Raw genomic sequence first — 72,089 nt, forward strand, 5'->3', positions numbered from 1 at the left:
CCAGTTATACGCTTGATGGGGCGGCAAGCTGGTGTAGAGTGTACTAGACCCCAGTGATGATCCCAAAGAGAAACCGTACTGATATGTGGACTTATTAAGCAGGAGTTGCATATTCATTCATTCATTCATTCACCATCCATTCGGGCTAGTGGTGCGCAATTATTTGTTACGGGTACCTTCGCAATGGTCAGGATTTCGGTTGGGGCGTGTGACTAACCTGAGATCAGGAGTCTACCATATTGAGTTTGACTATCTAAATTTAAGTATGAGACTGGTTTAGCTAGAAGTCCCTTGTGATGGACCCCATAGCCTGCGATACTATGTACTATCATCCCGACTTCACACTCTAGCAAGGTCATTCCATTCACACTGCATATTGCATTATCAAGGGAGGTGGCTTAAAGCAGGGTACAATTATCAAGTGAATTCCCCTCAAGATTACACATAGCCGCATTAGTCAAGCATAGTTTTAAAGAATAAAGCATCCAAAATAATACATGATGTAGTCTTGTTTAAATGCATGGATACGTGAATGCACATCTACTTGGGGATGCTCATCTAGTCAGACTTGGGCTCGTCACCCATGCATATGGTTGGTCACTAGCAAAGCACATCATGTGCATACATCACGTACAAGCATAATGACCAAGCCATCGTACATCACATACATGGGTCAATAGTCAATGGTCTAGGTGCTAGCGATCTGATACCACGCTAAGGGCACGTGCTACAACATCCAAAATTAGTCACCTGTCATCACTCGTATGCTATGAATGCATGATTAACCCAACCATTATTAATCGGATTACAACCAACAAATTAAAAAAATCTCAAAGGTCACTATGGGGGCCTTTTCACCCAGCGTAGGCTGACAACAAGGGCATAGTATCCCATACCACCATCCCCGGCTCATGAGACTCCAACATTGGGATGTTTAATGGTAACCTCATCGACTAGTGGCCAGTTGTATTTCAATAGGTGGAACTTACAATCGCATGATTATATATAAATAATCCCATCAAGCCATTTAGGGAAAATATCAAATGAAAGCCACATGGCCAAATATCATATCAATGCCACATAGGGTAAATATCAACTTAAAGCCACAGAGGGCAAGTATCATATCAAAGCCGCAAAGGGCAAATATCAACTCAAAGCCATAAAAGGTAAATATCATATCAATGCCACGTGGGGCAAATATCAACTCAAAGCCATAAAGGGCAAGTTTCATATCAAAGCCGCAAAAGGAAAATATCATATCAAAGCTGCAAAGGTCAAATATTATATCAAGTCACAGAGGGCATAAGGATCCGCGAGATGGTAAGTCCACAACAATAGGTAAAATGGCCACTAGGTCAGGGGCCCATTATAGTCACAATCAATCAAGTTACATCTCAAGTCTGGATGTACATTTATAAGTAGGGTTTTCCACTGATAAATATACCCATTTAAGTTCCATAAGCAATCCACAAGTAATCCACAAGCATGAGAAGGCATACAAGTGCAACATACATATGTTTATATAAGATAAATGTTGATCATATAAGTTAGAATTCAAATCTAACAACTAGTAGAATTCAAATCTAACAACTAGCACAAGTAATACAGAAATTAATTATCAACTGGAATTAGAACAAAAACTATCACTTAAACTAATAGGAAAGTGGAAAGCTCTAGGGGAAGAAATCATCACCTTTCGAGTCGAATCACCCACTAATGTTGTTAGGAAGTGCGTGCGCCCTTATGATCGAATCCTACCATAAATTATGAAATTGTACGATTCGATCCAAGTTCTACCCACTATTTAGAGTTAAGATCATAGCCTAGGGTTTGAATTATTTATTTTCAGGGTTTTGATGTAAATTTAGGGTTTCATCTTAGATTTTAGTCCTAAATTTAGATTTTAGGATTTGAACTGCAGTTGGTGTACAATCAATTACAATGTTAATTTAATAAAAAAAAAATAATTATTAGCATTAGTATTATAATTTATATTAGCTAACATATTAACAATAATCATTATGATGATAATTAATATTATAATCTACTATTAATGATAATATATAAGAGCAATAAATAAGATATTACTATTTAATAACTGCAAATTTGTTTATAATAGCTAGTCTGAGCATAAATAATTTACTATTGGCTAATTATATCTAATATTAGTAATCCTAATAAAAATAGTAGTAACAATGATAATAATACATTGAAATGAGTCTAGTCCGTGAAGAAAGTGTTGACTCACCTATGTTGACTCGATTGGTTTGCTGATGCAACTCAACATCGGTTCTTGAACTCAAAAGAGCATTAGAGCAAAAAGATTTCAAACTTGAAGTTGCTGGACCAAGACCATCTTGCCCACATGAAGATTTCTCTTGCCTTCTACTTCATCTTGCTTCTCACACTGATAGACTCGATGGAATGAACTAAGTCGACTGAGGGACGGTTTGCTTGCTTCGAAACCAGCCCGAGCTCGATTCTGACTAGAACTTTGACAACAGTTGTGGCATGGAGCCTTTTGTTGGACTCAATTGGTCCTACTTGACTCAGTCCTAAGGAAAATGGTTGAGTTAACTCAGCTGCAATGGTAGTTCCGCAACAGCCCCTAATCTATCCATTTTCTTTGTTCTCTCTCTCTCTCTCTCTTCTTTTTTCTACTATGCTAGACGTCCAACAACAGACACCAAGCGTAGCATGACTCGGTCCAGTCTCGACTCGGTTCGAGTTGAGCTAGTGCAGCAATGCACTCTCTCTCTCTCTCTCTTGTTGCCTCCTCTCTTTTTCTTACATGCTCATCTTCTCTCCCTGGACTTTCATGAGGTCTGGAATAGACTGAACCTGCACTCATCTTTTCTCCTTTCTAGGATGGTCGGAGCGAGCCTGGACTGAGCCCCGACACGCCAGACCCAGCCCATAGCTCAGACAAGTCAGGTTGTGCTGGTGCGGTGCAATAGCCACACCCCTTCATCTTCTTCTTTCTTTTTGTTTCTTTCTTCTTCACCTCCTTATCTTCTTCTCTTCTTTCTTACCAAACCAGGTTCAGCAGAATGACAAGTTAAGCATGTCTTGGTGCGTCCGAATGCCAGGGAAGAAGACTTCGATGATAATGGTGGATCGCCACTTATTGCCTCTTTCTCTCATCCAACGGCTGGGGAATGTTCGTATGCTTACCAGGGAGCTTGTGGGATAAAAACTTGAAGGTTGCAGGACGTTTGGGTTAGTGGGTTCGAAGGATGGAGAAATGGCAATTTTTTCAGGTTTTCAAAAGAGAGGGGAGGAGCTCATTCATATTTATGTTTTTCTCCCACTGCATTATGCCCTAGATGCATCCAGAGTTGTTGGATGAGGATTAGATGGCCTGGATTTAGTTGGCTTTAAAACAGCCCTCAAGTATGGTTGTTAGAGCCAAAAACCAGCCGCTGGTTTCTCCCTGGTATTAAGGGTGCCCTAAACTACATTGCTATGAGTGAAGGGATGTGATAGCACCGGGTTGGACAACTAAGATGGAAAAGGGAGCAAGCACGCGGATTACCGGCTTGGCAACAAAAACATTTTACGTTTTCAGAATGTGTCACTCGTGTGGGGTGCCTTTAAGCCAAATTTCATGTGGGGTCCACCATCCTAGATGAATTTGAGAGGCCTACAATCTGAACGGTTTGGATCGGCTCAAGGTGGCTCACATTGGTCACAGTAGGTGGGTTTTGAAGGGGTTGGAAACACAATTTTACCTGCACGCCAACTCAGTTCAGCCGGAAACTGTGCCCATGCTCATAGGTTTCAACGTGTGAAAGTGTTGGGTTTTGGTTGAACTTGAGAGCCACACCTGATGGATGGTTCAAATTGTCCAAACAGGTCCTGATGGTGGGCCACCAACCAACACATGGACATCCTCCGTTTAAGAACGCCCACAGGTGAGAAAAGTAGAGAAAGAGAAGAAAAACCTCTCCTGTTTCGAGCTTTGTTCAGGTTAGCCATGTATGACCGGGCTGGCAGGTCTGGTTCATAGCTGGTGTACCACACTCTGGTGTACTCACACCACAAGTGTGGGGCCCACCGTGACGTGTTTCAAAAATCCACACCATTCATATGGTTCTATGGATCTAATTGAGACTTTAGACCAAAGATCAAGTAAATTCATTGCCTAAGTGGCCCCTACTTGATGATTTCATGTTCAATAAGTGGTTTGTGGGACCCATAGAGGCATTTCAGTAAATCCAATCCACCTATTTGTTTAACAAGGTTAGTTAGGGCAAGGGATTAGATGTGTGGCCGATGAAAAGGTTCAGATGGATCATACTTTTAGGTCTTGATATTCGATTGTGGATTCTTGTCAATCGAATGGCTAGATTGCATTTAAATTTGACCATCAATGGTTATCAGGGCTTCTAGTCTAATTTAAATGGATTCTTAAGGGTTATTCTCGTAATCAGGTGGTCAAATTGCATGATCAGGTGATAATTTGATAAATAGGGTGAGATGGACACGATGAAAAGTGGATGTCGTGATCCGAGGTTCTAAATCTAAGATGATCAGTCATCTTTGTCTATCAATGAAATTGAAATCCTAATAATAGGTTTTTCTAATGATGTGGTGGTCCATCTTGAAAAATACCGGATGGATGGCTTAGTATGTAGATGGGAACTGCTTCCAACGGTTGGATTTAGACCGAAAGCACATGAATATTCGCTTAAGCTGGCCTGTATTCATCTAAAGTTAGGTTACATGGTGACACTCAAGTGCTGGAAAGTACGGGGTGTTATAAACTACCCCCCTTAAAGAGAATTTCATCCCCAAAATTTAATACTTTAATTATGATTGTGAATGGTTGTCACGCCCCAAACCTGAAAATCGGATTCATCGGAATCCTGATTGCCGAATCCGGTGCCGACAACGTCCGTAGTACCCCATTCTCGGTTCCTAGTGTCCATATGCTAGATTTCAATTTTGAGATCCTACAAGGAGGATTTTTTTTTTAACATTTAACTCATAATAAGCATAACCACAAGATTACCCAATTCACAAAGGCAAATATCATTATCACATATCCACTAATATAATCATTTCAGTACAATGCTAAAAAGGAAACACATAAATCGAAAATCAAGCTCCAGAAGACCACTGTACACTCCAAGCTCAACACTGACATCACCTGCACGCATCTATCATGCATAAGCTTACAGAAAGCTTAGAGGGTAGTGTAAGTGTGTACATAAGGTAAGTGTCAAGTATTCAATACAATGCCATAGTCATACAATACCAAAAATACTGGTAATCCATAAATCGTACAATGTCAGAATAAGCAGAAATACTGACAAGATCATAAATTATTAGAGTAAGCAGAAATACTGACAAGATCAGGAATTATCAGAGTAAACAGAAATACTAACAAGATCGCAAATCATAAGATAATAGATTAAGTGGAAATACTGACAAGTCCATAAGTCATACAATATTAAAATACACAATACAAATCAACTATGCAAATAAGGAGTCATATTGTACCAAATATTAGATGCAGAGGATGCAATGCAATATACATTCCTTTTGGGTACACAAATAGCGTCAGTCATACCTAGACCATATAAATGCAAAAACACAATAACCCAGATTTTCATATGCCGCAGATATAATGCAATATGCGGTGCAAATGGAGTGACCATGCTAGAGTGTGAAGTCGGGATGATAGTACATAGTATCACAGGCTATGGGGCCCATCACAAGAGACTTCTATCTAAACTAGTCTCATACTTAATTTGGATAGTCAGTCTCAATGTGGTAAACTCCTGATCTCAGGTTAGTCGCGCGCCCCAACCGAAATCCTGGCCATTGCGAATGTACACATAACAAATAGTTTCGCACCACCAACCTGAGTGGATAGTGAATGAATGAATAAATGAGTATCTAACTCTTGCTCAATAAGTCCACGTATCAGTACAGTTCATCTCTGGGATCATCACCGGGGTTTAGTATACTCCAAATGGCACTGCCCCTCTCCCAGCAGCACAGTCTAAGTGAGCGTAAGAAACCTCACTATCCACCTGGCTAATAGTCTGTCAATACTTATCCGGGATGTTGATAGGGGACTTATTCACAAGCTGGTCAAACTCAGCCTAGTATTGCCCCCTACCCTCAGGCGGGTAAGGCCACACCCTCTCCCAATCGACCATGACACAGTGGGAGACGCGACCTCTTGATATTCGGCACTCGGGTGCTCATGTATCCACTCGGTCTCGACGTTGGGGCGTCCTCTAGTACCAAGAGGGTTTAGGGATTTTCACTCAGGGTCATCTATGGCAGCCCGATGCTAGAATAAATTTTCGGTGTCCCGTCTGGCCATCCACGATATGTCTGTGAAGGCTACGGCCCTGATGTCGCTAGGGCATACAATAATATAATATAAGGTGCATGAGTCATACAATCCAGTCATGCATCAATCCTGTGCATACCGTGCGCTCATGTAAAATAACCTCCGCCTATCAGGGAGTCTTGTAACAACATGCTCAATGACATATGCAACGATCAACCACATCTCATAACAAACATGCAGATGATGTGTATGGGCATGTATCATGATGCTATTGAAAAGGCCAAGCTATATGTCCTAGAGGGGGGGTGAATAGGACAATGCCAAATAAAAACTTATAACAGCGGAATAATAAAGAAAATGATAGCCAAATTAAATAATAATGCAGGAAAGAAAAACAACCTCAAAATTCAGATCTTGAGAGGTTGATACAAACGTTATTCTAAGGACAACCTTACACCAAAAACAGAGTTTATGGTAGGACAACCTTATTTCTAGAAAGGTCTTTGTATCAAGTCTCAAATCGAAGAGGAATACAAAAACAAATACGAACTGAATTGAAATAACTTGTAATTAAAATGTATTGTTCTAGGGACAGCCATACACCATAAAAATGGCAGGGCAACCTTGCTGGAACAACTTTCAAATGAAATTGAAAAACAAGCTTATAAAGGAATAACAGAAAGTAAATTCTAAGCTATTACAACATTCTCACAAAGCTTGAAATAATTACAACATTCACCACCATACATACATCCCACAAAAAGAATAAAAAAAAATTAAAAGAATAAATCAATCAACCACAACTCAAAGGATTTATAGTGGTTCGCCTGTGTGTTCACCAACTGTTATCCAACAGCCACACAAAAAGCTACTCCACTCCTAATATCCTCACACAGGGGATATTAGCGTTCACTAAAAATAGGTTTTCCCAGGTTCACCCAAAACCCTTACAATTGTCTCTTTGTATGTGGGCTTACACAATTAAAAACCCCACTTCGAGTTTTCTGGCTTTCCTCGGATAACCAATATAACAAGATTTTTCGCAAATCTTGAAAGAAACTAAAATAATAGAAAGGAATTTACAATATGTAAAATACCGGAATATCTTTTTGATGTAGACCGGTAGAACCAAATCAAAGTAGATGATTGAATGTCCAAGTTCAATGTCCAAGACTCGATTACAATGGTTCTAGTTCTAATAGATTTTAAATTAAACCAAATAGGGCTTGCCTTAATTGATTTTGATTCCAAAGAAAGGGAATAACAATTCCTCTTTTCAAATCAGATTGGAATAACAAAAACAAAATCAATTAAAATAAAACTAAGGAAAGAAGATATTAAATAAGCACACTTAGCTTAAATGGAGCACAAAATTATCTCTCGAGAAGTTCGACGAAGATTAGCTTGAATACTATAATTAAATCGATGATTTCTTTTGAGATTCGTGCTCTATTTATAGGTGAGAAGATCAGGTCTTCGACTGGTCTAGAGTGCTCTTCGACTAGTCGAAGCCATAACAGATATTTGAAAGATTAGGCGGGATAAGCGCAGACCGTTCTACGACTGGTCATAGCCCTCCTACGACTGGTCAAGCAATCACCACGACCGGTCGTGAGTCTCGGATACCAAAAAAATGAGTTCTTTGGACTTCGAGTCGTGCAGTGCTCGACAAGTCGAGCAGCTCCCTCGACCAGTCGTGGCTGACCCACGACCGGTTGAGCAACAGAAAAATATGAAATTTGTAACAAACTTACGATCGATCCAGGAATTTCTTAGACTGGTCGAAGTAAGTCTAGGACTAGTCGAAGAACTAGTCGAAGAACAGACCAATCACATGTAAAATAACATTCGACTTATGTATCCGAAATGACCTACTTCTAAGGTCATCCTATGGTCAAACAAACCTCAATCGTGAAGTATGGACATTGAAACAAGAGACCATGAAGAATGAGCCTTGAAGTCTTGATGTAGACTAAACCTTGAAGTAGCTCAATCATGAAAGTGGCTTGAGTTTCAGCTTGAGTCTTGAGTTCAGGTTGAGTCTTGCCTTGTACTTTCTTTTTCTTTTCAGCTTGAGTCTTGTGAGCAGTTCTTGCATTCAAGAGTCTTGTCTTGTGATCAGTTCTTTCATTCAAGATCTTGAGTCTTGTACTTAAGAGCTTTGCTTGATGTAAGTCATGAATGTTGATCCTTGAGAGAGCTTCACTTAAGCAGGTTATATAAAACATAACAGAGATTTTGTCACCACAAATTTGACAACTTACAGGGATATAAACTATAGCACTTACAGCTATGCTGTCACATACTCATAATCGATATCAATAACTGGCATCGACAATCGACCTCGACAATGTGGACATTTAACCTACATTGCCCCTAAGAAATGGCCCATATAGAGCCTAACATATAGTGGACCCATGGCTCACACAAGGGCCAAATATACAACACCATGGGCCTCACTCAAGAGCTTAATACACATTATGATCGGCCTCTCACATAGGCCTAATAAACAACATCATGGGCTCCATCGCCTAGCCCTCAAATGCACCACAATGAGCCTCATCACATAAGCCTCATATACATCACATTGGGCCTTAAACACGGGCAGAATACACATCACAACGGGCCTCAAATACGGGCCGCATATACATCACATTTGGCCTCAAACACAGATCAAATGTACATCACAATGGGCCTCAAATATGGACCGTATATACATCATATTGGGCCTCGATAATCGGCAATCAGCCCCAATAATCGAAATCGATCAATCATCGGCCTCGATGATCAGAATCGACAATCAGCCACAACAATCAAAATTGATTGATAATTGGCCTCGATGATCGAAATCGATCGATAATCGTAATCGGCAAATCGGTCACGTCAATCGGAATCGACAATCAGTCATGATAATTGGCCTCAATCGCTAATCGGCAATCGACCGCAATAATTGGAATCGATCAAAAATCAAAATCGACAAATTGGTCACGATAATTGGAATCAGCAATCGGTCACAATAATCAGAATCGGCAATCGGTCACGACAATCCGAATCAATCAATAATCGAAATCGGCAAATCGGTCACGTCAATCAGAATCGGTAATCAGTCATGACAATCAAAATCGATCGATAATCGAAATCGGCAATCGGTCATGATAATCGTCCTCGATTGCTAATCGGCAATCAGCCACGATAATCAGAATCAATCGATAATCAGAATTAACAAATCGGTCACGACAATTTGAATTGATCGATAATCAGAATCATTGATCGGCCGAACATAGCCTAAGGGAAGGTCACAATGTGGATATCTAACCATCATTGCCCATCAATGTGGACATTCAGCCAACATTGCTCTAAGGAGTGACACACATAGGGTCGAACATACAGTGGGCCCATGGCCTCATACAAGGTTTGATATACATCACAATGGGCTTTATACAAGGGCTACATACACAATAGGTGGGCCCTGCATAAGCAGCAAGTGGGCCTACTCATAACATACCCATTAAGATGGGTCACAAGTATATCAAAGTGGGCCTCATAACATGGGCCTCATATATGGCCATAACAATGGGCCACAAATACATTAAGATGTGCCTAATCACATGGGCCTCATATATATCAAAGTGGGCCGAATCAATCATATGGGCTACATCAATCAAATAGGCCGATACAAGCGGGCCGATCAAATAGACCGATACAAATGGGCCGAATCAAATGAGCCAATTCAAATGGGCCCCCAAATACATTGAATCGGGCTTCATCAAGTGGGCCCTAAATACATCAAATCTACCTCATCAAGTGGGCCCCAAATACATCAAATGGGCCATACCAATGGGCCGATTCAAAATCATTCATCCGTTGTTATAAATCATTAAAGAACTAAATATGAATCATATCTAAAGGATTAATTGGACCATACCACAAATGGCAGTGGTGACAATGAGTCACACTGTTAAAATTTAGAGGGCCCACCATAGTGTTTATTTTCCCATCCAGTCAATTCCCAGGGTCACAAAGACCTGGACAGGGAGAACAAACAAATAACATATTAATTCAAAACTTCTGTAATCCAAAATGGGATTTCAATGGTAGGCATTCCACTTCATTACATTCTGTAGTGTGGCCCACTTCATTGCATTCTGTAGTGTGGCCCACTTCATTGCATTCAAAACTTCTGTAATCCAAAATGGGATTTCAATGGGTGGACGTTTTAGATATAACACATATCTCAGCGGGGCCCACAGAATTTACTGCCATCAATCAAGCAGTTAGGATGGCTTAGATATAATACGTACATCATGGTGGGACCGTGCTGCACCCAGCACGTTACCAAGATGTGCCCCACATCCACACACAGGTGGGCCGTAGGGATACAACATACTCATCATGGTGGAGTCCAGGAGCGCGTCCAATCGATGGACGGCCTGGATATCATACGTGTGGATGGAGGGGTCCCACCATCCTTAGGTGTGGACGGTGAGGTAAAACACATACATCGTTGATGGTTCCCACCAAATGGATGACGGTGGGGGTATACATACATACATCAATGGGTCCCACTTGGGGCCCACCATAACGTTTACCTGCCATCCAAACTGTTCATAAGGTCACATAGATCCTGACGAAGAGGAAAAACAAATTTCAAATTGATCCAAAACTTCTGTGGAACCCAACGGGTTTCAATGGAAGATGTCCAGTCCTCATTGTTTCCGGCGATGTGGGCCACCTGAGTTGTGTATATGGCTGATTTTTGGGGTGGCCCGCTGCCCTAAGGGGGCTCACCAAATGCAAGGTGTTGATGTTCTGCACACATCACCATGGGGCCCACGGCTGGGACCCACGGTCCCTCGCCACTGTCGCACGTAGCGGGACATTGCTGGCGTCCTTTGATAGTCAGTAGCACCTGCTTCTTATTTAAAATTTATTTTTATTTTTTAAAAAGTTTTCCTATGGTTTTTCACAGGTGGGGCCCGCATTAGAAGAATCCACCCCACCCATTGGGTTTTACAATTCATAACAAATCCATCAAGCTCAATATTGAGCATGTTTCAGTGTATAGAAATATCAGAGTGGATTTCAATTGTAAAGCCACAGTCTTCAACGTTATGGCCCACCAAATGATAGGATTGGCTTCATTTTTCAGCTCAATGCCTAAAATGGGCTGAGAAATGGAATGGATGGTGTGGATTTGATTCATACATCAAGATAGGGCCTGTATGGGTGGCCCACCTAAAACTTTGAAGCAAGCTGACATTTTTTTTACGTGCAACGTCGAAAGGCTTTTAGCACGTCCCACGGTCTGTTCACACTTCACAGACAACGTGAATCAAGGTGGGTCCCACATAGACATGGCCCACTTGATTAAAATCAATCTGATATTTGTGTTTTCCCATCACCCAGAAGGTAGGGCCCACATGGCTTGGACGGCCATTGGGTTCATTTGATGGATGGTTGGACATCACATAACTCATTGAGTGGGCCATAAAATAAAGGAAGGAGAGAGAGAGAGAGAGAGAAAGAAGCACCCACTGTTAGATCTTCCCTTCTTCCGCCAATGCATGCTAGAACCCCAATGAATGGACTTCAACGGTCGAAATGGATCATGGATGGTGGAGATGAGAGTTAGGAAGGTGGGCCACACTAGCTTCTCCCCTTGGAAGCCATGGACGTGGGTTTCTTGGAGAGAGATGGAGTTTGAAAAATGAGAGATAGAGGTGTGAGAGAAGTGATGGGAGAGAGGATGGTGAGGTGATGGGAAAGTTGACTTTTGAGATTGCTTTTGTACTTGGGAATGGGGAGAGTAATGGGTTGAGTGATGGGTGTACTTTTGACAAGTGAGGTGATTGATGTGATGGATTCTCTCAGGATTTGCAATGTGTAACATTTTCCTCGAACTGAATGCACGCCCACATCTCCTGGACAGGGTATCGCATCGGTGTGCAAGATGCGGCATCAGAACCACGGCGACGGTGCGGTCGCACTGGTACAAGTCTCGAGTCAAGCCGAGTCAGATATACGGGACACATCTCAGGGTCATGCACAAACGCTAATAACCGATCACAGGTCGTCGAAATTCAACCGGGATGATCGCAGAAGCCTACGGAATAGTACGGGCTAGGATATGGGTCTTACAATGGTAATCTATTTTACGGTGTCTCTATGCATTCATCAGTTTTCCCACTAGGTTTATTTGTATGCACAAGTGCCTATGAGTTACTACTAGAACATGGCTCGTTTCATCTACCCCCCTTAAAGAATATTTTACCATCGAGATTTGATAATGCTCATTCCAACCATTAAAGTTATGAGTGGTTCGATTATCATACAGGTGTACCCTATCTTGTACATGCCTAAGTGTGAAATCATATCACATATATTCTTAACAAGCTACATCAAAATTTTCCTAAGTCTCTAGTCTAGCAGATTAGCTTATGCATCTAGATTCTACTAAATGTTAGAAATCATTCCAACATTAACTTGAACAACGGAATCATTCTAATGCTTGTCAACATCAGGATTTCTTATAGCATATACTAAGATTAAAAGTTCATTTAGGTGGCTACTAATAATATTTTATCTTTCTTTTATTTTCCTCTACTTTTGATGATAGTTCCCCACTGTCCAAAGTACATTACAGTTTTCCGTTTTCAACGTTCGAGCTAACATGGATAGATGGTTGTAGTGGGTTTGAGCCCGATACATCGATCCTTTGTTTACGTAGAACAGAGGACTTACTATATCATTTCCTAATCTTGGTAAAGCTCGATCTTCTGCTTGATCAGGGCATTGAGATCATTAGAATTTGCTACGCTATGGAATTTGGATCAAACGGCACAACTTCGCTTAAATATGGTTCCATAAAGGATAAGTCTATGTGGCCCATTATAGTTTCACTGCTTACTCTAATTATCTAATGCACTGCCTAAAAATTTTAGGACCGGGATTTCCTATATGAAATTTGAATTTAAAAGTTGCCAAATTCATCCAGATTCTCAAATCTGACCCCCATATGCTCAGCTAGGGTTGAAATTTTACTCAAATTTTTATACCTCACCTTGAATTAACCCTAAGTGCTGAAATTTATGAGAATCATTGTCTCTACTAACGAGAAGTGTTAGGGAATTCAAATTGCAATTCCTAGCATGGTTCCCTAAGTTAGAAAGTGCTTATGTTCGATCTAATGTGCAACGTGGTGGGTAAGGAGTTTCCTATGAAGTCTAATTTTGTTCCATTTGCTGATTATTATGACAATGTTATTTTTAACTAAGAAAATTTGAAAATGTTCAAATTCTAGATCTCAAAAATTGTTTCTTGGAAGTCAAATCAAGGGAATGTTCTTGTTTAGGTCTTAATTACTTCGTGATGGGTATTCGTTCCCTCACGATACTCAAGTTTAGTTTCAGAGTTTAAACAATTATCCTGATAGTTTGTAGCGAGGGCCTAAATTTTGTTTCTATGTTCTTCGATTATCAACACAATTTTCTAGGGGACCTAACATTTTGGGTCTCTATGTTCTCAATTTCTCCTACTTTTAAGGGGATTCCACATCAATTCAAATGACTATCTTAACAATTTCTGAAGGAACGTAAGCTTCGGTTTCTACATTCTCAATCATTCTTCTAAGTATAAGGGAGATTCACCTAACTTCAAATTTCTAATTTCAAACATCCTAACTTTAGACATTTAAGGTTTGGATAAGATCATTTTCCAAAGGCCTGGTTTGTCTAAACCACTACAATAAAGAGGGTTTTTAGCGACGAAACTTTTTTTCGTCGATAAAAGTCACTTTTAGCGATGAAATTGTAAATTCGTAGCTAAAAGTCATTTTTAGTGACGAAAATTTTCATCGCTAAAGGCTGTAAACAATTTTTGAAAAAAAATGAAAGGTTTACTTTTACCTATGAAAATTTTCGTAGCTAAAAAACGTGGATGAGACTTTTAGCGACGAAAATTTTCATCACTAAAGGCTATAAACAATTTTTATTTTTTAAAACGAAAGGTTTACTTTTAGCTACGAAAATTTTCGTAGCCAAAAAACATGGATGAGACTTTTAACGACAAAAATTGTCGTTGCTAAAGGTTGTAAACAATTTTTGAAAAAAATCAAAAGGTTTACTTTTAACTACAAAAATTTTCGTAGCTAAAAAATGTGGATGAGACTTTTAGTGATGAAAATTGTCGTCGCTAAAGGCTGTAAACAATTTTTGAAAAAAATTGAAAGGTTTACTTTTAGCTACGAAAATTTTCGTAGCTGAAAAACATGGATGGGACTTCTAGCGACAAAAATTTTCGTCGCTAAAGGCTGTAAACAATTTTTGAAAAAAAATCAAAAGGTTTACTTTTAGCTACGAAAATTTTCGTAGCTAAAAAACGTGGATGAGACTTTTAGCGATGAAAATTTTTGTCGCTAAAGGCTATAAACAATTTTTGAAAAAAATCGAAGGTTTACTTTTAGCTACGAAAAGTTTCGTAGCTAAAAAATGTGGATGAGACTTTTAGCGACGAAAATTTTCATCGCTAAAGGCTATAAACAAATTTTAAAAAATATCGAAGGTTTACTTTTAGCTACGAAAATTTTCGTAGCTAAAAAATGTGGATGGGACTTTTAGTGACGAAAATTTTCATCGCTAAAGGCTGTAAGCAATTTTTAACTTTTAGCTATGAAAATTTTCGTAGCTAAAAAATGTGAATGAGACTTTAGTGACGAAAATTTTTGTTGCTAAAAGTTTTGTAATTATTTTTAGCGATGAAAGTTTTCGTCGCTAAAAGTTTAACATTTACTTTTTAGCGACGAAAGTATTCGTCGCTAAAAGTTTTGTAATTACTTTTAGCGATGAACATTTTTATCGCTAAAAAGCTTGCCTTTACCTACGATTGAAATTTTTCATCGATAAAAACCTGTTGCCACGGTCATTTGGCGACGAATTTACTGACAAAAATTTTTGTCACTAAAACTTGTCAGCTACAAAAATTTGGCTTTTAGCGACGAAAATTTTTGTCCTTAAAGGTGGGATTTCTTGTAGTGAACACTGCTCTGATACCAACAGTAACGCCCCGTGTTTTTGAAACCCAAGTATATGACTCGTTTTCCAAAAACCTGAGTATTAACCTTTAAAGATAGCCAAATTTCACATATATATATATACATTTTTTCTTTTCCTTTTCCTTTCTTTTATCAGAATTAGCAACTTAGTGGAAGATTAAGAAATAAAGCATAAATGAAATCGTATATACATTCAAAATATAAGAGCGGCTACCCGAAATGACTTATACAAACCAATGACTCTATGTTAATAATTACAATAAATAAACAATTTTAACACATGAGAAATAATAAAACACATATAAACTTGAGCGGCAAGATCATGCAACTTCTCTTGACAGATACAACCATGCATCCCTAATAATTGTACCGTACTTTAAGCTACCTGCACTACTTGTACAGTTATATATTCGATGAATGAGTGGCCAGCTCAGTGTGAATTCTCCTCAAGATTACACACCACCACATTAGTCAAGCATAGTTTTAAAGAATAAGGCATTCAAAATAATACACAACGCAGTCTTGTTTAAATGCATGGATACGTGAATGCACATCGACTTGGAGATGCTCATCCAGTCGGACTTGGGCTCATCACCCATGCATATAGCCAGTCACCAACGAAGCATATCACATACAAGCATAGTGATCAAGCCATCGTACATCACGTATATGGGTCGATTGTCAATGGTCTAGGAGTTAGTGATCCGATACCATGCTAAGGGCAAGTGCTACAGCATCCAGAATTAGCCACCCGTCATTGCCCGTATATTATGAATGCATGATTAGCCCAACCATTATTAATCCAATTACAACAGCCAATTTAAAAAAGCTCAAATGTCACTACAAGGGGCTCATCACCTAGCGTAGGCCAACAGCTCGAGCATAGTATCCCATACCACCATCCCCTGCTCATAAGACTCTAACATTGGGATGTTTAATGGTAACATCATCGACTAGTGGTCAATCATATTTTAATAGGTGGAACTTACAATCGCATAATTATATAAAAATAATCCCATCAAGCCACTTAGGGAAAATATCAAATGAAAGCCACATGAGCAAATATCATAACAATGTCATGTGGGGCAAATATCAAGTCAAAGCCACAAAGGGCAAGTATCATATCAAAGCCACAAAGGGCAAGTATCATATCAAAGCGCAAAGGGAAAATATCATATCAATGCTACATGGGGGCAAATATCATATCAAAGCCGCAAAGGGCAAATATCATATCAAGTCACAGAGGGTAAAGGATCCGCAAGATGGTAAGTCCACAACAAGTTAGGTAAAATAACCACTAGGTTGGGGCCCCATTATAGTCATAATCAATTTACTTACATCCCAAGTCTAGATATACATTTATAAGTGAAATTTTCACTGTTAGATGTATCGGTTTAAGTTCCATAAGCAATTCACAAGCATGAGAAGGTATACAAGTGCAACATACATATGTTTATACAAGATAAATGTTGAGCATATAAGTTAGAATTTAATTCCAACAACTAGCGCAAGTAATAGAGATATCAATTATCAACTGAAATTAAAATAGAAACTATCACTTAAACTAATTGAAAAGTGAAAAGCTCAAGGGGAAGAAATCATCACCTTATGAGTCAAATCATCCACTAATGTTGTTAGAAAGTGTGTGCACCCTTATGATCGAATCCTACCATGAATTATGAAATTGTATGATTAGTTCCAAGTTTTACGCATTATTTGGGGTTAAGATCATAACCTAGAGTTTAAATAATTTATTTTTAGGATTTTGATGTAGAATTAAGGTTTCATCCTAGAGTTTAGTCCTAAACTTAGATTCTAGGATTTGAACTCTAGTTGGTGTATAATCAATTACAATATTAATTTAGTAATCACAAAATAATTATTAGCATTAGTGTTATAATTTATATTATCTAACATAGTAATAATAATCATTATAATGATAATTAATATTATGATCCACTATTAATGGTAATATATAAGAGCAATAAATAAGATACTACTATTTAATAACTATAATTTTGTTTATAATAGCTAGTCTGAGCATAAATAATCTATTATTGGCTAATTATATCTAATACTAGTAATCCTAATAAAAATAGTGGTAACAATGATAATAGTACATTAAAATGAGTCTAGTCCGAGAAGAAAGTGTTGACTCACCTACGTCGACTCGATTAGTTTGCTAGGTCAACTCAACATTGGTTCTTAAACTCAAAAGAGCAACAGAGCGAAATGATTTTGAACCTGAAGTTGCTAGACCAAGACCATCTTGCCCACATGAAGATTTCTCCTCCCTTCTACTTCATCTTGCTCCTCACATTGATAGACTTAGTGGAATGAACTGAGTCGACTCAGGGACGATTTCCTTGCCACGAAACCACCTAAGCTTGATTATGACTAGAAATTTAGCAACAGTTGTGGCATGGAGCCTTTTGCTGGACTCGATTAGTCCTACTTGACCTGGTCTCAAGGAAAACGATCGAGTCAACTCAGCTGCAACATTAGCTCCGCAACAGCCCCTACTCTCCTTTTTCTTTGCTCTCTCTCTCTCTCTCTCTCTCTCTCTCTCTCTCTCTCTCTTCTTTTTCTCCCATGCTGCACATCTAGCAACAGACACCAAGCACAGCCTGACTCGGTCCAATCTCGACTCAGTTCGAGTTGAGCTAGTATAACAATGCATTCTCTCTCTCTCTCTCTCTCTCTCTCTCTCTCTCTCTCTTACTGCCTCCTTCTCTCTTCTTCTTACATGCTCATATTCTCTCCTTGGCCTTTCATAAGGTTTGGAATAAACCAAACCCACACCTAGCTCGAACTGACCCCGACCCCAATCAACCAGCTCGATCTAGCGACTCAGCTTGGTTCAAGCTGGTGGAGTAATGCACCCACTTCCTCACTGCCTTCTCTGTCTTCCTCTCTTTTTCTCCTTTCTAGGATGGCTGGAGCGTGCTTAGACTCAGCCCTGACACACTAGACCTAACCCATAGCTCAGGCGAGTCGAGTCTGTTAGGGCAGTGCAATAGCCGCGCCCCTTCATCTTCTTCTTTCTTCTTCTTTCTTTTTTTTTTCTTTCTTCTTCACCTCCTTATATTCTTCTCTTCTTTCTTACCAAACCAAGCTCAGCAGAACGGCAAGTTGAGCATGTCTCGGTGTGTCCAAACGCTGGGGAAGAAGACTTCGATGATAATGGTGGATCACCACTCATTGCCTCTTTCTATGATCCAACAGCTAGGGAAGCTCCATATGCTTGCCAGGGAGCTTGTGGAATAAGAACTCGAAGGTTGGAGGACGTTTGGGTCGGTGGGTTTGAAGGAAGGAGAAAATAGCAATTCTCAGGTTTTCGAAAGAGAGGGGAGGAGCTCGTTCATATTTATGTTTTTCTCCCACTGCATTATGCCCTAGATGCATACAGAGTCATTGGATGAAGATTAGATGGCCTGAATTTAGTTTTCTTTAAAACAGCCCTCACGTACGGTTGTCAGATCCAAAAACCAACCGCTAGTTTCTCCCCGGTATTAAGGGAGCCCTAAACCGCGTTGTTGTGAGTGGAGGGCTGTGATAGCACCGGGGTGGGCGACTAAGATGTAAAAGGGAGCAAGTACACGGATTGTCAGCTTGGCAGTAAAAACTGTTTCTGTTTTCGGAATGTGTCACTCCTGTGTGGTGCCTTTGAGCTGAATTTTAGTGTATGTACATATGCATGCATTTATGTGGGGTCCACCATCCTGGATGAATTTAAGAGGCCTATAATCTGAACGATTTGGATCAGCTCAACGTGGCCCAAATTAGTCACAGTAGGTGGGTTATAAGGGGCTGGAAACACAACTTTGCCTGCACACCAGCTTAGTTCAGCCAGTAACTGTGCTCATGCTCATGGGTTTCAATGTACAAAAGTGTCATGTTTTGTTTGAACTTGAGAGCTACACTTAATGGACGGTTCAGATTGTCCAAACGGGTCCTGATGGTGGGTCACCAACCAACACATGGACATCCTCCATTTAAGAACTCCCTTAGGCAGGAAAATGAGAGAAAGAGAGGAAAAACCTCCCCCTTTTCAGGCATTTTTCGGGTTAGCCATGTTTGATCGGGCTGGCAGGTCCGGTGCACAGTGGGTGTACTACACTCTGGTGTACTCGTACCGCAAGTGTGGGGCCCACTGTGATGTGTTTTAAAAATCCACAAACTCATATGGTTCTAAAGATCTAATTAAGACTTTAAACCAAAGATCAAGTAGATTCATTGCCTAAGTGGCCCCTACTTGATGATTTCATGTTCGATAAGTGGTTTGTGGGACCCATAGAGGCATTTAAGTAAATCCAATCCACCCATTTGTTTAACAGGGTTAGTTAGGGCAGTGGATCAGATGTGTGGCCGATCAAAAGGTTCAGATAGGCCATACTTTTAGGTCTTAGTATTTGATTGTGGATTCTTGTAATCAGATGGTCAAATTGCATGATCAGGTGATAATTTGATAAATACGGTGTGATGGACATGATGAATTGTAGATCTCGTGATCCGAGGTTCTAAATCTAAGATGATCGGTTAGCTTTGTCTATCAATGAAATTGAAATCCTAATAATAGGTATTTCTAACGATGTGGTGGTCCATCTTGAAAAATACTGGATGGGTGGCTTAGTATGTAGATGGGAACTGCTTTTAACGGTTGGATTTAGACCGAAAGCGTGTGAATGTTTGCTTAAGCTGGTTTGTATTCATCTAAAGTTAGGTTACACGGTGACACTTGAGTACTAGAAAGTACAGGGTGTTATGCCATTGCCACTCTCCTCTCTATTGAGTTAGCCATTACTACTCTCGTCTTTATTTTATTAGCCATGTGCTATTTTGCAACATCCCTAATTTTCATGGCCAGAGTTTATACTCAATGCCCAAGGAAATTAAAGTGTTATTAATGTATTAAGTGGAAGTCTCAAAGGCTAACCTTGCGATCCTTCTTATTAGGAATCACATTCAAATACATTGGCAGTGGTAATCATTCACAAGAATAATATAACTGTATTTCTCATTCCACATTTAAATAATTGTCAAATTCTCACACAATGGGAGCTTATTACAATATTCAAACTATGTAGCGAAAGCATAAAGAAAAGAAATCATGAACTAATTTGCCTATTCTAGTCCGGAACATCTTCTATTAGGGACTGGTCTTTTGGATCCTCTACCTGTACATCACCTGCATCATCTGTACGGTTGGAGAGGGTCAATGCCCTTCTCATAGTGATGGTTATCCTTTAAGATTAACAATAATTCAAGATATTCATGGGTTCTAACACATCCCATAGTCCACTAATACGAGGGTATAGAATGCGCAAACAACCAACATGAGATGCTTGCCTAGCAAAGTGTGTGCGGCTCATCATACGTAGTGATCATCACAACGTGGAATACGATTTATAAAAAACCTGGCTCGACCCGCATTCTATAACTACGGATATTCGTCGGTATGGCCAACGCTACCGTAAATTCACATGAACATCTCAAGGCACACAACACATGAGCCAGATGAATTACGTGACACAATTTGTTCATTGAGCAACTATTTGCGACATCCAATCTCGGAAGTGGTGTGACACTGCATTTACGAATTACACACATATCGATTTGTGCACCACTACCCAAAAGCCCATCTAATTACGTGATAACTAAGAGGGTCTCTACTCAGAGAGCATTATGTCCATGATAAAATAATTAAATCACTAGTTGTGATACATCTTAACACATCACTTGCATTTATAGAGAGATAAATTGAATTATGGAGGTTCTGGAATATTAAGACACATGCCCAATCCTTAAAGATAAATAGCGCAATGCTAATATAATAAAGAGAATAGTGACAATGGTCAACTCAATAAAAGAAGAGTAGCAATGGCTAACTCAATAGATAGACGAGTGGTAATGGCCAACTCAATATTAAGGAGAGTGGTAATGACCAACTCAATAAAGAGGAGAGTGGTAAGGGCTAACTCAATAAATTGATAAAAGCAAGGGAAATGCTTGTATCCATGGCCCCACATAAATTCATAAAGATCTCATATAAACAACATTATACAATAACCTCAAAGGGCAAATAATTGATGGTAAAATATATAATTGCAGGAAGAATTTAAAGTAACTTGAAGGCATGTTAAAGGTAAGATAGAAAAATTATGAAGGCATATAAAGGCAAGATGAAACAACAGAATGACATAAAAGGACAAGGTAAATATAATAACTTAAATTAATGTAAGCCTAAAGGATAAAACCCTCACCTTTGGTTGTTTGATCATCCACTACTGAGGTTAGATGTTCGGGATGCATTTTATGATTAAAACTTGTCCTAATCCACCTGGCTCGAATTGGTTAAGGGATTGGTTAGATTTAACTATGTTCAGTGAATATGAGAGTTATGATCTGGATGGCTATGAATAGCCTTGCTGGTGAGTTTAAATTTAGAGTGTTTTTGGTGCACTCTCTCGCCGAGTCGGCTTGATTCGATGCGGTGGAGTTCTCCGCCCCTTCTGTTGAGAAGAAAATAAAGAAATAAAGGAAATAACACAATACCCAGGACTGGCTGCTATGCAACAACTCACCGTTTTCTCTCTCCCTTTCTTTCTCTCTCTCACGTTTTTTTCTTCTTTTCTTTCTTTCTTTCTCCTTGATTCTCTTTCTCTGCGTGTGTGAGTCGGTGGATTTCTTTTCTTTTCTTTTCTCTTGTTGTGAGTATTCTCCAGCGTCGTGGGAGGATTTATACATGACTCTGTGATTCCACATTCTTCGTGCATAGAACTTATGCTGCTCGCATCATGTTGCCCATCTGCGCGGAGCAGAGTATTGCGGTTTCGATCCACGTTTTCTTGATATTTTCTATTTTTTTTTCTTCACTGGGGATCGAATCAGGCGCTGGACCATCATCTGGACGTCCCAGATCTCCTGATGGTGTATTTTTTCATCTTTTAAAGCTGTCAGTTGGTGCTTCGTGTGGCCCCTGTTTCTATTGATGAATTGAAATCCGGCCCACCTTTTCTCGAAGGGTGTTTCTGGACAGCCTTGGTATCTTCATCCGACGCGTCGTGGCCCATTGAGTCGATGGTTGATGAGGAGCTTCCAGGTCCTGCTATGATGCAGATTTTCTTCTCCGCACGGTGCGGTGCAGTGTGGAAAACGGCGAAATAGAGGTGCCGTTCTTCCACCGTCTTCCTTTATCCAAGCTGAGTCCGGAAGCTCTCTTTGGATGGTGTTTGGCTTGGTGCGCAAGAAGTTCGGATGCTTGTCGATTTTATCAGGTTTGATTCGCGTTGCGGTAGGATTGCTGGGACTGATGTGAACGTGCGGTCCTGATTACTTCATGTGCAGCAGTAGCATCGATTGGATGTCGTGATGGAGCTCTCTGAACGGTTCAGATCTCTCATCTGTCGTGGTGGTGGCCCACGTTTGATTCGACCGCGCCTCTCATTTTTGAAACAGATATGGCAGAAAAGTGCAAGCGCGTGAAGGAGATGGATTTCTCCCTTGCGATTTCTCAGTCAGACTTCTGTTTGACAGATTCTGATGTACGGTGATCTGCGGATGTACACGCTTCTGTGTACACGTGGTTCATGTATGGTAGAGATTAGCGTGATCGCCTTCGATCCGCACAGTCTAATTAGTTCCTTGATGTCTGCATAACTTCCGAGCTCTAAGAGTAGATTTGATCTACGTTTAGGTGGGCCATGCAGAGCGAACGTCTATTTGACTGTCGATCTTGCTGATCCAATGGTCGGGACTTCGCATGTACGGTTCGTTTGTGGTAATTAGGCCAGATATAAGGTTTCACATCAAGCGGGTCGTGGGAACTATGTGAACTAGTATTCTAGGATCTAGGTTAATGACATTTTTGTAATTATCAGTGATATGGGAGTTCTAGGAAATCTAATGTTTTTACATGGTTGTAGGTGTGTTTGTAAGTGGTTCTTATAAATGAATTTATGTCTAATTCATCATGGATGATTGGTCATTTGTAAATTTAATCAGCGGAATGTACATGTATTAAGCTACCTGGTTAATGGTTGGATGACTTGTTTTGCGAGTGGGGGTTGTCCTCAATGATCGGGTTGATTGGTTCATACATGGCAATCACTTCTAATGAGCAGATTTGGGTTGGAGGATAGCTGGATTGGTATTATACATGAGTACTTGTTACGTTAAATTCCCGGGTAACGCTCCGAACCTTCAACACTCAGGTTTTGAAAGGTTCGGGGTGTTACATATTTAACTTTATGGTTTGGGTATGTACCTTAAAATTCCAAAACTCCTATAATTTGAATTATTTCTCTATCAATACAAGTGATGTATTAAATGTATCAGAACTAGTGATTTAAATATTTATCGTAGACTTAATGCGTTACGAGTAGAGTCCCTCTTGGTCGGCATGTAATTTCGTGGTTAGTTGGCGTGGTGTACAATTGTTGAGTGTCAAATATTGCATATTTTTCCCCATCTATATCTTGATTTTATGAACATTATACTGCTTATTATTATGTTTTACTCATGTTTGTGTTGTAAGGTGAACTTGAGAGCTTAGAGTGAAAACAATATTAAAAGCATGGATTTGATACTCAAGAATCACTAAGGCAAAGAATGGACCTTTGGAGAGCAAGATTGAAGATTTCAAGACCTCAAGAGTCAAGAAAACCAAGTGGAAAAGAAAGGAAGTGTAGAAATTAGTGCAGAAATTCGCAAGATTTGATCTAAGATGACATCGAAGCCAGTCTTTGATAACATTGAAGAAGTCTTAGATGACATCGAAAAATTACAAGAAAATTAAGTTTAGTTACTGCACAAATTGGATACAGTCTTCGATGACATCGAAGGAGTCTTAAACGACATCGAAGCCAGTCTTACATGACATATAACTAGGTTAGATGTCATCAAATGGTTTATGAGAAGCCTACGCGGAGTGAGAAAATTTAAGGCGGTTTTTGAATTTTTCAAACCAGTTCGAAGGTGGGAGTTCCCCACTTATAAATAGGGCTTCCTAGGAATTCCTAAGCATCATTCAGAGCATTCAAGGGCAAGATCTAGGATTTTTTCTAGGGTGTTTAGAAAGCTTTCAAGTTTCATAGTTCTTATTTTTCTTCATAAGTTTTCTTTTATTTACTTTTTCTTACTTTCCTGTTGCTCTTCATTTTACAATTTAATTATGTCTTTCTAGTTCCCTTTAGCCCAAGCTAGAATGGAAGCACATTGGTTTAATGATATTATAAATTATGATGATTGATCGTTTTTAATGATAAGATGAATGGTGTATGCATGTTATCAATTATCAAGGTTTATATTTTTGATCCTCATATGAGATCCATATGTTTCCATCATATGAAATCTATATTGACGGATAGGCTTAACCTCGATTAGTTAAATTTCCTAAATGGCGGATGTTCTTAACCTGTTATATTTCTTTAATTCATTATCTCATGGATATTGAATGCTTAAAATAAATGGCACTTGAGAATATAAATTAATGATGCTAATCCATGATTCTCTGATGTTTTATATCATTTATTAAAAATATTTAATTTTTTTTTATTTTTCGATTAGGCTGACGATAGTGCTTGGATCCTAATTGTGTTATCAAAGTCATCATGACTTATGGAACATTAACCTATGTGTGGAACTTTGAAGCTTGGGTGTTGTTTTCAAATTAATTAAATTCCATACATTCAAAACCATCAAAATCAAATATTTCGTTTAGTTTCCATTACTTAGTTAGTTCTGCATTTGATTTTTTTCATTCTCATAAACTATATCCCTGTGGAATCGACTGTGTATTCACATGATATTACTTACGAACCTTTGCACTTAGAGGCAAGCAATCAAGTTTTTGGCGTCGTTGCCAAGGGGAGATGGAGATGGATTAGATCTGTGCAAGATAACTAAAGTAAGTTCTCTTCTGAACCCTCCAAAATTTCTGCAGATTTTCTGTTTTATTTTGAAAGTAAATTCAGTTGGGTCTTTCAAGCATTAATTGTGACATAAGGTTGCTCTGCTTGGGATTTCATCACCCAAGTGCTATGGTTGTCCTATAGTTGCTGCTTGATCACAAAGATCATCCGCTGAATCTATTTTCTAGATTAGCATAGCTTAATTTTTGCATTAGTTTTACTTTTTTTTTATTTTGCTTTATGGTTTGAACCCTCATGGTCAGCTCTACCGCCTAGGTTGTTGATTTATTTTGCTTTGTGGATTGAACTCTCATGGTCAGCTCTGTCGCTTGGGTTGTTAGTTAAGTTTTTGTTTTTATTGTAAGTATCATACTTGCTATTTGAATTGGTGGTATTTGTTGTGTGGTGTGGATGGTTTATGTCTCGTTGGAATAGAGATCAAAACAATCAACTCTCCTCCGAAGGTGGACTAGTCCTAGGCCTTGATCATTCATTTAGGAGAGGCAGTCAACACCACTTAGATTTCATGGCAGACCCAGTTGATAATGCAAATCTAAATTTGCTAGATCCAACTCTAATCCAAAACAAAGAAAATCAACGAAATCCTCTTCTTGAGGATGAGAATGAAGTTCATAGGAATATGTTACACCAACCATGGACTTTACGTGAACATCTACACCCTGAGAGATCAACTTTATCATCTTGCATAGTGTTCCCTACTCACACAAGGGAACATTGATTTTAAACTAGGTGTGATTCAATTGATTCCTAAATTTCATAGCTTGGATTAAGAAAGCCCCTACTTGCACCTCAAGGACTTTGAGGAAGTGATTGCAACATTACATGTAAACAATGGCAATAGGGATGTACTCAAACTTAGGTTATTCTCATTTTTTCTAAAGGATCGGGCTAAAGCATGGCTCAACTATCTAAGACCTTAAACCATCACTACATGGCGAGCCTTAAGTAGAGAGTTTTTGAAAAAATTCTTTCCTGAGCACAAAATAAATGCACTGAAATAAGAAATCATGTCGTTCTCCCAAAAGGGGAATGAACTGTTCTTGTAAGCTTGAGAGTGCTTTAAAGACCATATCATGGTTATGAACCATGACACTTGATTGATGCATTCCGAAAGGAGATCACCATGGATACATGTCAATTTATAGAGAAGATGTGTGGTGAAACCTTTCTCGACAAAGATTATAATGAGGCTTGGGATTTTCTAGACATGTTAGCAGAGAATACTCAGACATGGGATGTCTCTGCTAAACCAGATCAAACTAAACCCATTCCTATAGAGAAAGTGGGGATGTATGTCCTAAGAGAGGAAGACGACCTTAATGCAAAATTCGCTGCATTGGTTAGAAAGGTCGAAGCCTTGGAAATTAGGAAGGTTGATATGATTAAAGAAAACACTTCCTTAGGTAATTTTTGTAGCATTTGTGGTAGTGCAGACCATGACACAAAGGATTGTCCAATAAACCCAGTTGTACAAAATATCACGCATAAACATGGCCAAACAAATGTTATAAATAACTACCAAAGGTCAGTTATGCAACCAATGGAAAACATGTACAATCCAAATTGGTATAACCATCCTAATCTTAGTTGGAGGAATGGACCACAAATTAATGCGCCCAATGCACCTCAAGGCCCTCCACAAAACTTCTTTGAGGCATCTAACAATGCACCATATGTGCTCCACCAATGCGATCATCTGTGGAGGATGCATTGATCGCATTCATGAACTCTCAAGGTCAAATGAATTAGTCTCTAATCCAATAAAATCAGGAATTAAAGACGGTCATGGCTAGGATTGAGACTCAACTAAATGCTAGGAAAAAAGGCACACTTCCTTCTCAACCTGTGCCAAACCCTAAAAATACACATTTCATTGGAGACTCAAATCTAAGTGAGCTACATCATCAATAGGCTAAGGCCATCATTACCTTAAGAAGTGAAAAAGAGGTCGATAACAAGATAATGCAACCGGTAGAAATATTGGAGGATGAGCCATCGTCTCAAGAGAATGATGAACCGGCTATAGTTCAAGAGCTACAACAACAAAAGGACAAAGAGGCTAAGTCACATGAGCCTCTAGTTCCGTTCCCATCTAGACTTCAGAACCCGACTATCCAATGAAATATCAAGAGGTGTTAGATGTGCTCCAAAAGGTTACTGTCAATATTCCTCTGCTTGATGTCATTAGACAAATTTCATCATATGCTAAATATCTCAAGGACTTGTGCACCCTTAAAGAGGAAATTAAACATGCACAAGAAGGCCTTCCTCTCTGAGAAAGTGAGCGCTATCATTCAGAAAATGGTCGTACCCAAATACAAAGACCTAGGAAGTCCCACTATTCCTTGTATTATTGAGAATTTCCAAATTGAGCATGCTTTACTTAGATTTGGGTGCAAGTGTCAACTTAGTACCTTATTAGGTTTACCAACAAACGGGGTTAGGCGAGCTCAACCCAACCACGATTACACTTCAACTCACTGACTGCACCATTAAGGTACCAAGGGGAATCTTAGAAGACGTGTTAGTCCAAGTGGAGCAATTCTACTTTCTCGTAGATTTTACTGTACTAGACAATGAACCATGTGTAAATGTTAGCACTCAAGTTCCCATTATTTTAGGACGCCCATTCCTAGTAACTTCAAATGCAATCATTAATTGCAGGAATGGAATGATTAAGTTTTCTTTTGGTAACATGACCTTAGAGCTAAACATTTTCAATCTATGTAAGTAGCCCATAGACAATAATGAGATCCATGAGCTAAATTTTATGGGCTGCTTATAAGAGGAAGATGCATTGGAACTTAGCCTATCTAAGGAATTGATTAAAGTCTTTGGGGACTTGAAAAATTCTGATTTGAAAAAAGTGCTTGCTGAAATTTGTGATGATAATGAGAGCACTACCACCCAGGACATTGGTATATACTGATGGAGACTGTGCACTCAAATCCTGTCTATCGAGGACTTGCGATCTCTGCCATTACTAACCAATGCTCCAAAGCTTGATCTAAAACCACTACCAAATGAGCTTAAGTATGTATACTTGGGTGAAAATAGAACTTATCATGTGGTGATCTCTTCTGTAAGTGTTATATTGTATAAAGCACACTGTTGATTGTCAAATTTCGTTTAGACAAAATAGCTTGTGTTGTAGTCCGTCTAATGTGGATCAAGATGGAAAGTTCAAGCTTAAACACAAGTCATGAAGTTGGAAAGTTCAAGTTAAAATAAGTTCAAGTTTTAATACACTTCAAATAGAAGATCAAGCTCCACCTTCAATACACGTCAAGTAGAAGATCAAGCTCCACCTTCAATACACTTCTTGTAGAAGATCTACTATGCTCTATTGAATATTCAAGAAGAAGAACAAGCTTTAAACTTTAATGTCTAGTCTTCTCAGGTATAACAGACCCTAGAAAGACCTTAGACTTAGGTGCTTTCAAAAGATAAACTTATATGGGTTTTTATACCTTGGTTAGGCTTAAGTTCGACTAGTCTAAAATGCAGCTCGACCAGTCTAAGAAAATCTTCAACCAGTCCAAGTTTAAATTCCAAAAAGTAGATATTTTAGTTGCTTTCTCGACCATTCGAGCAGACTACTTGACCAATCGAAGAGGGTCCATCGACCAGTCGAGGGTTTCTTGACTCGAAGTCCAGCGACTAATATCTAGCACCCTCGACCAGTTAAAACCCTTGCTCGACCAGTCGAATAGGGCCCTCGACTAGTTGAAGAACAGTTTTATCTGATCGCACCCAAAATTTATAATTTGGTTAGATCTTAGACAAGTCGAAGGAGACCTTAAACGAGTCAAAGCAACAACTTTTCAGCCTATAAATAGAGGCCTTCTCTCAATTTGAAATTACTCATCCAAGCTAGTAAAAGCCTTCACCAAGAAAGAGAGAAGTCCCCACTATCTTCAAGTATTGCACGGTATTTTAATTTTTTTGTTTATATAGCTTTTTATTTTAATTCCTTGATCTCTTTTCATGAATTTTATTTTTTTAAGAGAGTAATCACTCTTCTTTGAGATCTGAGGAATTTAAACAAGTAGCCTTCGGTTTGAATTAATTTAAAATCAATCTAGAACTTAGAACCCTTATTTATGTTACTGGATATTGAACATTCTATTTCAAACAAAGTAGTTTTACAAGCTACATCAAGAAAGTCTTCAAGGAGAAGATAAGTACATTTCTATTATTTGCATTTTGGTTTCTTTGAGATAGCTAGAAAATCTCATGTGTTAGTTTTGACTAAGATATCCAGAAAATCTCAGTGTGGGGTTTTTGTTTATGATAAGCCCTTTAAAATCACAACTGTATCAGGTTTTAAGGTGACCCTGTGAAAACCTTGTTTATAGTGAAAGCCAATATCACGTGGTTTATGATTATTGGGAATGGAGTAGATGTGGCTATTTAAGAACAATTGGTGTATACACCGAACCACTATAACTCTTGGTGTTTGTGGTGAATGTTTACTTTTTATATATGCGAAGAATTATTGTAATTTTATTTATTTAAATGTGGTGAATGCTTGTAATAGATAGCTCTATTGGATCTTGGTTTGGTTTGAAGTCTTGATCCTTAAAAACATTCGTGAAATAAGGTTGTCCTGCCTAAAACGTTGTTTTTGGTGAAGGTTGTCCTATGAACTAGGTTTGAATCAATTTTTCAATACTAGAGCTATTGAGATATTTAATTTATTTATTATTTCAATACTTTAAGTTTTTATTTGACATAGTACCCCACCCCACCCCCAAGGACTGTTAAGCTTGCCTTTTTCATCTTCATTTTTAGACAAGGATCAGGAGATTAAATTGTTGAATGTTCTAAGGGACGACAAAGGAGCCTTGTGCTAGATCATTTCTGATATTAAGGGTATAAGCCCTTCCATATGTACCCATCGGATCCACCTCGATGAGGACGCCAAACCAATTTGACAACCTTAAAGGTGTCTCAATCCAAATATGATGGAAGTTGTAAAAAATAACGTGATCAAATTGTTGGATGTGAGAATCATCTACCCAATATCCGATAGTGTTTGGGTGAGTCCAACTCAAGTAGTTCCAAAGAAATCCAGAATAACTATCTTGCAAAATTCTAATAATGAACTCATAAAAACATGTGTCAGTACTGGTTGGCGTGTTTGCATTGATTGTAGAAAATTGAATATGGTCACAAAGAAGGACCATTTTCCTCTAGCATTCATTGATCAAGTTTTAGAGAGGGTAGCAAGTCACTCATTCTATAATTTCCTTAATGGATATTCTAGATATAACCAAATAGAGATAGCCCTGAAAAACCAAGAGAAAATCACGTTCACTTGTCCATTTGGCACGTTTACTTTCAAACAGATGTCATTTAGATTAGCAATGCCACCGTAACTTTTCAACAGTGTATGTTAAGTATTTTTTAAAATATGGTTGGGAAGTTTCTTGAGGTTTTCATGGATGATTTCTCTTATCTGGGAGTAGTTTTGAGGAATGCTTCAACAATTTATCTCTTGTCTTATCCCTTGTCTTAAATTGGGAGAAGTGTTATTTCATGGTTGAAAAGGGAATTGTTTTGGGCCATGTTATCTCCAAAAATGGAATTGAGGTAGATCGCTCAAAACTGGACATTATTGTTAATTTACCTATTCCCCAAACTATTAGAGATATTTGATCACTTTTAAGGTACGCCGGTTTCTATAGAAGATTCATTAAGGACTTTAGTGCCATAACTAAACCCTTGCTAATCTTCTTCAAAAGGATGTCCCATTTAAGTGGACAGATGCATGTGCAAGTGCCTTCAATAAAATTAAATCATCCCTTACCACTACACCTATCATGCGTCCACCAGATTGGACACTTCCTTTTGAACTAATGTGTGATAAAAGTGATTATGTCATAGGGGCTATTTTGGGCCAAAGGAAAGATAAACGGCCCTACGTTATTCACTATGTGAGTAAAAATTTAAACTCAACCCAAGTAAACTACTCAACAACTAAAAAAGAGTTACTTACGGTAGTTTTTGCTTTGGATAAGTTTATGTCTTACTTACTAGGATCCAAAGTGGTCATTTTCAAAGACCACTTGGCTTTGAAATATTTGTTACCTAAGATGGATGCAAAGCAAGACTTTTGAGATGAATCATCCTACTCCAAGAATTTAACTTAGAGATAAAAGATAAGAAAGGAGTAGAAAACGTAGTGGCTGATCACATTTCCATATTGGTTTAAGATGATTCCATTGAGGAGATGCATATCCAGGACACTTTCCCTAATGAACAATTATTTGCGCTCTCCAAATTTCCTTTGTATGCGGATATAGTGAACTATCTTGTGATGGAAAAAATGTCATATCATTAGAAGCCACAAGATAGGAAGCGTTTTGAAACCAAGGTTAGGAACTTCTTCTGCGATAACCCGTATTTATATAAATATGGAACTGATCAAATTTTTAGACGTTGTGTCCCAGAGGATGACGTTCAAAGTGTTATTTCCTCTTTCCACATGGAAGCATGTGGTGGCCATTTTTCTGCTAAAAAAACCACTGCAAAAATTATGCAGTGTAGTTTTTATTAGGCTACCATGTTTAAAGAAACCCATGCTTTCTGTGTTGCTTATGATAGATGTCAAAGATTGGGAAGAGTGTCTAGGTGTAACATAATGCATTTATCCCTAATTTTACCATTGGAGATTTTTTTATTGTTGGGCATTGATTTTATAGACCCGTTTTCATCTTCTTTTGGATTTCTTTATATATTGGTTAGTGTGGACTATGTTTCCAAGTGGATTGAGGCAGTTCCAAGTAGGTCTAATGACAACAAAGTGGTCATACGATTCCTCAAGGAAAATATTTTTTTTATAGATTTGAAACTCTAAAGGCCATCATTAGTGATGACGGGTCTCACTTTTGCAATAAGACATTTGAAGCTTTGATGAAGAAATATGACTTCAAGTATAAAGTGAGCACCCTATACCACCCACAAACGAGTGGGCAAGCTGAGATTTCTAATCAGAAATCAAACACATTTTGAAGAAAACTATAAGGTCAGATAGGAAGGATTGGTCTCTCAAACTATCCAATGCTTTATGGGCTTATAGGACTGCTTATAAGACCCCAATTGGAATGTCCCCATACAGATTGGTGTATGAGAAGGCTTGCCACTTGCCTGTGAAATTGGAACATAGAGCATATGGGCAATAAAGAAGTTAAGCTTTGACATGGACTAAACAAGTGGACAAAGAAAATTAGAGTTGGATAAATTAAAGGAGCTGCGGAGAGACTCCTATGAAAATTCTAAAATCTATAAAGAGAGGACCAAAGCTTTTCATGATAAAACATCCTGAGGAAGAATTTTGAACTTCAGAAAAAGGTCCTATTGTACAATTCCCGTCTCCAATTCTTTTTAGGAAAATTAAAATCAAGATGGACAGGCCTCTTCATTGTGAAGAGTATATATACTCATGAGATTGTTGAAATTGAGAATCCACATAATGGCAATGTGGACAAGGTAAATGGTCAAAGATTGAAGCCTTATATGGAAAACTTTCATTTGGGAGAGGAGTCTGTCCCTCTTCATGAGCCAGAATATTTGGATTGATGTTCCTAGTCTGACGGAGCATTTGTGTAAGATTTGTATAATATTCAATTTTTTTAGTGTCACATGGCAAGTGAGTTCTTCATGGCAGGTACAATCCATCCTTTCTTTATTTTTTATTGTTCTCATATTTTCTGCATTACAAGTATTATTCTATTGGGGATAATGTAGATTTTAGGTTAGGGGGTGTGAATACTCATTCATGTGAGTTTATATTTTAGGACTAGTAGAGTCAACATTTTTTGGTTTATGGTGAGTTTATATTTTAAGACTAGTAGAGTCTACTTTTTTTTTTGGTTTACGGGAAATTGTTTCAAAATTTTCAATTTTTTTTATATAAGAATGTGAACATGATATTATGCAAATTTCAAATGCAAAGTTAATACTTAGTCTAGGTTGATAGTGGTTAGAATTTTGATAACTAAAACGTATAAACTTAAGTTCAATTATCTAATCACTATTTTAGAGTGAGTTGTAATTTGATATACTGAATTCACAATACACCCTAGCTAACTAAGTGAGAAATATGATATGTGAACTAGAATAACAAATTTTGATTCAAACAAAGTTGAATGAACTAGTACCATCGATATATACTTAAAAGAGAGAATATGATGAAAAAAAATTTAATAACAATAACAATCGTGTCAGTAATCTGGAGTAAGGATACCTATGTATCCATTGTTGCTATCGTTACAATTACGATACCTTATGTTATGAAGCAAACCTGGTGGGAATCTTCATCTAAGGGTAGTCTATAATAATGAGGATATGGTGATAAAAGAAGAAAGGGCATTAAAGAAATGAGATAACTAAATATTTCATATTCTTAGGATGATTGAAAGGAGTTGGGATAGGGAACATGCACATTTCTCAAAGTTAAACTAGTGTCACCGAGCACCTAAGTATATTAGATCATAACTATTTTAAATTTTGATTAGATCTCTGAACTGAAGGATATAATGGATTAGGAAATTGAGATTTTAATTAATTTTAGACTTTGGACAAGTGTTGCTTTGTTTTGGAATTCATATGATGAATGGAAGCATAATTGTATAAATTTCTGAGTTTTGAACTATTTTTCATATTTTCAATGTTTGTGGGTAACATTTCTGAAAACCCTCACGAGACTACAACTCGTCCACTAGGGGAAACATAGGGTTTACAGGCTTGTTGCATATGCTAAATGTAATCGAGATTACCTACAAAAATGGTGTAGTTTGATTTTTTTTCTTCGTTTTAATTTTGTTTCTAGAATTAGTCTTCTTTCTTATTTTCATTTGAAATTTTTCTTCGTTTATTTTGCTCGGGAATAGCAAAATGTTGGTTGGGGGTGTGTTGAGTGTCAAATATTACATATTTTTTCCATTTATATCTTGGCTTTATGAACATTATACTGCTTACTATTATGTTTTACTCATGTTTGTGTTGCAAGGTGAACTTGAGAGCTTAGAGTGAAAACAATGTTAAAAGCATAGATTTGATGCTCAAGAATCACTAAGGCAAAGAATGGACCTTTGGAGACCAAGATTGAAGATTTCAAGACCCCAAGAGTCAAGAAAACTAACTGGAAAAGGAAGTGCAAAAATTAGTGCATAAATTTGTAGGATCTGAGCTTAGATGACATAGAAGTTAGTCTTCGATGACATCGAAGAAGTGTTAGATGACATCGAAGAATTATAGGAAAATCAAGTTTGGTTGCTGAACAAATTGGATGCAATCTTCGATGACATCGAAGGAATCTTAGATGACATCAAAGCTAGTCTTAGTCATCGAAGGGTTTACGTGGAGCCTACGCAGAGTGAGAAAATTTGAGGTGGTTTCCGGATTTGTCAAACCAATTTGAAGGAGGGAGTTCCCCACTTATAAATAGGGCTTCCCAAGGCATTCCTAAGCATCATTTAGTGCATTCAAGGGTAAGATCTAGGATTTCTTCTAGGGTTTTTAGAGAGCTTTCAAGTTTCATAGTTCTTATTTTTCTTTACAAGTTTTCTTTTATTTATTTTTTCTTACTTTCTCGTTGCTTTTCATTATGCAATTTAGTTATGTCTTTATAGTTCCCTCTAGCCCAAGCTAGAAGGGAAGTACATTGGTTTAATGATATCATAAATTATGATGATTGATTGTTTTTAATGATAAGATGATTGGTGTATGCATGTTATCAATTATCTAGATTTAGGTTTTTGATCCTCATATGAGATTCATATGTTTCCATCATATGAGATCTATATTGATGGATAGGCTTAACCTGGATTAGTTAGATTTCCAAGATGGGAGATGTTCTCAACCTGCTACATTTCTTTGATTCATTATCTCATGGATATTGAATGCTTAAAATCATTGGCTCTTGAGAATATCAATCAATGATACTAATACATGATTTTCTAATCTTTTATATCATTTATTAAAAATATTTAAATTGTTTTATTTTCTGATTAGGCTGACCATAAGGCTTAGATCCTAATTGTGTTATCAAAGTCATCATGACTTATGGAACATTAACCTATGTGTAGAACTTTTTTTTTTCCATAAAATTTTTTTAAACACTATTTCATTGATAAACAAAATTTACAAAACCTTCGGGTGGGGCCCAACAAAAAGGGCGCACCCCACCTATCATATGCAACAACAGTCCCAAAAACTAACGGCAAAGGACGCGCTACCGGGAAAACCGCTTCCTGACCGGCCCGAGCCCCACTCTATCAAGGAACAGGAAACCCCTAACCTTCTGGGGAAGGTCAGGGAGGGAATGGAATAGGGACGAACCTTGATTGTTGCTTCCCAAGTTGGCCATGCTGTCCGCCGACCCATTGCCTTCTCTAAAAATATGAGAGAACCTAATCTGGCAATGGGTAGAAAGGGTCCGAATTCGACGTATGTGTGGAATTTTGAAGATTGGGTGTTGTTTTTAAATTAATTGAATTTCATACATTCAAAATCTTCAAAATCAAATCATCTGTTTAGTTTCTATTACTTAGTTTTATATTTAATTTTTTCATTCTCATAAATTATCTCCCTGTGGGATCGACCCTGTATTCATGGGATATTAGTTACGAACCTTTGCACTTGGAGGCAAGCAACCAACAATCAATATAACTAAATCGTCATACGTGTTACATCACTTCTCGGAATTGGATGTCGCAAATAGTCACTTTATGAACACATCGTGTCATGTAAATCCCCCAATCGTGTTGTTGTGTCGCCTTGAGATGTTCGCATAAATCCATGTTAACGTTGGACACGCCAACAAATCTCCATAGTGTGAGAATGCGGGGCGAGTTGGGTTTTCTATGAATTATATTCCACATTGTGATGATTACTACGTATGATGAGTCGCACACACTTTGCTAGGCATACATTCATGTAAGTTGGTTGCGCATACTGATACCTCTCGTAGTTGTGGAGTACGGGACGTATCAAAACCCTTACATTACTTTTATAAATCTCTTGAATTATTGTTAATCTTAAAGAATAATCATCACTACAAGTAAGGCATTGACCCTTTCTAACCATATAGATGATGCAGGTGATGTACAAATTGAGACCTAGAGGACCATCTCCCTATGGAAGATTATATTGAATAAATAAGAAGATAGTTCCGTGATTTAGTTTTACATTTCTACTCTGAACTTTGATAATGTAATAAGCTCCAATTGAGAGGGCATTTGATAATAGGTTGAATTTATATACTTTAATGGAATAAAAAAATACAATTAATTTTACCCTTATGAATGATTACCATCGTGAATGTGACTGGATGTAATCTAAATGAAAATAAAAATAAAAATAAAATAGGGTGTGATTCTGAAGCATCTAATTCATTCAATGATTGATACCTGATTTTCTCGGGCAAGAGTATAAACTCTGACCGTGAAAACTCAGGATGTTACACAAAAAACCACTAAGGTGGATCATGGGGCGAAGTTACTCAGAAAATCAAAGACGATATCGAATGACTATTAAAGGTTGGATTCATCGAGCCTATGAAATATGTTAAATGGATTTCTAATGTATTTCCAATTATTAAGAATAATAATAAATTCTGATTCTGCATTGACTTGAGAAATTTAAATTAAGCCACACTTAAGGATGAATACCCAATGCCCATGGATGATCAACTGATCAACCGAACAGTAGGGCATAAGATGATATCTTTTATGGATGGTCATTCAGGATAAAACCAAATAGGTATTACACCTGAGAATGTGCCAAAGACAACCTTTAGATGCCCTCAACCTTTAAGGACATTCTGTTGGGCGGTGATGCTTTTGGACTAAAAAATGTAGGCACTACTTATTAGAGGGCCATGAATACAATCTTCCACGACATTGATGATGTAGTGGTCAAATCAGCTGATTTAGCCAAGCATTTCGCTCATTTACAGAAGTCATTTGAGTGAATGAGGATCCACAAACTAAAGTTAAACCCCCTTAAATGTGCCTTTAAGGTTTTGGTTGGGAATTTCATGGATTTTTTAGTGCATTAGAGAGGAATTGAGACAGATCAAAAAAATCTCAAGTAATAATAAATGCTCAACTGTTGAGAAAGAAAAAGAAGTTACAACGCTTTCTTGGTTAGGTTAATTTTGTGTAAGATCATTTCCAATTGTGCAAGAAAGACTAACTTTTTTTCTCAATTGGCGAAGCTAAAACAAGTAGATAAATTTAAATGGGAAGTTGAACATCAATTGGCTTTCACAGAGATCAATGAATACTTGATGAAGCCACCTGTGTTAATGCTATCAGTCAAAGGTCAACCACTTAAGTTGTATGTTGTGGCTACTACAAATTCGATTGGTGCCTTGCTAGAACAAGATGATGATGATAAGAAGGAATGTGTTGTCTATTATCTCAGTCGAACCTTATTAGATACTAGAGATGGTATTCTGCTATTGAAAAATTATGCCTATCATTGTATTTTGTAATTACCAAGTTATGTCATTATTTGTTGGTTGAATCAGTCAATGTAATCTCTATTACTAATCTAATCAAATATATATTGAATTAGTCAATTCTTAATGGCCGAATTGGCAAATGGGATTTAACATTGTCTAAATTCGATCTCAGGTATGCACCTCAAAGAGTAGTTAAAGGGCAGGCCATAGCAACGTTTTGGCTGATCATCCCTCTGATCTTAAAAACTAGCTTCCTCTAGAAGTGATGGATTATACACAGTACATTTATATCCATTGAAATTGATATTTAGCAGTTCTAAGACTAAAAAATGATAAGGTGTAAGGATTATCATAGTTTCCCTAGATGGGAAAGGGTAGGAGTATGCATTTCAATTAGGATTTGAATGCACTAATAATCAGGTTGAGTATGAAGCTTTTATAATCAGTCTAGAAATGTTGCTAGAATTGGGTGCACAAAACATATCACTAATAGGGGATTCACAATTGGTAATAAACTAAGTGGCGGGTTTGTTTAAATCTACCAGTACTGCCCTACTACCCTATTATGCCTTAACAATCTAGCTAATGGATAACTTCGATGAGGTCAAATTTTAGGCATTTAACCAGAGAAAACAATGTTGACGCTAATGAAATGTCACAACTAGCAATAGGAATCCAAATCATATATGTATCGACCAAAAGAACAATATTTATTCAAAGGAAATTTTATCTTCAATCTTTCAAAGAGAGGCCATCTTAGAAATCTATCAGGCCAAAATAGATGAAGATGACTAGAGATTTCCAATAATGAAATATCTTCAGTCCTCTTAGACTAAGACAAGTATAGATATTAGGAGATCAGTCGTAAACTATATTATGGTCAAGAATGAGTTATATAGAAGAGGAGTTGAAGGTGTGTTGTTACGTTGTCTAAGTAAAAGTGAAGCCATGTTAGAAATGGGCGAAGTACGTGAAGGGATATGTGGAGCACACCAGCTTAAAAGAAAAATGAGACTTACGCTTTGCTGTTATAGATATTTCTGGCAAAAAATGACAGTTGACTATATACAGTATGCTAAAGGGTGTGAAGCATGTCAAAAGCAAGTGTCGATACAACATGTGCCCATGGCCAAATTATATCATATTGTTAAACCTTGGCCTTTTTGTCGGTGGGTCATTGATTTAATAGGCCAAATCTATCCACCTTCATCACAGATGAAAACTTTCATCATTGTGGCTACTAATTATTTCACTAAGTGAGTAGAAGCAAGACCCATGAAAGGAGTCTACCATAATGAAATTATTGAATTCATTAAAACATACATTGATCATCGGTTTAGAATTCCTGAATCAATTACACTAGACCAATGAGAAGCTTTTTCATCCAAATAAGTAAAAGTCATGGTTGAACAGTACAAAATCAAGTTGTTGCTTTCGAAACCTTATTACACACAAGCTAATGGCTAGGCCGAGGCTAATAATAAGGTCATAAAGAATATTTTGAGAAAGATTATAGATGAAAATCCTTGAGAATAGAATATAAAATTTTCTAAAGCACTATGGGCTTATCAGAACTCACCTCGGACAAGTACTGGAATGAGTCCATTTGTAATCACTTTCGGCCATGGTAAAATTTTACCCTTATAAGTTATTGTGTCATCCTTGAGGGTGGCATACCAAAATGGCTTGACACCAGCTGAGTTCACTGAAGCTATGTTGGTCAAATTGGACGAATTAAATGAAATGAGGCTGAAGGCCTTAGACTCAATAATAGCCAATGAGACTAACGTTGCTCAAGCATACAACAAAAAGGTAAGAAAGAAAACCTTTAGGGAAGGTGATATGGTCTAGATGGTTAAGTTTCATTTAAACTCCAAGGATTTTTCATTCCGCCAATGGTCACTCACTTGGGATGGACCATTTATAGTTGTAAAAGTCCTCCAAGGAGGATCTATATTCTTCAGAGCAAGCAAGGAAAAGTTATAAAAAAATCCTATCAATGGCCAATTCTTAAAAGTCTATTATCCTAGTTTGTGGGAGATAATGAGAGGATTGGCCGAGTAATAGATTTGGTCATGATTATCAATGAAAAGATTATAGAAATCGGCTAGGTATGAGACAAATGTAATGGAAAAGGAATTTCATTCAGAAGAGGAAACAGTAACATAATTCAGGCCCTCGGTGGATTATATATATATATATATATATATATATATATATATATTAATATAAACAAACAGAAAAGAGAAAAGTTAGGGGGCCTGGCCGAATAAAAATTTAAGCATGTGATGGTTTAATTCCTCAAATTCTTTAAGGGCACATTCCTTTATTATTTTGGCTTCCTGCTTCTATTTCTTCCAAAATTTTCCTTTAGTTAGGGCGCGATCGAGAAAGTTTAGGATAGTATCAATGCGATGACTAAGAGAGATAGCATTATTCTCTACATTCTTCTTGGAAATGTTACTTATTGTCGACCGTTTTTTATATATGTCAATTTGGGAGTCAATGAATTCTTTGAGTTCTAATGAATTAGAAAATAATCTCCCAAAATAAATGTGTTTGGCCTCTTTAATTTCTAAACTTGGCTCTATTTTATGAACTTGCAGGGTTCATAGCACCATTTTGTTAAAATGATGTTGCCAATTCCATTGAAGGCATTGCTCACAAGAAGTGTCGTAAAGATTTGGTAAGGTATATGATTCCTTATGAATGGCTGCTTTTTATTCAGCCAGATTAGTATATTTCTAAATCTCGAATGTTGTGGTGAAAAAGGTGTTCTAAAGAGTTCACAATTAGGAAAGAATATCAAACAATGCCTTTAAATGTTTGTTAGTAGAATCAGTTACTAAAGTTCATGAATGAAAGGGTAAATGTCGAGCAAGGTGGGAGAACGAGTAAACCCTTTAAGGTCCATGACTAAAATTTTCGCCAAGAAAGCCTTAGCCTAAGAAAGACTAGTAGAGACCACAAATGTAGATATGTTTGGCTAAGGAAATTGGATAGAAATGCAAAGTTTGAGGCATGAATGGCATGGTGAGAGGTGTTACAATTTATAGGCATCGGTGACCGATGCCAATGAAGTTTATAATCAATGTGTTGTGACAATTGAAATGCCTCATAATGGAATGCGCTTGCTCATAAGCAGAGTGGTCATAATGGTATTTATTACTGAGAACTGACTCATTACTTTTCATTTCTAGGTCACATCAATAGGGTAGTTATTACTTTCAAACATACATAAGGAAAAATACTAAGTGCAACAAATGGTCAAGACACAAAGTGAAGAAAAAGAAGGAACTCATCCAATTTCATTTATGATCAATTCCATTACAACGGTCAGTACAAAAGGTAGAAAAATCATAAATCAAAATAAGCACCCAACGCCTACTGGTCGAGCCAAGAATAGGTCACTCATAATGGTTGGTCAATACTAGTGTAGGATAAGAAGATATGACTTTATGAGAGATTTATGGTGTCGCTACAAGAGGTTTGTCTTAATCTTCTTCTTGGTTGAGCATAATGATTGTTGTCTTAGATTAGGGAAGAGTATGAAGAGATTTTGTTGGCTTCATGGTCTCCATCTCTTCTTGAGCATGGATTTCTGGCCGAGGGACAACACTCATGGTCTCTTCAAAGTCTGAGACATCGACATTCTCTTACGAAGATTGGGCCCTGTCAATTGTAGAAACAACATGAACTACTTTGGATTGTGAAGATTTTTTTTGATGGCCGAAAGTTATCTAGTCACTGCATAAATGGAAGATATCAAAAGATAAAAGTTTTAAGTGGTTGAGATAAAAAAAAAAGATTTAAAAAAAGGACATGTCCACCTAAATTAGAGTGAAAAACAACTATGGAGTATCTATCGATCACTGATTGAATCTTAGTAGGATGGCCAATACCTATAGCAAGAAGATGAGCAGAAGAATGAGAAGGTGGAGGATTAGGCTGATAGGGCATTAAAAAGTGATCGAAAGGAAGGTTGGGATCATTTAACCTCTTCATCTCATTCTGTCATTTATTATAGGCTTTCTTAAAATGAGCCTCTTCATGTCTTTTATAAGCTTCCTCGATCTCCCAAGAATACTTCAAAGGTGATAATATCGGCCAAAACTTGGTTTTGAAATATTTTTCAAAAACGAAAATATTTTTCAAAAATGAAAATAGCCTTAGGGATCATACACGAAAGAGGTCCCAGATATGAAATTTTCTTCAAAACAAATGGAGATGTCGATGCTGGTGATGATTGAACTAGGGAAACTGCGCGGATTGGGTCAACAGCTAGCACTTTTTGGCATTTTGCCTTAGGAATTGTGGGATCGGTCACTGTTATTGTTGAAGTGATTGGGGTGACTGATGTCATTCTCTTCGATCACTTCTTTCTCTAACCTGGAGAAATGACTGACTTGGATGTGCTTTTTTACTTTTTTCCCTCGTTCGTTAATTTCTTATCGACCGGAGGTTTCTCTATTCTTGAAGATAATGAAAAGAGTCGGGCGATAATAAGTTTGGTCAGCTCAATGACTAAGTTATTATAATAGCTCACCCATCGATTACAAAAAGTTAGCATCTGTCGTGGGCAACCTGAAAAAAGAAGAGGATTGAAAGTTGGGCACATGCCTTCAAATTTAGTAGGAAGGGTTTAGAAAGTATCGACTGAGTCGATCAATGCTTACTTTTAGGGAGGTTGATTGATGGTCTTGTAAGTGAAAGGATAAGGAACGCATTTCGCAAGACCAAATTGATGAGCTAGGAGATTGGGGCAGTATTACTCGACCCCTACCTTAACATTAACACATGTCTTAATAGCACCACCATATGGGAGATGTTTGAAGGGCAGGTAACTTTTCCAGGCTTTGTCTCGAAGCTCGGTCATCTCCACATTGGTCGTGTCATACTCGTTGGTAAACCAAGCCTAGCAAAATTCTTTATTTTGAAATGAACAGAAAGATTTGTTAGGTTTATCAATATTAAAGGCAAGGAAAAACTGCAAATAATTGATAAAAGAACGAGAAGCTTTGGGATAGCAAATATTCTAATGGCTGAAAGAAGTAAAGAAATTTGGGGGAAGGGTAGGATTAACAAGAGTGGAATGAAAATACTCATACAACCACATCTAGAGAAGCGAGATATGTCATCCACAATGGTAAAAACCTTTAATGGTCGCATCATGCATGTTACAGTACAAGTGACCGAGCACAAACGAAGAAAGGGCTAGCTGTTGACCTTTAGCTAGTGCCTCAGCTAAATAAACGTATTCCTTCATTATCTAGAATAGAAGAGGAAATCCATAGGAGAAATCGTCTCATACCAATCCAACAAATCCATTCAAATCTATCTTATCTTAGCATAATCTTCTTAGCCTTAACCCTATCTTAGAAGTAGTGGGAATCTTTTAGTTGTAATTCGAGTCTACACCCATTCGTTGGAGTTTATCCATTCTCAATACAAGTAGCTCTTCATTTAAAAAAATTTCTTGCAGTTGTGCCTCGACTGACTATGAGTATTTCTTTCTAGTTTGACGATAACAATGTATAAAAAGTCCTTTCATATGAAAGGAAAATTTAAACCCATCTTTAAATGAAGAACCCCACCCTTGATTATCGCCTAATCATTCTCTAAAATAATTTACGAGTGGCTTAATAGGAGATTGATTTGTTCAGATCTCAGCCATATACAATCACAGTCATCGTATCTGCCTATATTGGCACTTGAGGTCAAGTTGTTCAGTTGGAATCAAACCACACATTCGGTTCTAGAACGCCCACATGCACCACACATGATCATAAAACCCAAACTGGAAAAAATGTCGAACACTAGGGATAACCTTGGTGTTCCAACTCTGTGGGGCCCACCATGCTGTATGTGTTTTATACACACAATCCATACATTTTGCCAGCTCCCAAAAATAAGACTCATTAAAAACTCATGCATACCACACCCCAGGAAATGGTGGGGACAATGACACCCATCATTGAAACCATCCTGGGGCCTACTATGATGTTTATTTGTCATCGCACATGTTCATCAATCACACAAGCCTGGATGAAAATGCAAATATTAGCTTGATCCAAAACTTGTGGCCTTTAAGAAGTTTCAATGGTAGGCATTTAATCTCCTTTATTTTATATGGTGTGGTCCTTTTATATTTTAATATGTCCCATGTTTTTGTTCATGCCATTAAATGAGCTTGAAAAAATGTATGGACTACGTGGATAAAACATATACACTACAGTGGGCCCCAAAGAGTCCGGTCACCAGGGATATGGTCTCGAGGCAATCCACTTCCTTTTTTGTGGAGGACAATAGCTCTAGTGGGGGTACTATTTTGATAGTTTGGATCAAGGAACACACAGTTAAGTCTACAAGGGTGCATGAGTATGATGTGCCATACTTTTCTGGCATATGGTGGTGGAGTTCTACATCTCGTTGGACAGATTTTCTCCACGCCCTCTTTTATGTATGGTGAAGACTAGCTTCCTTAGTTTTTTAGCTAAGCTCTCTCTTACAATATTATCCATATAAGGAGGAGCATAAGTAAAGAACGACATTAGTAATGAACAATGTAGTAGATTTTATTAGACAATCGACCATTGTCAAGGGAGGGGAGCCAGTCAAGTAAGTCGACATTCAATTACAACATTCCTCCAAATTTGTTATGCAGTAGGTCCATGCTTAATCATAACATCCTCCAAATTTATTAGGGTGGTGAAGTCTTATTTCTCCCTGGATAGATTTGTCTCCGGTCCCTCTTGTCTACGTATGGTGGAGCTAGCCTCCCTAGGATTTTGGAAAAAGCTCTCTTATGGTGTTATCTATATAAGGAGGAGCTAAAGGAGAGAGGTATTTCTTCCAGGGTGTTTCTTAGTATGAGAGCTATTATATATAAGGCAAGCGGGAGAGATGTAAGTATTGTATTTCATATTTCTCTTATTTCAGTAAATAGAAAAACTTTATGTTACTTCCGTATAGATGTAGGCAAATCTTCAAATGACGTAAATCTTTGTACCTCTTATCTCTTGTTTTTCTCTTTGCCTTTTAGGTTCTATCTAAAGCTTTTTTTCTTTTGTGGTAATACTTTACCTACATCGATTACATGCGAGTGTTTTTCACAATAATTGGTATCAGAACCAATGGTTAAGAAACCTTCTAGCACAAGATTAGTGTTGGTGTTTGTATTATAATTGTGTTTTATATAGTAAAATCGAGTTCTACAAGATTCGTGGCAACGAAATTTGACCAATCCAATTACATGGTGTAGAAACTAATAATAAAAGCAGTGTTGATAAAGAAAGTTTTTTTTTTGTTAGCTTGTTAGTACACCCACTTTCAGTTCACACTTCACTATTAGTCACCCCCACTAGGGAATCGATACCAAGACCTCAGCGTTGAAACGAGGTATCTTTCACTTAGTCTACCACTTGAGCAATGGATCTGGGTGTTGATAAAGAAAGTTTGTGCAATTGTAATAAAAGAAAAAGAAGAGAATCCTTTAGAGATGAAAGATGGGATATCTAAGGAGAAAAATCAATTAGCTATGATGGATCTTCTTCTTTCATTGGATGAGTCAGTTTTGTTTAATATGTCTAATCAAACACTACAAAAGGTTTGTAGGAAAAATTGTAAAATTTATATAAACGGAAATTGATGTCAAACAAGACTTTTCTCCAATAAAAACTATACAACTTGGAGATGAAGGAAGGGTCATCTTTACAAGAATACTTGAATGAGTTTATACCTTGGTTGACAAATTGGCAACGGTTGATGTAAAAATTGACGATGAATAAAAGGTCACACTTCTACTTTGTTAAATGCTAAATTCATGGGATGGTTTTGGTAATAAATTTAACAATGATCTAAATTTCAAATGGTTTCAGTCATGTTCACATTACTTAATAAGGAGTTCTATAAAAAAAACAGAAGAGGGATCTTCTAGTGATAATATGATGGTCAGAGGAAGATCTACTAAAAATAGTACTAGTAGGAGAAATCATACAACATACAAGTTGAAAGGGCACAAAGCAGGAAAGTGATAGAATTACGAAAAGAATGACCAATTGTGTAAAATTTATTAACACAACAAGCCAAATAAAAAAAATGTCAAATGTGATTTGCATAATCAGGCATTGGTAAAGGGTTCCTAAGAAAACTTAGTCAAGAAAGAAGATTTATCCAATAATGGGGAAGTGTTGTTGCCAACGATTCTACAAAAGAATCTGAACCATCAATGAATATTAGATTTGGGCACTTCATTCCATATGACTCACACATGAATTTTTTTACACTTTATCAGTTATGTGATGGTGCCACTATTTACATGGGTGATTATAACATATGTAAAATTGTGAATTTTGAAGATGTTAAAATTACTATATTTGATGGTATCACACTGTAAACACTCTACCTAGAATGAGAATAAACTGCTCTTCATACTTCAAATGGACTTCGATAAAACCATTCCTAGACAACTCAAAAATTAGTGAAAATCTAAATCGATCCAACAGGTAGGACTCTCGGCACCTCACAAGAGCAACCAATAGACTTAATCGATAGATCCAAAACCTAACAAATCAGATCCTAGCTGATAATCCAACCACTCCAAAAAACTTGCTTGCGCATCTCTCTGATCAAATTGATTTTGGCCAAATTAAGAAGTACAAAAAAATCCAACTGAGGTAGGCCAAAAAGGACCCCGACATCTCCTTAAGATAGCTAATGGGACTGATTGGCCGATCTCGGGCAAGGGTAACCAAAGATTGAAATTTTAGTCAAACACTCCAAGACACTGAACATCCCTTGTCCATAGCAAAATGTGAGAAAAAAATACAAAATAGACATTTGTCTCACTGCAAGCTGACATTTTGCCTAACATACGTTTTTCCTAAAAGAGATACTTCCTAACCACACAGACATTGAAATCTTAAAATAAGAATGTGTGTGACATCGTCAGCTCACCACAAGCCGATGGATGTGTTTTATAAATTTTATGCAGGAGTTGTCATTCTAGGAGGTGGGGAGAATGCTGAGTAGAGTGAGCAAGAGGCAAAGAGAGGTACACCGAGGAAGATCCTATTATTCGACAACTTCAAAAATCCCTAAATGATGTCAGGGTTATACCCGAGTCAGAAAGCCAACCTTAGGAAAATAACCTATTAAAGAAGCTAGTAAAATCAAGAGTAGGGTTGGAATTAGAGATTTTTTTATCATCCATTTTGTAATTAAAAAAAAAGGAGCGTCCAGTCTTCTCTTTTCCTTTTCACATATCAGTTAAACTCATATCACATTCATCTCCACATATTCACAGTATATTTGCAATATCAACTTACATATTTTATTCTCTTTATTTTGCAAACCTTTCTTTTATTTTCCTTTATATCATCTACCTACCCAGAGTCCCAAAGTCTACGAAGTAAGGTTAGAATTATATCTCATTTCATTTTTCTTTATTTTTCTTATCTGCAGCCATTTGACTCTGTGAAGTATGGCTGGGATCCTTTTTTTTTAAATATTCAAACCCTCATAGGTTTTGTGAAGCATGGCTAGATATATATTGATGAAATTATACTAAAGCCCCTTACAAATAAAAAAATCTCATAAAATGGAGATCGTGCATTATGCGAGTAAAAGAGGGTGCCTAACCCTTTCTTCTATCACCAAGACCCTTACTTGGAATTTACAATCGCAAACTAACCCCATAAGTCACTTGAGTTAGGGAATCATGACTATAAGAGATTATATGGTTTCTAGTTGGATGCACATTTTAAGCTTCATTTACCTAGTGGTGACTCTAAAAAACAAACATGTTTTATACCTAAGTAAATCTCATGCCTCGATTATGCATCACAAGCAAACGAGAAAATTTTTTGGGCGTTGCGGTCTCGCAACGCGACATTCACCCACACATACAGTTTCGAGTTTGTGGCATGTACTTGTAATGCCCCACATTTCAGGGGTCCAGCACAAACTCGATCCCCGATATTCCAGGTGTCACTTTTGCTTTTCAAAACATGAATTTATGAAACGTTTAACCTAATATCCGAGTAATCATATAACTAAGCTAAATAGTATAATATACTTTGAAATAAATGCATCTGAAATAAGTAATGAACTAAAATCTACAATGCACATTTATCCAGAGTATGGGGTCCATAGCTGGGGCCCAATATACAGGTCAAAAAATAAACATAAAATGTGTCAATGTAAGATCCACCCAACACCAAAAACATCCACCACATCTAGCCGAGTGGTGCGCTGGCTATAACACTATAGGAAATTCCACTTTTACCTATGAAAAAAAATCGTAGGTAAATGATATGATTTCGCAGGTAAAAAGTTTTACCTACGAAAAAATTCGTCGATTAAAGACCGTAGGTAAAGGCTTTTACCAATGAAAAATGTCATTGTGGGCAATGGTAAGACTTTTACCTATGAAATTATTAGTAGCTAAAAACTTTGTTAAGACTTTTAGACTTTAACCTACGAAATTTTTCGTAGCTAAAAGCTTTTTTAAGAATTTTACCTACGAAATTTTTCGTAGGTGAAAACTGTGTTAAGACTTTTACCTACGAAAGTTTTCGTAGCTAATAATTATGTTAATACTTTTACCTGCGAAATGTTTTATAGGTAAAAACAGTGTTAAGACTTTTACCTATGAAAATTTTCGTAGGTACAAACTGTGTTATACAAACTGTGTTAAGACTTTTATCTACGAAATTGGTCGTAGGTACAAATGTCGACGAAACTTTTCCTACGAAACTTTTCGTTGGTAAAAACTGTATACTTTTGTGTTCGTCGACACTGGTAAGACTTTTTACCTATGAAATTTGATGTAGGTAAAAATTGTTGACAAAAATTTTACCTACGAAATGATTTGTTGGTAAAAAAATGTGAATGAACCTTTTACCTACGAAAAATTATGTAGGTAAAAATGTCGATGAAACTTTTACCTATGAAAAGTTTCATAGGTAAAAGTCCTTTTTTTTTCCCAAAAACAGGAAAAAATTCCTGCTATACACATGTTACAATATATTTCACTATATTCACATTCCCATTTTTCCAAACAAACACAAACTACATCCATCCTTGACCTGAGGCATTCTGGTTTTCTACAAAACTAATCTAATCTAATGTTGGTTGGGACAACACCACCATCTTTTTTTTTTCTTTTTCAAGAGCAGAGCTAAAGAAAACAGAGAGAAATAGAGGATTTTGGATATGTCGTTGGGACAACCTATCAATGCTTTCCTAAAGTAAAGCATCCATGTTCAATTCCAGCTCTTACGTATGTGTTGTTGAGTGCAAATATAAAATAAGCAACAATTTCTTTATATTCAACTTGAACATGAAAAATTAGTGAACTATGGGAATCTAATCACATAAAAGCATCACGATACTCCAATCATCAATAGAAGCATCAATTAAAATGATAAACAAAACATAAACATCTTAGAAAACACAATAGGCAGCTGGATCCTATGACCTTACAACATACCATCTCAAAGTTGAAGCCGAGAACCAGGAGACTTCATAGGTGTTCCATGTTGCTACAAATGAGCTATAACTCAAACAGAGAAGTAAAATGTTGCACATAGCAACAATGATGAATTCTCCAAATAAAACATAAAAACATGAAATTGTTGTGTCATGTTTTCATGTTTGGATTAATATTTTCTGTTATATCATTTTTTAAGACTTAGTTGGACATTTAGAAAGCATTAAGACTCATAATTCTTTAATACCCAAATTATTTCTTAATATCACGAGGTCCAGCTAGCTCCATCCCCTCCCTCCATGCCAATAAAGCATAGGAGAACAACTCCAATATATTGTATATTCCACCAAATAGTAGTTTCTTCCCCCTTTTTTCTGTGGGTAGGTAAATTGGGATCACACCCGTGAGATCCGACCCGAGTTTGCATGTGTGTGTATGAGTATGCATCTTGTTCATCTTGGTCTCGCAGTCTTACCGGTCAAATTCCGGCGACCTGCGACGTAGTGTTTGCGGTCATCCTTGATTCCGGTCATGTAGACCCGACTCGGATTGACCCGAGACCTATGCCATCTTGTTTGTATCGTCACCGTGGTTCTGATGCCACGTCCCGTGTGTCCATCGGAGTTGTAGATCATAAGTTGTAGGCGCGCATCATTTTGAGCCATTGATCATGACTGTAGACCCCACTTGTAGGGTGTGTATGTTTTTCCATGGGGCCCACCCTAGTGCACTTTCTCCCATAAAGCTACCCTACCTAGCTACTAACTTACCTAGAGCCTAACAACTAATGATGAGATTTCTTCCAAAAACCCATCACTACCTCCTCTAAACAAGAAAACCATCATGCATTTGCTCTTCCCTAGCCAAGAGAGCAATGAGTGCTTTGGTATACACCCCTCCCTTCTCTCTCTCTCTCCATCTCCCTCTCATTCTCTCATTTTCTCTACCCTCGCAAAAAACATCCAACCTCTCTCTCCCTATTCCAGCACTTTCTTCCTCCTTTCCTCCACCATTTAGCCATCAAAACCCCATCTACAACCTTCAATCACCTTCTTCTTGAAGTAATGAACCTAAATCTTGGAGTTTGAAGGCATCTTTAGAGGTGGGTGCTCCTATAGATGTAGAAATCTGATTTTCATATCTTATATATTTTCTTTCTTTCATAAGGGAAGTGTGGGACCCACCAATCAATGGTGGATCTCTCACACAATCCCATGGTTGTGGCCTAATGGCCCACCATATGCATGCATGATCCATGCATGGGACCTTTCTCTATGGGCCACATCATGGTAGTTTTCTTCCATATCATATCATGTTTGGGTCATATATACCTTATAACCTTGGTGCAGATGGCATTTCCACCATACATTTTGATCATTAGCCATGCATGTGCAAGATCCATGTTGTAAATGTAAATCCAGGTATGATGTGTGGTGGGATTGTTCTTGGGAGGGCTCAATAGTGGCGGAGCCCTTTCCCTATGGTTGGATTATCCTTCTTTCTCTCCTTTCCTTCATTTTCATTCCCTGATCATGGTATGTGGCCCACCTTGTGGACCAACAAAAATCCAGCCACCCAAAAAGGGGAGGACGACCATAGCATTCCACCTATGACATGCAAAGGTGTTTTTGATAGTAGGATGATCTGGATATTTGTGGGGTCCACTAAGGTGGTCCATCCTTTAATTTTCTAGAATTAAATCCCATTTTAATTAGTGTTTATAATTATTTTATTCCAATCTATGGTTGTTGTCCAGAACTGTCTGGACAGATTTTTGGGCCACCTTGGGGCCTGATTTCTAATTATTTGGTGAGAAGATTGATACTATTTAATATGTGATTCTTGTATCTGCATGACCACCTACAATCATACCAAATCTCAGCCCCAACTAACCCCATTTGGGCATCTAAAAGGGTGGACCAAGATAGTGGACTACCAGGAATTTCTGCTATGCAGTCCAGCAGCATAGTTCCATAAAAACTAAAATTTAAAAATACTTCCTCTGATGGTGGGATATTTTTCTAGGTCTTACCTTGTTGTAGGCTTGATGAGGGACCTTGGGTCAAAATTTCAGGGATTTTGGAGGCCCCAAACCCACCCATTTAGATGGCCCAAATTCAGGACAACAACATGTATGTAGCAGGTTTTTATTCTAACTTTGTTGTCTTCTTTGCAACTATGGAATTTATTGGGCCCAGCCCATTGGAGCCTTTATGCATGTCTGTGGGGCCCATATTATGATGTTCCGGAGGGCCTTAGGGCCATGATTGTGGGCCCATGTAGCTGGACTAGTGGTCCATGATGGACGTCTAGCTAGTGGACTCCCACCATGGGCTGACCGCCCTTGGTCAGGCCCATCATGATGTTTGTTTTTCCTCCATGTCCTCCTTCCATTTTGTGGGGCCCATATGTGTATGGTCCACCCTGGGTGGACGTCCCATGTGTGGGGCCCACTTGGGATGTGAGGAGCCCACCTTAGTGTAAAGGTCAGGCCGTCCATAGCCTTGGGTTGTCTCACCCTTGCGATATCCCTGTCTTGGGTTGTTGGGCCTGCATTCTGGCGGCATGGCCCACTTGAAATATGTGTTGTACATCCCCATCTCATATGGTGGGACCCATAGTGATGTGAGTGGGCCATCAGGAAATAAATATAATATAAATTAATTCTATTTACTGGACTCCAACAAGCCCAAAAAGCGGGTGGGCTAGAAATTCATCAATGGGCCCAATGTTGCTGCCATAAATGTTTGTTTTGGGGCAGCATGGCCCACCAAATTTAAGGATGATTTAATCATTTATCTTGCCATTTTCCTTCAATAGTTTTGGGTGTAATTAGTGCTCATCTGAGGCCCACCCAAGTTGGGTTTTATTGGATCATTGTTTATGGTTGATTGATAGTTCCTTAGGCCTTTTGGACTGAAACCTTCTAGATAGGCCCATTGACCATTGGGCCTATATTCTTCTACCTATTGTGATGGGTTTGTAGGCCATAAAATGCAAGTAGTTGGGCTCATGGCTGCCCACCAAATTGACCCCGTACTTGGGCTAAGATGTGAGGCCCAACTCACTTGTATTAAGTGTGAAATTGCCCACACGGTTGAACTACTGGGCTGCCCATGAGGCCCACCACAATATGTGGGTTTATGGCCTTTATGGTTGAGCCCAAACCTTGCTTGAGGGCCCACCATATTGCCTAAGATTTGGGCTTTATGTATGGCCCATTAGGCCATGGATTTCTTGGGCCTTCGACCTTACTTTACATGCGTAGCAGGCTACCCTTTGGGACCCAGTTGAGGTTAGATGTCCTTCTTGGTGGCGCTAAGGTAGTCTTATAGGGCCCTTATAGGTGGTTGAAGGCCCAACTTGGACCTTGTTAGGACCATTTCCTCTATTAAGACCTTATGACTCTCTTAGCTTGTGGGCCACCCCAAAGTATTGGGCCCCCACTTGAGGACTTCACATCTCCTTAGAGTACTTATCTATATATTTAGACATTGTCTCTCCTTGGGAAGGAGGAATATATTCTATAGGTAGCGCACTTACATCATTATGACCCATATGCATCATTTGTGTGAATTGATTGCATTGTATGATGGTCATTGAGGGATGGAGTTTCTCCCTCATGCACATTGAGTGCCTGAAGCTAGTGCATGATCTGTATGTGTGACTCATGCATTGGCATCGCATTTCATGATGACACCGCCCGTGCTTTTTCAGGGCCTCACCTCCATAAGGATATTCGTGGATGGCTGGATGTGTGGACACCATAAATGATACTTTAGCATACCGGGTGCATAGGATGCCCATAGGTGAAATTTTCAAAACTTCCATGGTACCAAAGATCTGCCCCAAAGCCGTGACCGAGTGGAAACTATGAGCGCATAAGGGCCTTATACCGTTAGGCCACAACTACCACTATCGTGTAATCGGTTAGGTAGGGATGTGGCATTATCCGCTTGTGAGGGAGGGCATTACTAGGATGAGTCTGACCAACTCTTGAAATGAGTCTACTACCATCGAGCCTTGTTGGTGATTGGCTGTCCACAGGCAGGTAGTGAGGTCTCTTATGCTAGTTTGACTATGCGAGTCTATAGAGCGGTAATCATTCCTCAGCGTAATGGACCCTGGTGATTTTCTTATGATTAAAAATGCAGTTGATATGTGGATTGGTTATGAGCACTGGCATTACTTTGCATCACATTTGCATCGACCGTATAAGCCCTTTCATGCATTGCCTTGGTAAGGCGCCCAGTGCTCATTACATCGCATTCATAATAAGCCTTGGTTAGGCTGGTGATATTTTCATTGAGCATGTTTCCCTTCCTGTACCTCCTATTATTCTTTTGTGCACCTTATCACACACTTTCACCACCCTTTAAGCTTCTATAAGCTTATGCATGATTGATGCGTGCAGAAAATTCTAGGCAGGCGTCATAACAGCAGAGTTCGGATTAGAGCTGAGCTTGAGGACCTTGTGTTGCAGACTTTTCCCCTCTTTCCTTCTTTATCTTATGTATGTCCTTTTGGACCTTATGAAATATTGTAAAAGTTCAAATTCTTAGTGAATTTTGTGATATGTGTCTTGTTATTCTCAGATATACTTGTTGTGATCTTGGGTATACTCGTATTGAAAATGATTATATTATTATGAAAATCCTCCTTGTAGGATCCAAGGATCATAACCTACCTCAGGAGCCGAGAATGGGGTACTACGGAGGTTATTACGGCCAGAACCGGCCATCGGGTTCCTTGTGAATCCGGTTACCGAGTCTGGGGTGTGACAACACCTGAGACTTAAATGTTGCGTCAAAGAGAACCATCCATGGAGCAACATGATCGAACTAACTCATAGTTACTACCTACTATATTCATCCAATTGTTAAGCGAATGAAATAATTTTTTGTTAAACAAGAAATACATGGAAGGCTTAAAGAGAAGACATGAAACAATACAAATGAAAATTTCCATATCACAATGAAGAAATCATAAGTATGCATCTTTGACCTGAGGCATTCCATGAGCTAAAACATGAGAGTATCGACAAGATTTTCGTTTACATTTTCCATGTAAAAAGTCCTGGCAAACCTTCAAAATCAAAAGAAAAACCCAAGTGTAAGAACGAAAATGAATCAAAACAAACTAAGAACAAATATGGTTTGCAAAATTTTTACAAGAATGGCATCACTTATCCACTCACATACATGGGTGCAAAATAAAGACATCAATGCAAAGCTTGTTCAAAGATAAAGACATCAATGCAAGCATGTAAGGTTACAAGGCAACTACTCAATTGAGCTGCCTTGCCACCATATCTAATAATTTATCAACCGTATGAAAGACAATGGAACCTAGGACAAATCAACAAAGATAAGAAACAAAGAAGAGACTCAAGCTCATCTATAGTTTCACATCTTAGAAGTAGACTTGTAGTTGAATGGACTCTAGTTCCTATATACAATCCAGTTAGCTCAATGAATCCCTCTATATCACTAGCTGGAAAAAATCGAAGTTATGTCCAACATAATAATTAACAATAGAAATAATCAGCACCACAGTTCAACATCATATTTGTTGTAATGCTTGGTATGGGCATCATTTTCTGGCACACAATCATATCAAATGAAGGACAGAATGTGAAAATCAATTTGCATGTATAAAAATGGAGCGAATAAAGGAAACATTTACCATTTCAACTTTGACTTCCTGTATACCAGCTGCTAACCTGAGTGACCTAAAGCAAAATAAGGAAGACCATCATTATCATCATTTAAGCCTTGTCCCAACTAATTGGAGTCAACTACATGAATCCTTTTCCACCATCTCACTCTATCAAGGGAAAATCAAAAAGACCATTTAGGAAATTTTCCAAGCACAAATGCCCTAAATTTCATTTTCCTAGAAACTACACTACAATTCTTGCGAGTCACCCCATCTTTATTGGGAAAATGGGGGAGAATGATCAAGAAAGCATCACACGGCTGATATTGCAACATTGAAAAGTATATAGAGGAATAAATACTCTTGTATATGAGGTGGAGGATGGTAGTAGCGACATGTCTTTCCTCGAAAACACTGATTCCGAAGTGAATCGGCGCATGCTATGACTTTGTTCCTACAAACATGGTTGAATGGTTCAAAAGGTCCATAAATTAGCAACCTTATTAAATACTACAGTACCATTAATCAAAAAAAGGGCTCTCCAATATGAGAACATAACAGTGATATCTTTGTAGAAATATAACACAAAACCTTCACTTAAATTGTCTCCAATCTTTTTGTTTTCAAAGTAGGAATCAAGTAAATCCAAGTTCCTTTAGGCTGTGTTCGGATGCCAAAGTGAATTGAACTGTGAACAAGCAGTTTAATCAACTGTAAACAACCAAAGTTAGTAATCCTTCCTTGTATCCATATTACGAAGCCCTCAACATCATAGAAACTTGCTTCTAGTCTAACTTGAGAGTAATGTAATTGAATATGAATGACAAGGAAAGAAATCACAATTTTTGGTCTTCTTTCCACTTTATTAGACTAACAATTGAAGTTCAATTTGACAATGCATCCAAATAGCACCCTTCATATTTCACTCACCCATTGGGTAATCTAGGAATGAATATATTGCATGACCTATTGCGTATAAACTTCAATCCTATAGTATTCAATACACACTGTACTTAAGGCTGTATTCGGATGTGAAATTGAATCACAATAGTTATGCTGCAACAGTGAAATTCCTGAAGCCAAATCATTCCAAGAAATTGACATTATTTGAATTTAATGGACCTCATACAAACAGAATTACAAATAACATTAAGAGATAAACAATTTTATAATTGGAAACACATTGTAATGATTCATTTTCATAATGTTGAATCGTAATTATTGCAAAATTCATTTGATATCCAAACAAAACCTTTAATAAAGTGAAATAAAATAATACTTTTAGCGACTGAGAAGTAAAATCATGCATTACATAATGTGTAAATGAGAATCACCCAAAAGCAACAAAAAATCTAAACATAAAAAAGATTACACATATTGCATACGATTTCAATGTGTGAATAGAAACTTTGTGTAATTAGCTGAAATATTCAATTCTAAAACAATACCAAATGGCTCCCTAGATTTTTCAATATTAAACAATAGAATGAAGATAGTGCAACTAGATCAAGGAAGAAACTAATTGCAATATGATTCAACATACCCGATTGAAGTTCGAATCACAAAAAAGAAGAGAATGCAATGATTGTGAGCAGTTCACTAAAACAGGACGGGCTTTGGTTGGGACTGAAACTCCTCAATGAAATGGGTCAGTTCACTAAAAACACAAGAATACCATTTTATTTAGAACATGCAAGTTCACCAGTCGAAGCTCAAACACAACATGCATTCACAAGAGTCAATACAGGTCAGGAAAACCAGGTCAGTTAAGAAAAATGCCTATGTTTAGGGACCCATTTCAGATACATCTGTTTTTTGTTTTATGCATATATACATGACCAAGAATGCCTTATATTCTAAGCCTCATTTCTTATTTTTTCTATATCTATCTTAGTTCATGCATACATGAAGCAAAATGTCCATGTTCATGGACCCATTTCAGATTTAGACCATCAAAGGACTACACAATCTGAATCTCGAAACAGAACACAATCCGTTGTTCAACATTATTCAATTGATGAAGTCAGTGGGCCCAATCCCTGTATAAGTTCTGTATGAAGTAACATGCATTTCTTGGCATGGACATAAAATTCAATCTAAAATCACCCAAACTTATCAAATAAAATAACATTGGAGATACTTGATATGAAGAACAGAGAAGAGTCTCGTAAATCATTAAACCAATCAAGACTCTGAAATAATCATCCTAAATTGCAATGGAAATAAAAAAAAAATTAAAAATATCAGTTTCTCAACAAAAAACTGAAAGGAGATAGAATTTCACAAATGCTACCAATTACCAAAGGCATTATCTTTTTTTATTTTCAATTTCTCTATTTTTTCCTCCTAATCATTGAACTACACCAAAGGAGATAGAATTTCACAAATGCTACCAATTACCAAAGGTAACTGGGCTTCTTTCAAGTTTCAAAACCAAAATACCCATCCTTAACTCCAACTCACAAATTTTGGCATCTCTATCTCCGAGTAGAAATACTGCTATTAATGGTTCAACCGATGAGATGATTGTACTTTAGAAATACATCTGTGCAAGCTCCAAGCACATGGTCGCAAGAAAAGTAAAATAAGTGAAAGAAACTTTGTATTCTATATAAATTTATATTTTTTGAGTGTTCTACATAACAAAGCTTATGCAATCAAGTGGTGTCTTTTTGCCCTGAGAAATTGTACTTGAAAACAAACAATCACATAAACAGTAACATGAACAGCTTTTGAACTTCATGAGAATTGTTAAAGAAAATGTGAAGGATGTAAACATACTCCCACAGTTCCACCATATTCATTTAGAATAATAGACATATGAACCTTCCTAATGCAGAACTCTCTCAGCAGATTCCCCACGGACATTGAATCTGTGATATCATCCAAATTTCATCATTCATTTTGAAAAAAAAAAAGAAAAAAGAAGAGCTTTATGGAAAATTATAATGTAAAAGTGCAATATAGTAGTCTTTCAGCATAATATGAGGCAGGGTAACCATCTATTAGTTCATTCAGCGCTTCTAAAGATAAACAATTATCACTTAGCATTAGATGTTATGGATGCTCCATTCCAAATCTGTGATATAAAATAAAATTGTTCTATAGCAGAAAGTTTGTACATCAGCAGAAAGTTTAATAGCATAGCAGATGATATGAGCTGAACACGCATTTAAAATTTGTTCAGTATCTGTGGCAGATGATATGGCGCCACTCAAAATATCTACATGGGCAACAACCACAGCATGTGCGCTTAAAAATTGTATACCTTGGTAGAGTATTTGGTCTTATCTCTGAGTATATTGGCAGGGTTTGCATTCAGATTTAAGTGTATACTCAGGCAGAGTGATGGAGAACAGTGCGTGGGTTATATTTCAACCAATCATGATCGAATGGGCTAATCACTTTATGGGTAATTTTGCTAGAAAGAAATTCGAGGATTTTTCAGAACAAAGGCGGGGTCGATTAAAGAAATAGTTGAGCACATTTTTAGATGGTTGATATCCTGGTTAAAAGCCAATGCAACCCTCAACAAGATTCCATCTTCTGAGTTTGTATCCAATTTTCGAGGAGGTTCATCATAGTCAGCTTAAAGTTCAGACGGTTTTAACCAGATGGTCCAATCCTGGTTGGGCTATCATTGGAGTGGTCCATGATCATTCTGGGTTCCACGTTATTGAAGCTCGGGGCCTATTGGAGTAAGAGAATGGCAAGGCAATCAATCTCCTCCAAGCAGTCAAGATGATTGTATCTTACATCCTACAATTGTTAAAGGAGACTCATAATGCTATTGGTTGGGCTTTGTCTGATAGCTATCCGTGGAATCTATCAGACCTGATAGAAGAAGCTCCTGACCTCTTTAGAGGCAAGGAGATTTCCTTTTAGCAGATTCCTGTTGCATCTGTCTTCCTACTGTTTTTCTGTCTTTCCCATGGATTGGCCTGTTTGTATTTTATGGTAGGAGTTTCTTAGTTTTCCTTATTAAATCACAGATTACCTTTCAAAAGAAAATCATGATCAGAATGGCACAGTGGCACACATTAATTCAAGACAAATTGTCCAAAATTGTGGGACCCACAGTAGATCAGCAACAGTCCAAATGTAAGATTGACCAAACAATCTTAACATCTAGTTAATAGGTTTGATGAATTTGGACAGTTGACCGTATGAATTAGTTCGATCTATGCCAAACTTAACTAATATATTGAACTAGACGAATCTGAGCTAAAACTAGGACAATCGAAAAACAAACTAAATGAACCTACCCCAATGAACTGAAGAATTAAGTATCAAACTGTGAACTATGAATTCAAACATGAATTAGTTGAATTACGATCCAGGTAACTATGAGTAAATGAGTACACTGAGAACCAAGAATAGAGGTTTGTGATTTCAAACCTTCATCCTTCTACATTCTTTCCTTCTACAAATCAAGGGTGTTCTAATCTTATTCCGCTTTGATTTATTTGCAAGTTGCTTGTGGAGATTCTAGGGTCACTTCTTAATTTCATTTGAAGTTATGGGCACAACTTCAATGCACACAGGCTCACCAAGAGTCATGGGCCCATTATCTCTCACCATTTGAAGATGGTTGGTGGAAATCTAGCAGCATTTCAAATTTCAAAATTTTCAGAAGTCTATTTTGAAATGTGTGTTAAGATTTTTTTTTTTTTTTTTTTTTTTAATGCAAAACTTAAGAAAGACAGAACAAACAAGAGTTTAGCTGCACAACAGCTAGCACAAACGCAACAGCAAAGTATTATGTAAGCACAACAGCCTTGCTAGTTGATACGATATGGGCCGTATTGGCTATGGCCCTCATATCAACAAATATGGCCGTATTAGCTACTCTCCACATTTGAGAAATCCATATGGTGCAGAATGAAAATGCATGTTAAGATTCACACCACCAATTTATTCATGGTGGAAGATATGAGCATGACTATTGGTGAACACTTGGCACATAATCTGTTCCCTCAAGATATTGTACTTTTTCCATTTTTTTTTTTCTTTTTTGCAAGATTTATACTTTTAAAGTTTTAATCGCTCATCAATGTGAAACTTTGCCATGGACCACAACAGATCATAAAACTTTTGTCATTCTACCATTTAAAAGCCGACCCCAATTTTCTGGGAGAAAGGCTTCGATGATGATGATGATGATGATGGTGACGACGCCTATATGCTTCCTCCTGTCAAAACCCAACTTCCAATATCTAAAACAGTCTCCAAATCAACTATCAAATCAGAAGAATGTGTCAACATAAGATTGTATAGCATCAACTAGTTCTAGATTGCAAACAGAATCACAACGCACATATCACCTCATCACATATTCAATATATTAATGAAAAGAGAACCTAATTCCAGCTCTGTTAAATGTTTAGCGGTTCACTCCATGCCAAGGATTTGACTACATCTGGTATAGTTTCCAATGAGAAACATCCAACATATTGATGAAATGAGAACCTAATTCTAGCTCTGATGAATGTTAAACAATTCACTTCACAAGGGAATGACTACATTTGGAATATAGTTTCCAACAAGAAACAAATTGATTATTACATTTCCAACAAGGGAATGACTACATTTGGGCCCACTGTAAAGTCCATATGACATCCACTGTCCATTGGGTTTTCTAGCTCATCTTAGATCATGAGTCCCACAAGTGTGTATCTTCCATAGAAACCGTTTATTAAATGTAACTAACCAAGATGAAGTAAAAAGTACCAAAAAAGAAGAAGAAGAAGAAGAAGATCAACCTGATCCAAATATCAAAAGGGCCACACCATATGAACTTAGAGGTTTAGGAGCCATTTCACGTGGTTCTCATTGGTGTGGCCCATTAGAGCTTTTACCTAGATTAAAATAAAGGTACCCGATGGACTGAGTGCATTAACACATAAAAGATAAATTGGGAGGAGAGACGGGGAATCCGGATAGAGAGAAATTGGGTCTCCCAACACACATACATCAAAGATGGTGTGGGATGTTTAAATAACACCTTATGCTTGACTAAGCATGTGGAGATGGATTAATTATCACTTTCTGATTGATTAGGGTTCTCAATGGGGCCTGGCAAAAATCAGAATTTTTAATAGGCCTGGGTCGAATAGTTGAAAATCCAGGTGAATCTGCATCATTGGGACTCCACAAATTGCTAAATCCCCGCTTCGGGGTCCACATTCAAAGCTATAAGCCCTAAAATCCCCAAATCCCTAAATGAGGGTCCAAATCGAATCAGGAATCCACAAATTGTTAAATCCCTAAATCAGTATTGAGATTGAGAGACAGAGAGAGATACCTCACAGTCATGAATGAGCTAGCCTTCAACCGAGCTTCAGAGAGAGAGAGAGAGAGAGAGAGAGAGGGCGTGCGTGGGTAGGGTGTTCGACAACGGTAGATCTGTGGTGGAGAGATCAGAGAGAGAGGAAGAGAGAGATAGGAGGGAGACGGTGAGAGAGAGAGAGAGAGAGAGGAGAAGGTGCGAGAGAGAGAGAGAGAGAGAGAGAGAGAGAGAGAGAGGGAGAGAGAGGAGATTGTCGTAGATTAGGGCAGTCTTTGATGGACGCGGATTAGACACCGACAGGTTGAGTAGCGAGTTGGCTACTAAAGTGATGTCACCAAGTTCTGTGGGCCCCACTATGATGTATGTGTTGTATCCACATTGTCCATCCATTTTGAGATATTATTTTAGGGCATGATCCAAAGAATGAGGTAGATAAAAAGATGTAGTGGACCCCACCACAAAAAATAGTGGGGAGAGTGATTCCCACCGTTGAAACTATCCCAAGGCCCACCATAATTTTTATTTGAAATCCAACCTGTTCAAAAGTTAAAAAAGACATGAAATAAGGTAAAACACAAATATCAGCTTGATCTAAAACTTTCGTGGCCTTTAGAAGTTCTTGATGGTAGGCATCACTATCCCCACTGTTTTCTGTGCTGGGGTCCACTAGAGCTTTGGATTTAACTCATTCTTCGGATATTATCCTAAAATGATTTCTACAAATGGATGGAAGGTGTGGATACAAAACATACATTATGGCGGGGCCCACGGAACTTGCTGACGTCACTTCAGTAGCGAGTCTAGCTACTCCCGCTGACATCTAGCTGATGGTCGCTGCTCTGTGGGCCCCACCATGATGTATGTATTTCATCCATTACGTTCATCCATTTTTAAAGATAATTTTAGGGATTAATTCTAAAAAGAGAGGTGTCACGCCCCAAACTCGGAAACCGGGCTCACAAAATTCCCGATCGCCTAATCCGGCACCGACAGCCTCCGTAGAACCCCATTCTCAACTCCCGGCGCCCATTTGCTAGGTTCTAATCCTAGCATGCTACAAGGAGGATTTCCAATGTCAATTTGATTCGTAGTAAGCATAACCAAAGGCATTATCCACAAACAATAACCAAAAACTCCATCACATTTCTACTATGATAAAAAACTTTACAAGTACAATGAGCATAAAGGGAAATACAATGATAATGAACAAAAAGCTCCAAGATGATCTGCAAAGCGCTCCTACCTCAGTACTGCTGCGCTCCAACGTCACCTGCACACAACGATCATGCATAAGCTTATAGAAAGCTTAGAGGGTGGTGTAAGTGTGTGCGTAAGGCAGTAGTTATGCAATATCAGAGTAATGCGGAATATGTTGATGAATCCAGGAATGCCATGAGCCGTGCCAAGGCTATGCAATGCGAGGCATGGATGATGCCAGCCATACCAAGGCCATGCGGTGTGAAATGCAACTCAAGCATGCGAATCCTCATCTAAGTCCACATATCAATATAGCTCAATTCTGGAATATCACCGGGGTCCAGTACACTTCAAGCCAAATTGTCGCCCCATCGCGCGCAATAAGGTGAGTGGAAAAGATCTCAGTATCAGCCTGCCAATATCGGGCTCGGCTCGTCGATAGCGGACCCATTCCCCGAGCTGGTCAAACTCAGCCTAGCTTTGCCCCCTCCTCTCGGACGAGTAAGGCCGCACCCCCTACCAACCGACCACGACACAGTGAAAAGCGCGACCGTCTGGTAATCGGCACTCGGCGCTCATGCACCCACTCGGTCTAGACGTTGGAGCAATCTCTTGGTACCATAAGGGTTTAGGAACTTTCACCCAGGGATATCTATAGCACCCCATGTAGAACAAGATTTTCGGTATCCAATCCTGCCAACCACGATATGCCTGTGGAGGCTACGGCCCTGATGTCGCTAGGGCGTACAGTACCATATCACACAATGCGAATGCATGAATCACACTATCCAGTCATGCAGCAATCCTGTGCGTATCGTGCGCTCATGTAGGGCAACACCGCTCATTCGGGAGCCCCTAAATAATCTGCCCGAAGGCATACGCTATGATCAGTCACTTCTCATATCAAGCATACATATGATGTGTATGATCATGAATTATGGAATTATACTAAACATGCTATAAAGTAATGCACTATCCTTACAACGCGGATGGACTAGACGGCCTACACACAACAAGTACGAGCCTATCAATGGGCCCTAGGGAGAGTTGTAATGTGGACATTTAACCAACATTATACTTGCAATGTGGACGTCAAACCATCATTGCTCCCAAGGCATAACTCGTCGTAAACCTCATCACATGAACCATGTAGAGATCACACATTGCAATGGACCTTAGGTACATCCCATTGGGCCTTAAATACATCAAATGGGCCATATTATATGGGCCTAATATTCATCAAGCTGGCCACATCAATGGGCAGCACCAATGGGCCTAATGTACATTGCAATGGGCCATAACCCATGGGCCTTAGAATACATCAAAATGGGCCTCGTGACATGGCCTTATATATATATCAGATGGGCCACACCAATGGCCACAATTACATCAATATGAGCCCCATCTCATGGGCCTTATAAATGCCAAGGTGGGCCTCAATGGATGGTCACAATTAAATCAAGATGGGCCTCAATCCATGGGCCCTAATACATCACAATGGGCCTTCTAAATGGGCCATAAATATGCAACAGGTGGGCTCTACACATAGGCCTTATATATATATCACAGGTGGCCCTTAAAAGTTTTGAATGGTGGATGTCACATTCCACGTAGATGGTGGGGTCCACTTGAACCTTGGATGTGACTCATTCTTAGTTTCGAACCAAGAAATGAGCTTCTAAAATGGATGGATGGTTTGGTTGCAGCACCTGCGTCCTGGTGGGTCCCACGGTCATTGGACAGTGTGAATAAAACACATACATCACCGTGGGCTCCACCGTCCGCTGGACGGTGTGAATAAAATGGATACATCATGGTGGGTTCCACCATCCACAGCCGTGGACGATGTGGCAACACATACAACAATGGTGGGTTCCACGTGTGTGGCCCACCATAATGTTTTCCCACCATCCAACCTGTTGACAAGGTCACACGAACCTCAGTGAAAGGAAAAACACAAATTTCATCCTGATCCAAAACTTTTGTGGCCCATAAAACAGTTTCAATGGCAGAAATTCAATCTCACTGTTTCCTACAGTGTGGGCCACCAGAGCTGTGGATGGAGCTGAAATTTGGAGGGGGCCCACTGCTGGGAGTGGCCCACCTCGTGAACGGTGTGGATGTAAAGTATACATCATGGTGGGGCCCACATGTAGAGCCGTGGTCCCTAGCCCGACCGCCCATATGCAGCAGCATGCTGCTGCTGTTGTCAAGGGCAGCAGGCACTGCCCCCTTATGTAAAAAAAAATATATTTTTTTTAAACCCAATTTTTTTGGGGTTTTTCATATGCGGAGCCTGTGTTAAGTAAATCCAACCCAGCCATTAGTCTCTACAGACTATGACAAGTCCATCGAGCCCAATATTGGACATGTCTTGGCGCGTAAGAAATTTTAAGCAAATTTGAAAGGTGAAAATCACCGTTTTTAATGCTATGACGCACCAGATACTCAGATCAACCTCATTTTTTGACTCAACGCCTAAAATAGTCTAAGGAAGAGGATGGACGGTGTGAATTGAACACAAGCATCAAGGTGGGGCCTACATGAGTGGGCCACCCATAAGCTTGGAAACAAGCTGATATTTGTGTTTTCCAAACCACATCCAGCGTCCCTGAACGCTGGACGTTGCACGTAACAAATACATCAGAGGTGGGCCCTGCTTAGGTGGGCCACCTCATGGAGGATGGTGTAGATACAACACACACAAAGTGGGCCCCACTTGTAGATGATTTGGATAGAATACATGCCTCATGGTGGGGTCCATTCAAGTGGGCCACACAACCATATCATGATCTCATAAAAGAAAATGAAATAGAGAGGGAGAGAGAGGGATAGAGAGTGGGACACGCGTGATGGAGGGACCCCGACACTATGGGCCCTCCCTTGCAACCAATCATACATCAAGTGGGTCCCATTACACATGGGCCCATTAAATCAAAATCCAACGATGGAGATCCCTTCTCCACTAAAATAGACGGTCTAGATGACCCTAAGTATACAAGAAAAATAAACATCATAATGGGGTCCATGGAGAATGGCCCCATCATGAAATGATCATGATGATTAAAGTGGGCCATCGGCCACATCTTAGGGTCCCAAGTGAGATCTAAACCATTAGTCGGTTGGCCTCACTTGGCGCATCTTAAAAACATTAAAACTACTCTACCAAAGTACCCACCGCTTGATTTTCTTGCTCCCTTAGTTTCCTTAGCTCCTTAGCTTCGATTCCAACGGAGGAGATGAGGTTTGGAAGGTTGAGATAGGAGATGAAGGGGTAGGAAAGTGGGCAACCTTTGTTGCTTGGGAAAGCTTGAAGAGGCTCATACGTACGGTGCTCTCTTGCTTGGGAAAGTGAATTGAAAAATGAAGGGGAGAAAGAATTGTAAAGGGAGACAGAGAGTGATGGGTGATGGAGTGACGGATGTGGAGAGTGATGGGTGTAAGGGACTTTTTGACTTTTATGGCAAATGGTGTAAGAAAAGTATGGGCTTTGTAAGAACTTTTTGACTTTTATGGTTGCTTGGGAATGGGTGAAAGGTGATGTGTACTTGACATGTTGAGATTGATGGATTAATGGATTGATGTGACAAATCGCAGAGATTCTCTCAGAATTCGCACACATGGCGTTTTCCTCGCACCGAACACTGGCCCACATCTTCTAACCAAGATATTGCCTTGGCGCGCGAGTCGCGGCATTGGAACCGCGGCGACGGTGTGGTCGCTATGATACAAGTCTTAGGTTGAGTCAACTCGGGTTGACGGCGTGTGAATCAAGGTCACGCGCAAATACCGGTTAAGGGTTGAAGGTTGCCGGAATTTGACCGAGAAGACCGAGGAAGTCTATGGAACTGTACAGTCTAAGATACGGGGCTTACAGCTCTCCCCTCTTAATAAAAATTTTATTCTCAAAATTTACGCAATCATCGCAACTAGACATAACTCATGAGGAGGAAGAGACATGACATCATCATATAAAATCAGAGATAACATACAAAATACAACATAATCAATCATCAAAATGGTGGGGATAGCGCTCACGAATCTCAGCCTCGTGCTCCCAAGAAGCCTCCTCAACAGAATGGTGACCTCACTGAACCTTCACCAATGGAATGACCTTGGTCCGGAGGACCTGCTCCTTCCGATCAAGGATACGGACTGGCTACTCGATGTAAGAAGCGTTCTCCCGAACCTCTAACGGCTGTCAATCTATAACAGGAACGATGTCTGACCCACACTTCCTCAACATAGAGACATGAAAAATGTCGTGGACGCCAGACAACTGAGATGGCAAGGCAAGCCGATAGGCCACGGCACCAACGCGCCTAGTGATCTCAAAAGGTCCTATGAATCTAGGGGCAAGCTTGCCCTTCGCTCCAAATCGAACTGCGCCCTTTATGGGCGAGACCTTGAGATGCGCATGGTCCCCTACATCAAACTCCAAGTGATGACGCTGACGATTAGCAAAACTCTTCTGCCGGCTCTGAGCTGTGCGCATCCTCTGCCTGATGATATCAATAGCCTCTGATGTCTCCTACACAAGCTCAGGACCTAGGACACGGCGCTTACCAACCTCGATCCAACAACTCGGTGATCTGCATGGTCTGCCATATAGTGCCTCAAAAGGAGCCATGCCGATGGTCGCCTGATAGCTGCTATTGTATGCGAACTCAGTCAATCATAGATGCTCATCCCAGCTACCCTTGAAATCAATCGCGCAGGCCCGAAGCATATCCTGAAGGATCTGGTTGAGCCTCTCAGTCTGGCCATCGGTCTGCGGATGGTACGCGTTGCTGAGCTGCAATTCAGTCCCCATCGCTCTCTGGAAGCTCCCCCAAAACTGAGACGTGAACCTCGAGTCTCGGTCAGAAACGATCGAGACTGGAACACCATGCAGTCTCACAATATCCTCGATAAATAATCTCGCAAGCCGGTCCAAAGTCCAAGTCGCACGAATCGCAATAAAATATACCGACTTCATTAGACGATCCACAACAACCCAGATGGCATCATGACCGCGTTGAGTCCTCGGCAAGCCCATAATGAAATCTGTCGACACGTGCTCTCACTTCTACATTGGGACACTCAATGGCTGCAATAGACCATGGGGTCTGTGATGATCGGCCTTGACACGCTGGCACATGTCATACTCGACCATAAAACTGTCGATCTGGCGCTTCATCCCCGCCCAAAAATATTGTCGCCTCATGTTATGGTACATCTTCGTCGAGCCAGGATGGATAGAAAACCGCAATCGATGTGCCTCGGTCATAAGATCTCTGCGCAACTCAAGAATATCCAGGACACCTAATCGGCCTCTGAAGCGAAGTCCACCGTTTGAACCAATTTGCCAATCTACCTGACTCTCAAATGGTGCCTCTGCTCAGTAATCCTGTAACGACTCGTCTGCCTACTGACCCTCGATCACCCTTACGACAAGAGAGGGTTGAATCGACAGGCTCGATAACTGCACAATAGAAGACTACAAGCCAAACTTAAAGTCGTACTCTGTGATATCCTCAAGCATCCACCACTCCTGAATCATCATGTGCGCCACTAGGCCTCGTGGCTGACGGCTAAGGGCATCTGCCACCACGTTCGCCTTACCCGGGTGGTACTGGAGATCGAAATCATAGTCTTTCAGGAGCTCCATTCAGCACCTCTGCCTCATGTTCAACTCAGACTGCGAGAAGAGGTACTTTAAGCTCTTGTAGTCAGAAAAGAGCTCGAACCTAACCCCGTAGAGATAGTGTCTCTACACCTTCAGTGCAAAGACAACTACAGCCAACTCTAAATCATAAATGGGGTAGTTCAGCTCATAGACCTTGAGCTGACGAGACGCGAAGGCCACTGGTTTCCCGTGCTGCATCAGGACAGTACCCAAACCAATATGCCAGGCATCAGTGAACACAATAAATCCATTACTCCAAGAGGGAAGAGTGAGGACAGGAGCGGATGTGAGGCGGTCCTTCAACTCCATAAATGCTCGCTCGCAGGCGTCGCTGCAAATAAACTACGCGCTCTTCCGAGTCAACCTGGTCAGCGGGGCTGAAATACGAGAAAAGCCCTCAATAAAACGCCGGTAGTAGCCCACCAAACTAAGGAAACTGCGGATCACAGACGCGTTCGTGGGTTGACCCCACTGACGCACTACCTTAACCTTCTAGGGTTCCACTGCGACACCCTCCCTCGTCACCATGTGACCGAGGAACTTCACCTCCTCCTGCTAAAACTCGCACTTCTTCAACTTCGTATACAGCTGGTGTGCGTGGAAGGTCTACAACGTAACCTCCAAATACTGCTCGTGCTCCTCAAGGGTCCTCGAATAGATCAGAATGTCGTCGACGAAGACTACAACAAACTGATCGAGATAAGGGCGAAAGATCTTGTTCATCAACTGCATGAAGACCGCGGGTGCATTGGTCAGTCCGAAAGACATGACCTGAAACTCAAAATGACCATAACGCGTCCTGAATGCTGTCTTCAGAATATCCTCCTCTCGGACCCGAATCTGATGATAACCGAAACGCAAGTCAATCTTCGAAAAGAACTGTGCACCCTGCAGTGGATCAAACAAATCATCAATCCTCGGGAGCGGGTACTTGTTCTTGATTGTGACCTTGTTGAGCTCGCGGTAATCTACGCAGAGCCTCAACGAGCCATCCTTCTTCTTCACGAAGAGTATCGGCGCTCCCCACGGTGAACTGCTTGGACAGATAAAGCCCAACTCGCGCAACTCGTCCAACTGCTTCTGCAGTTCCCGCAACTCCAACGATGTCATATGATACGGGGCCTTTAGAAATAGGCGCAGTACCGAGCACGAGATCAATCTGAAACTCGGTGAGTCGGCAAGGCTGTAATCCCGGAATCTCCTGGAACACATCAGAAATATCGCAAACTATAGGCAACTGGTCGATGCTCACCGCTATAGGCTCCTCTATGGCACATGACATCAAACAAGACAATGGCTCTCCTTTGGGCTCAGCAATGAACTGGAACTGTGGCAAGCCGGGTATACAAAACATGACTACCTCACGGAGCAATCCAATATTGCGTGGTACTCGGTAAGCCAATCCATGCCCAGGATAACGTCGAACTTGGACATCGATAATGCAAACAGATCGGCAGGCAAAAAGATATCCCCAACCAGAACGGGGTAAGACAAGCAAAGTCGGCCCAACACTGCAGTCTTTCCCAAGGGAGTTGATACTGACAAGCCCTCACGAGCAGACTCCAATGGCAAACCAGTCAATCGGTAAAAACTATCTACCACAAAAGAATGCGATGCACCAGAATCAAACAACATACGCACAATGCATGCAGATATTAAAAGTATACCCTCGACGACTCCTCCAGATGACTGAGGATCCTGCTGGGTCGCGTAGAATCTAGCCTGAGCTGGCTAGGGAGGTGCTTGTCCCCTCTGAGCGTACTGCTGCTACTGTTGTCGCTGAGGCAATCGAAACTGTTGTCTCTACTGCTGTGGCCTTGGAGGCTGGTACTGATGCTGCTGCTGGGGTGGCCTTGGTGGTGGGAGCTGATGTCGCTGCTGCTATGAGGGTCTCTGCTACGGCTGCAGTGGAGGCTGTTGTGGACCTCTCGGCTTCTGCTGCTGCTGTTGGGGGCGGGGGCACTCCCACATACGGTGCCCTGTCGCACTGCTCCTAAAACAAGAGCCGGGGAACTGCCTCGGAGGTGGTGCTGGAGGTGCTGTTAGCGCTTGGAAGGCTGGGCGACCTATGCGCCTCTGCTGCTATGGTCGACACTGCTGGGAGTTAAAGGAAGGAACCTCCCTCTTCCGGTCTCTCCTCTGACCATGATCAGACTGAGAACCGGCCCACTCAGCCTCAAAAATCTGGGCCTTCCATACCACTTCCTCAAAAGTCGGGAGCTTATACCCAATAACACTGCCTTAAAGACTGTATCGCAAGCCGTCCTCAAATCGACGGGCTCTCCGCTCCTTATCATCTACCAGGTATAATGCAAATCTGGACAGTGCTACAAAATGAGCGGTATACTGAGCCACCGGCATATCCCCTGCACCAAGGCCTCGAACTCCAATGCCCGCTGTCATCGGATGTGATCAGGAAAATACTGTTGATCAAACCGATCTACAAAATGCTCCCAAGTCCATAAAAAATCAACACCCGCTGCTCGGGAGACTGATGTCTACCAGTGCTCAGCCTCACCATGGAGAAGAAATACGGCTAATCGGACTCGCCTCTCAGTCGTGCATCCCATCGTCTCGAATATCTTCTCCACATCGGCGCGCCATCTCTCAGCTACTGTCGGGTCTAGCTCACCCTGAAAACGTGGGGGATCGAGTCGTCGAAACTCTCGAAGGAGGGCACTCGCATGCTCCTGCTCTGCCTGGGCTGGGGAAACGACGAGGTGTCTGCTCTACCCCTGAAGTGCGGCCATAATAACTTGCAACATCTGCTGTAACTGGGAAGCACTCACGGATACGGTCGGATCTACACTGGTCTCTGGTGGAGGAGCTGCATCCATAGGCTGGGCAGTAGGAATCTCTGGTGGTGGAGTGGGGATCGTAGGTGGTAGGGCGGGAGCCGCAGATGGTGGAGCCGGAGTCTCAGGTGGTGGTGCAGGAGTCGATCAGGTCACTCTCCTGCATGGTATGTCCTACAGGAAAGAGCGAAGGCGCCTATCAACTTAAAGGCTCGCGAAGGCACGCACGTTAAGGGTCTGTAATAAAAGATCGCTAGGCTATCCGAACTTAGGACTTAAATCATTCAAAGCAGACATGTAATGTGGTTCTTGGTTATTCTCGAGTTATACTCTGATACCAACTTCTGTCACACCTCAAACTTGGAACCGGGCTCACAAAATTCCCGATCACCGAATCTGGCACCTACAACCTCCGTAGAACCCCATTCTCGGCTCCCGACGCCCATTCGCCAGGTTCCGATCCTGTGATGCTACGTGGAGGATTTCCAATGTTAATTTGATTCTTTGTAAGCATAACCAAAGGCATAACCCACAAACAATAACCAAAAACTCCATCACATTTCCACTATGATCAAAAACTTTACAAGTACAATGAGTATAAAGAGAAATACAATGATAATGAACAATAAACTCTAAGATGATCTGCAAAGCGCTCCTGCCTCAGTGCTGCTGCGCTCCAATGTCACCTGCACTCAACGATCATGCATAAGCTTATAGAAAGCTTAGAGGGTGGTGTAAGGTAGTAGTTATGCAATATCAGAGTAATGCGGAATATGCTGATGAATCTAGGAATGCCATGAACTGTACCAAGGCTATGTGATGCGAGGCATGGATGATGTCGGCCATACCAAGGCCATGCGGTGAGAAATGCAACTTAAGCATGCGAATCCTCATCTAAGTCCACATATCAATATAGCTCAACTCTGGAATATCACCAGGGTCCAGTATACTCCAAGCCAAATTGCCGCCCCATCGCGCGCAATAAGGTGAATGGAAAAGACCTCACTATCCATCTGTCAATATCAGGCTCGGCTCGTCAATAATGGACCCATTCCTCGAGTTGGTCAAACTCAGCCTAGAGTTGCCCCCTCCTCTCGAGCGGGTAAGGCCGCACCCACTTCCACCGACCACGACACAATGGGAAGCGCGACCGTCTGGTAATCGACACTCGGCGCTTATGCACCCACTCGGTCTAGACGTTGGAGCAACCTCTTGGTACCATAGG

This window comes from Magnolia sinica, chromosome 6, assembly GCF_029962835.1.
Source record: "Magnolia sinica isolate HGM2019 chromosome 6, MsV1, whole genome shotgun sequence".
Taxonomy (NCBI): Eukaryota; Viridiplantae; Streptophyta; class Magnoliopsida; order Magnoliales; family Magnoliaceae; genus Magnolia; species Magnolia sinica.